Source organism: Melitaea cinxia, chromosome 29 (genome assembly GCF_905220565.1).
Source record: "Melitaea cinxia chromosome 29, ilMelCinx1.1, whole genome shotgun sequence".
NCBI lineage: Eukaryota > Metazoa > Arthropoda > Insecta > Lepidoptera > Nymphalidae > Melitaea > Melitaea cinxia.
The window spans coordinates 8143122-8211777 of NC_059422.1; the positions used below are offsets into that span (position 1 = coordinate 8143122).

At 36.6% G+C, this 68656-nt stretch overlaps 3 protein-coding genes across 3 annotated transcripts; 2 read left to right on the plus strand and 1 right to left on the minus strand.

The window, feature by feature from the left end:
• The first annotated feature begins 16439 nt into the window (after positions 1-16439).
• Positions 16440-24748, plus strand: LOC123667813. Its single transcript, XM_045601651.1, has 9 exons — positions 16440-16518; positions 17384-17548; positions 18118-18287; positions 19134-19263; positions 19616-19757; positions 21186-21277; positions 22969-23110; positions 23463-23659; positions 24332-24748. The coding sequence occupies exons 1-9, from the start codon at positions 16440-16442 to the stop codon at positions 24451-24453; spliced, it is 1239 nt and encodes a 412-aa protein (XP_045457607.1). The 3' UTR covers positions 24454-24748.
• A 3015-nt stretch (positions 24749-27763) lies between these two features.
• Positions 27764-49617, minus strand: LOC123667796. Its single transcript, XM_045601634.1, has 20 exons — positions 49596-49617; positions 44971-46478; positions 43763-43792; positions 40279-40456; positions 39179-39352; positions 38101-38233; positions 37453-37526; positions 36448-36563; positions 36017-36091; positions 35064-35180; positions 34323-34470; positions 33616-33694; positions 32708-32857; positions 32100-32225; positions 31111-31216; positions 30742-30807; positions 29982-30070; positions 29150-29235; positions 28398-28510; positions 27764-27964 (listed from the first exon to the last, which is right to left on the minus strand). Exons 1-20 carry the CDS (start codon positions 49615-49617, stop codon positions 27845-27847), a joined length of 3510 nt encoding a protein of 1169 aa, XP_045457590.1. The 3' UTR covers positions 27764-27844.
• A 4037-nt stretch (positions 49618-53654) lies between these two features.
• LOC123667814 (cuticle protein 1-like) lies at positions 53655-54494 on the plus strand. Its single transcript, XM_045601652.1, has 2 exons — positions 53655-53733; positions 53817-54494. The coding sequence occupies exons 1-2, from the start codon at positions 53722-53724 to the stop codon at positions 54411-54413; spliced, it is 609 nt and encodes a 202-aa protein (XP_045457608.1). The 5' UTR covers positions 53655-53721; the 3' UTR covers positions 54414-54494.
• The last annotated feature ends 14162 nt before the right edge of the window (positions 54495-68656 follow it).

Here is a 68656-nt window from a genome sequence, read left to right on the forward strand (position 1 = left end):
GAACAACTGCGGAGGGATGCAGCTGAGATTGATTGGACTGCAGTTTACGATGCAGGTACAATTGACAGCCAGGTAGCTATTTTCAGCTCTCTGCTAACACAACTTTACGATATTCACGCACCCATTCGACCAGTAAGAATAAAACATCTACCTGCCCCATGGATTACACCCGAGATTAAAAAATTGCAGGAAAAAAAAGTTCGTGCTAAGTCGCGGTACAGACTGAATAACAGTGAGGCTAATAGAGAGGTATACGTAAAGGCTCGGAATCACTGTAATAGGGTGTGTAGAGATGCACATCGTCGCCATATCCACAAATCTGTCATCGAAGAAGAAGATTCTAGCAAAGTCTGGAATTTTCTTAAATCTCTTGGAATTGGCAAAGCGCGTTTGGATAATAGTTCTCAAAATCTTAATCTTGACGAGTTAAATCTCCACTTCTCTTCGTCTGTTGCCATAGATAGTGCAACTAAAGTCCATACAAGAAATCAACTTTCAGCTTTGTCAGTTCCTGATTCTCCCATTTTCTTTCTTGATCAGCTTTCTGAATGTGATGTTAAGAAGAATATATTAGCAATTACTTCAAATTCCGCTGGTTCTGATAGCATTAGTCGGAAAATGATCATTCCTCTCCTTGATATACTAACACCGATAATTACATCCATTTTTAATACTTCCATCTCTACCTGCACTTTTCCATCAGTGTGGAAAGATGCTGAAATTGTACCTCTCCCAAAAAAAACTAATCCGTCGTCCTTATCCGAATATCGTCCTATTTCCATCCTCCCTTTTCTGTCCAAAGCACTCGAACGGCTTGTGCGTCAACAGCTCAGCAGCTTCCTTTTGAAACACCGACTGTTGAATCCCATGCAATCCGGTTTTCGCCCAGGTCACAGTACGACTACTGCGCTTGTAAAAATAACGGATGATATACGATCAAATATGGAAAACCAACAGGTCACGATATTAACGTTACTCGATTTTAGTAACGCCTTTAATACCGTGGACTTTGATATACTATGTGATATTTTACGTTCTCTTAACATATATCCTGAGGTTGCTGATTGGTTTCTTAGTTACTTGCAGGGTCACCGGCAGCGAGTTAAATTGAATGACTCATACTCCAATTGGTCAATGGTCAATACCGGTGTCCCGCAAGCGTGAGAAATTTAGGTGTTATCTTTGACCAACATCTCTCTTGGGGTCCGCAAATATGTGAAATTAGTCGCAGACTGTTCGCTTCGGTTGGGTCTCTCCGCAGATTGCGTAATCTTCTGCCCATTCCTACTAAAATTGCTCTTGCACATAGTACCTCATAGTAGTCTCCTATTACCAATTCTTGATTATGCTGATACTTGCTATCTTGACATTACAGAGGAGCAGCTTAATAAGCTTGAGCGCATTCAGAATGTATGTATAAGATTTATATTTGGACTACGCAAATATGACCATATTTCGGAATTTCGCAAAAAACTCAAGTGGCTCCCAATTAGCCTTCGCAGGAATACTCATATCCTTACCCTACTTTACTCCATTTTATTTAATCCCTTTACCCCTTCCTATCTGAAAGAACGTTTCAAATTCCTTGGTGATTCTCACGAACGCTGTCTTCGTTCTGACAGTAATTTTCTTCTTGAAATTCCTTCTCACTCCTCTTCCTTTTATGATAAATCTTTTACAGTTCAAACCGCTCGCTTATGGAATACCTTGCCCTTGAATATCAGACGTGTACAAACACCTGCACTTTTTAAAAAAGACTGTTTGGAAGCATTTTCTTCAAACTCAACAATAAACAAGTAATTCATAATTATAATGTATACATATATGTATTTATATGTATGTATGCATGTGCGTGGGTATATATGTATATATGTCAGTATGAATGTATGTATTTATGTATGTATTTATGTATCTATTTATGTATGTGTGTATGTATGTATATGTTTAATTATTTGAATATTTATAATAAATTTGTTATAACTTGTACACCTATGCTGACGCTAGACCATTTCCTTTGCCCTAAGGTTGCCTGGAAGAGATCGCTTTTTAGCGATAAGGCCGCCCTTTGTACCTAATGAATATATTTACAATATTTTTTCTTTCTTTGATATGTATCATTTCTGTTTTCGGTGTACAATAAAGTGTATTATTATTATTATAAAACATATTAATATAATTATCATCTAATAAATAATTCTAATATCACAAGGAGGCTGTGAGCTATCAAACTAAACAAAAATAAATTGTAATCTAATTAAGTCTTAGATATAAAAAATGAAAAAATGTAAAGTTCGATTACCGAACTCAATATTTGTATATTAATGTTTATAATAATTTGTATATTTAAAAAGCAATTATTTACATACACTTAATTCTCAATGAGCAAATAAGCTCCTATACACATAAATAAATGAGTTCATTGACTCGTCAAAAAAATATCGTATCTAAATTAACATAATTAAATTAAAAGAAATTCTATAGTTTTTTGTTTGAACACACTTATCTTAGAATCTATTTCAAAATACATCAAAAACAACTTTATTCAAAAAGGCTTCAAATCAATTTAGAATCGTCATTTTACAAATTAAAGTTGTAAAGTGATTATTATTTTTGTAGAAGTAAAGCTACCACCGATTCGGAATGTAGATTCTGCAGAGAAGAATCGACAACAAACCGCAGTAACTCTTTTGAGAATAATATATGACTAATTTCTATGAATTATTTTTTTTGCTGTGTGGTTACGGCACTAAAGAATTTAGCCACCCCCTCTCTTCCCGTGGGTGTCGTAAGAGGCCACTGAGGGATAACAAGGTTCCACAACCACCTTGGAACTTAAGAAGCCGACCGATGGTGGGATAACCATCCAACTGCTGGCTTTGAAATACACAGGCCGAAGACGGGCAGCAGCGTCTTCGGTGGGGCAAAGCCAGTACTGCGGTCACCGACCCGCCTGCCCAGCGTGGTGAATATGGGCAAAACACATGAGTTCACGTTATTTTTGGCGTAAACTTGTGGAGGCCTATGTCCAGCAGTGGACTGTATAGGCTGTAATGATTGATTTTTTTTTTTGTTTTTGTTTTTTGGAAAGGCTGTTACATACATATATAAGCTGTAGAAGTAAATTGATTAAGGAGGGCTAAATACTGCAATCTAACAGCTTAGCTGATATTTAATTACATCGGCAAGTAATACAACGTAGGCAAAAATTACTGGACAGATATAGCTCAAACTAAAATAAGAACACGTTACAATCACTAGCTCTGATAAAACAATAAATCATCAGAACTTATGAGGTTGGTAACACATATAAAAAATCGATTTGAATTTAGAACCTCCTTCCTTTTGAAGTTTGTTGAAAATAGCTAATATTTATAGATACTACGCCATATACCTTTTTTTATAACTAGGTCGGCTAACAAGCGTACTACCCCAGTCGGGCTGCTCCATATTTTGAGAACGAAATTTCCTGCTGTGCCTCCATCCCTCCTCAGTTATAAACTTTCTTTCACTATCAAAATTAAATATATAATAATAAAGCTAAGTACGGAATTTAATCTTGTACTTAACACTAGAAATGAATCTGGTATCGGTTCTAAAACAAACACAATCATTAACGCCTAAACCACGACAAACATCTATATGACCTATACATACATTTGTGCGCGAGCATCGAACCCGCGGCATAAAATACAACAAACAAAGGAATTGCACCTACACTCTAGCACTACCAACGCCTTGTAAGGCTTTTTCGGTTAGCGTATTTGCAGAATATAACCATACACTTCATAATTTAATTCATATTAATAAAAATGAATTTCCTTGATGTATGTACGCGCGAGACTTCCGAACATAAAGGAGGAGGCTCTCAGTTCGATTGTATTTTTTATATAATATGTTACCTCATAACTTTCAACTTTTTTTTAATCGAAAGGTAGTGCTGGTCATTTGGTCCCATTTAAATTTATTTGAGATCTAACAAGTACTTTTCGAGTTATATCTAATAATGCCTATTTACTTGACTATTTTTTCGTCGACCTACGTTGTATTATACCCCGCATAACTTCTCACTGGGTAAGCCGATTTTCATGATTCTTATTTCAATTAACAGCTGATATTTGTCTTGTGGTCCCGTTTAAATTCGACTGTGATGTGATGACTACTTTTTGAGTAATCTTTGATAACGCTTATTTACTCGACGATATTTTTTGTCTACTTACGTTGTACCTTTTTTTTGTTATCGCAGGAGAACCCATTTATGGGTGATATTCAGGATGCCCGGGTAGGCATTCCTCGACCATATGTCGGCTTCAGCACTTGAGGGTGCAATACCGACTAAAACCCCTGCGGGAGCCTTCAGCCGCTTTAATTGGACGGTCCCGGATCTGCAGGCAACAGGATCCCTCCAGCGACAGGCTAGCCTCGGCGAAAGGACCAGACTTCTCCTCCATGGGGACTGTCCTCTGAACAATCCCAGCGACGCCATGTCTAGCAGGACCGGGTTCCCATCCCGCCCCGACACGGGCACAGGGACGTTACTGGTCGTCGCCTGCGGACGGAGGTTTCACCGGCGGCCTATTCTCTCATATCTCATTACTGTCTCGCAGAAGGAGACTATCGCCTTCCAGGACTCGTCGTCGCCGAGCATCGCAGTGATAACGCTCGGCAGTCTCGTCAGATCGCGACGTAGCGCCGCCCATCTCAGGCACACCTCGAGGGTGTGCTGGGCTGAGTCCACCGCCGCGCCACAATCGTAAAAAGTTAAAGTTTTTACTAAAAAGAAATTAATACATAAAAAATTCGGTGCAGGATTACTTAGTGGATAAAGGTTTTTGGACTTAGTGACACTATTTACGACGTATTTTATGCAACATGTTACTAATTTGGTACTAAAACACAGTTTATATATTATTTTCAAAAGATAAACTGCGGAGTTACTAGCCAATTCTCTGCAGAATCTGCATTTTGAATCGGTGGTAGCTTTACTTTTAAAAATTATTAAAAGTTTGATCTGCATACTGACGATTAGAAGGTGATTTTAAAGCCTATTTGAATAAAAATATTATTCATTTTTTAAACTTATTTATATGTGACAGTAAAATGACGATGACCGTTCATGTCAATGACCAAAGAACAAGACCTATTTCCCTCCGGCGCGGGGTAAGACAGGGGGATGTAATATCACCGAAACTGTTTACCACTGCGCTAGAGGATGTTTTTAAGACCTTGGATTGGGGGGAACGGGGCATCAACGTCAACGGTGAATTCATCTCTCACCTTCGTTTCGCCGACGATATTGTCATCTTTGCGGAGACGCTGGATGAGTTAGGCCAAATGCTGGCCGGCCTAAACGAGTCCTCCCGACGTGTCGGTCTCTGTATGAACTTGGATAAGACGAAAGTTATGTTTAACAACCAAGTCATACCGATACCGGTATCGGTCGATGGTACCCTTCTCGAAGTTGTTCAGGATTATATTTACCTAGGCCATACTATCCAACTAGGCCGCAACAACTTCGAGAAGGAGGCCGATAGGAGGATTCGGTTGGGCTGGGCGGCGTTTGGCAGACTCCGTCGCGTCTTCACTTCGAAGATTCCGCAATGCTTGAAGACAAAAGTTTTCGAGCAATGCGTCCTGCCTGTGTTAACATACGGAGGCGAGACGTGGACACTGACCAAAGGACTGGTCCACAAGTTTAAAGTCGCTCAACGTGCAATGGAACGGGCTATGCTTGGGGTCTCTCTCAAAGACAGGATTAGAAATGAGACTATCCGCGGGAGAACGAAAGTAACCGACATAGCCCACAGAATTAGCAAGTTGAAGTGGCAGTGGGCTGGTCATCTGTGTCGCAGGACCGATGGCCGTTGGAGTAGACGGGTCCTAGAGTGGAGACCGCGTCTTGGCAAACGCAGTGTGGGACGTCCTCCGGCCCGTTGGACCGACGATCTACGTAAGATTGCCGGTGTAGGCTGGATGAGGATTGCGGAAGACCGGGATGTGTGGCGCGAACTTGGGGAGGCCTATGTCCAGCAGTGGACTGCGATAGGCTGAAGTGAGTGAGTGAGTGAGTAAAATTGATTGCTATATTTTATTATGTATGCCAATAACACTTCTATGTAAATCTTATTAAAACTGTTAGTTTTAAGCAATTATCGTATAATACACAAACAAGTTACATAGTTACGATTCCGTATACAAACGAAACAGTCAATAAATTTTGCAAAGTTGTTTCGATAATGACTGACAACGATTACTGTCTATGAACCTCTAGACGTGAATATGTGAACCGTTATATTGAATGATATTTATGAACTTAAGTATGAGGAAATCAATATATATAATAAAAATGTAACGAATCGCTGTCTGTGCATGGAAGATATATGAGAAAATATATTATTCGAACCTTTATCAACGCAAATAGCACTCAAAACAATGATGGTTAGAATTTTTGTTTGTTTGTCTCTGCGTTTGTGCACGCTAATCTCAAAAATGGCTTGTTCGCATTAGATGTGGTTTTCACTATTATATTGTGGTAAGCTTCACTTAACATTTAGTGTTTGTTTCATTTCAATCGATTCATAAATAAAAAAGTTATACCAATCACGATGAACATCTAAATATCCAAACGACGGTGTTTATAATCCAAAATAAACTAAAAGATATATCGAAAAAAAAAGAAGAGGTTCTCAATTCGGTTGTATTTTTGTGTTATAATCATAACTTTTTACTAAATGTACTACTTTTGATTATTTTAATAATTAAAAGCTGCTGCTTATCGTGGTCTCATTTATTAATCGACTTCCAAAAAAGAAAAAGATTCTCAATTCGGCTGTATGTTTTTTAATGTATGTTACTTCAGAACTTTTGACTGGATGGACCGATTTCGACAAAAAAAAATTTTAATCGAAAGGTTGTTAGTAGTTAGTTTAGGCGTGTTATTTGGTCCCATTTAAATTTATTTGAGATCTAACAACCACTTTTTGAGTTATATCTAATAATGCGTTTTTACTTGACTATTTTTTCGTCGACCTACGTTGTATTATACCGCATAACTTTTTACTGGGCGTACCGATTTTGATGATTTTTAATTTTATCAAAAGCTGATGTTTATCATGTGGTCACATTTTAATTTCATCGAGATCTGATTACAACTTTTGGAGTAATCTTTGATAATGCGTATTTACTTGAATATTTTTTCGTTTACCTACGTTGTATTACTTGTCGATGTAATTGAAGTCGGTTTTTTTTTCGTTTTTTATTGAAGTAAAACTATTTTAAGCACGCTTGACTTGGGGAGTAAACTGGTGAATGTTTGACGAGAGCGTTACGAAAAGTGTGATCGGGCAGGGAGAACGGAGAAAGAGAAAGAGGTCTTCTTCATCGTCATCATCATCATTTCAGCCTATCGCAGTCCACTGCTGGACACAGGCCTCCAATAGGCGCCAAAAATGGCATGAACTCATATGTGTTGCCCATAGTCACCACGCTGGGCAGGCGGGTTGGTGACCGCAGGGCTGGCTTTGTCGCACCGAAGACGCTGCTGCCCGTATTCGGCCTTTATATTCCAAAGTCAGTAGTTGGATGGTTCTCCCGCCATCGGTCGGCACAAAAAGGTGCGAGTACACATTTTCTTTCACTCTTTCTCTCATAGCCAGTTACGTTTCGTAATCTAAGAAACAGTTCAGGCCTATTGCTAAAGAAGTCTTACTTCAGTCGTGTGGTCTAAAGCACACCCGTTTTTTTTCTTTTCGTTACCCTTAACAACGCATATTTAATCGACTTCGACCATCTTGATTTCCATCTTATTACGTCGTAAATACCTAAGTTATAAAATTAAACCCGTTCCTTTTTGTCCGAGAACGAACACAAACGTAATTAAAACAATTCGTATGTACCTACTTAAATTTTGATAATGTGTGCATGTGCTTGGAGCGTTTAAGCCGTGCTTAAAATAAATCTTCACATTTCGTTTCTGTTACTATCTTTGCAATATGCTGCAAAGAATACAGGATATTCTATTCTATAGATGTTAGAATAATTTATGATATATATAGATTATTTTATGATAAATATATAGTAAAAATAATAATAATTGCATATTTTATAATGTTGAAAAGTAAAAATTCAGCCGATAAACTGTCACGCAGTTTGGCGGATTATGAAATTGTACAGTATTCGGTCAAATAAAGAATTGATTATTATTATTATTATTATTATATATGCTGTGTGGTTGCGGCATCAAAGAATATACCCACCCCCTGGGCTCTTTCCGTGGGTGTCGTAAGAGGCGACTAAGGGATAACACAGTTCCACTACCACATTGGAACTTAAAAAGCCGACCGATGGCGGGATACGCATCTAACTGCTGGCTTTGAAATACACAGACCGAAGACGGGCAGCAGCGTCTTCGGTACGACAAAGCCAGTACTGCGGTCACCAACTCGCCTGCCCAGCGTGGTGACTATGGGCAAAACACATAAGTTCACGCCATTTTCGGCGTGAACTTGTGGAGGCCTATGTCCAGCAGAGGACTGCGAAAGGCTGCTGTGATTATTATATAATTTTCTGTTCTAAATTACCATGTCTCGGCAAACACAGTGTATAGGCCGACGATCTATATAAGATCACCGGTATAGGCTGGTGTTGCGGAGAACTGGCATGTTCGGCGCGAGTTTGTGGCGGCCTATGTTCAGCAATGGACTGCGATAGGTAGCAGCGAAGTGAAAGCAATATCTAATTTTAAAATATTTGTAATTGGTATGCCTCTTAGAGTGAATAAAGCCTTCGGTCTCGGTTGTTATCATATACACCTGATATCGATCGTTACTGATAATAGAGAACATATCCATCAACCCGCAATGGAGCAGCGTGGTGGATTAAGCTGGAATCCTCGTCCTATATGGAGAAAGAAGAAAGAAAGTGACCTATGGCTTACTATGCCCAGCAGTGGGGTGTGAAAAATAGTAAGTAAATGAAAAGTTTATTTTACTTACTTGTAAACATGACACGTATTTTGTCTTGCGAAAATATAGCCTATGTAGTCAGTGATAACGTTACATTGTAATTGAGAAACAATTTTAAAAATCGATTAAGTGTTTTTAAGTCTATTCAATAAAAATAAAAAACAATCAAAATACAAATCCTTCATTTTTATATTAGGAGTATAAGTCTAATTGTAAGTAAAAGTCATTCTAAAATACGACGTCTTCGTTAACAATCTATTTATAACCTCATTTCTAGATTCCATTCATACAAAAAACATGAATATTTGAAAAACATTGCTTAAAATAAAACCAGTTTTTATAATAATATCAAATCGACCCGTTCTTTCATCACCGCTATTTCTCTAATATACTGTATCGAAGTAACGATTAATAGGTTCTAGTGTATCTACGTTTCGTTAGTCATTTCAATGGTACATCGCAATGCCTAGGTCATCTCCAGGTCACAGAGGACAGGTAACTGTGAGGAACTATTCATTTGGTTTACACATGAACATGCTTGCGTAGGTCGAGAGGCGAATGCATTTTTTGTAATGCTATTAAGTGCCTATGATTTTTAAATTATTACAAGATAACACGGACTAAATATCTGAATTATATTTTATAAATATAATTATTGTAGAAACTTCGGTTACTAAGTAATTTAAAGAGAAGATAGCGAAAATAACTCACGTCCAAATGAATTATTGAATGTGTAGTAGTAAGTCACTAGTAGTCAGTCGTCACAGTAACTTCTATTGTATTGGCGATTGCGATTTTAATACCCACTCAGAACAAATATTGTGTAATATAAATGTTATATAAATGTTCGTCGTGGTCTGGACATTTGTAATGGTATCCTGTATTTTCGGACATCCAACATAGGGGTCAGAATACATTATTGATTAATCAAGTCTCTACTGAGGTTACTTTTGCAGTGAGCCTACTTCTCACTCCAGTTTCGTGGGATTGATTCCCACCCTTTTTTTTTTCCTATCAATTGGATGTAACCTGGCGTAAAGCTGTCTTTCTTAAGAACATACTACTAAGTTTGTACAAAAAGAAATCTACATCGTCTAGAATAAGGATCATTTTAATAGTTGAAATGTTGTTCTACGAAAAAAAAGAACCAATTCTAAAAACTATAGATTCTCATAACCCTATTAACAAAAAGTTTAAACGCTATGCCTAATTTATTAGTACTTTTCTACTTTTATTTATAATTATATTTCAAATATTTACAATACAAAACTATTGAGGTTTTTTCATCGCCGCTCGGTCCACGTTCACTGCCAAGGCCTATATATATAAGACGCGATACACGCCTAAACACTAACGTCGCTTCACTGGACAAAGACTGACGTACGTATTTTATATATATACATATATTATTTAGTTATATTTAGTGAAAAATAGTGATATCGCGTTCTTAGCAAAATTTGGTAAGGATTCGTTTTAATTTCATTTCTTATTTATGTAATTTGTTGTAAATAACACTTCCATGAAACTTGTAATTAAATAATTATGATATTTGTGCGTAGTTTATTGGCATATAATAGTTTTATAATATTTTTTATTCTCAATTATTATTCTAGCAACGCAGTGGTCTCTATTGAACAATTCATTGTTTTCGTTTCACTGCTTATCAAATAAAAAATATATATTTTTCTGAATTAATAAATAAATAAATCTATAATATAAATAACCAAATCTAAATACAAGGCTAAATAAAGTACAGAATTTAATTTATAATATTCGAAGTAACCAAAAATGTAAATTATTTGCGTTACAGGGAAAAGTCCTAAAAAAAAATACCCAATTTGTAGTAAAAGTGTATGGCGAATCAAGCTTAAAATAATTTTCTATAGAGATGATAGTGTCTTGCCAAGCGATGTAAATTTAAAAATCATAACGGGACAACCCAATACAGTCACTCGTAATCAAGATCAAAATCAAAAATCACTGTTCAAATAGGCTTCAAAAGCACTTCTCGTCATTTTACAAATTGATATTATATTCGTTTTAATTAATTATATATTCTTACAGTTAAAAATGAAGCTAAAAAAAACAAAGCTCTCTTTTATCATAAGTTTTGTAATAAATACCTTGCACGAAATACAGCGTCACTAAACCCGCATATCTAAAGCTACCCGGACAGGCTTTGTTCTGTCAAAAGTTAATAGTAAAAATAATATATTTTTTTTTTATTTAAAAATTTTTATACGTACAAGATTATACACAATATTAAATGTAACGTTTTCAGAGTGATCACTATATCATTATTATTTATTTTTTATTTTTTATATATATACTATATAAAACCTTACGTGGGCCTTAAGGAACATACAAAAATATAAAGTAGCCGAATTGCTCGAGCCATTCTCGAGTTATGCGCTTAGTATATATAGTCTTGAACCGGAAAATATGTTTTATATATTATATTATTTTTAATAATGTCTCAATATACTGCTCCAAACGACAGAATACTTTTGATAAATTCAGGAAACTTTAATCTTGTATTACAAATAAATAAATGTATATCTTATAACGCACACACACGGCCGTCTGTTCCTATGGTAAGCAAGTTAATGCCTATGTTATTTGTAACTAAAAAAAGTAACACATATATATACAAATATTACATTCAGACTCGGGTGGAAATCAGAAAGCAAAATTGCAGGTATCGGTCATCAACCACAATCCGATTTTAAAATTCTCAATATACATTTCAATTTAATTATTATCTACCTAAATTATTCGCTTGCAACTTATATTTATTTTACGATCATAATATTACTTTTGAATTATTAAAACTACCGCAGGATTAAAATATCTAGCGAATACATTCAACGCTTTCCGCAACCGGGACGTTGCAAAGGCGAATCCCGCTTTGGCGATTTTCCGCAACCGCATGTGGCTAAAACGTTCTTATAACTTTGCTTGAATTAAAGTATTTTTTTTTTTCTAAATTTATTTTAATTAAAAATAAAATAATAAATATATAATAATAATTATTATAATAACATAAAAATTTAACAGCAAAGAGAAAGCTGTTTTGATATTGAAACAAATAAATTAATAATAATTGTTTTGTGAGGAAATTTTTTCGTCGGTCTAATAACGTTCTGAACGAATGCAGTTGTCATATTATTGTATTATTATCATTTACAATTTTGTATACATTTTATTTACGAGGTTATAGTGACTATGCAGTGGTGCTTTCTGCTCCAGATGTCGTGAGTTCGTATCCTGCTCCGAGTCAGGTTATAATAAACTAGCGACCCGCCCCGGCTTCGCACGGGTGCAATGCGGATACTAAATATACTACAGAATGTCTTTATTTATTGTGTGATGCTAGCTTATGACATGGTTATTAACATAATAACAACAACATTCAAATATGCGTCGTTAGATTACACGTTGTTACAGAATGCGTTGAAGAAATAAAGGTTCACTTCTCGTTCCGCGTAGGTGATAGCCTGATAATATGTAGCCTATATGTTGACCCGACTTCTTTTATAATATTCGAGCCAAATTTGAAGTAAATCCATGCGGTACTTTTTGAGTTTATCCCGGTCATACATACAGACAAACAGACAAAAATTCTAAAAACTATATTTTTTGGCTTCGGTATTGATTGTAGATCACACCCCAAGTATTGTTTAAAAAAATATTCAATGTACAGTTTTGACTTTCCTACCATTTTATTATATGTATAGATGTATTTATTGAAAAATATATAGGTATAACAGTCGCCTGTGACCTGTAACACAAGCATTAAGTTGCTTACCATAGGAACAGATGACCGTGTATGAATGTCAAAGATATTTATCAATTTAGTTATTATAGTACAATTTAAAAAGCGAGAAATGAAATACGCATTATCAAAGATTACTCCAAAGGTCAGATTAAATAAAAAATCATCAAAATCGGTACACCCAGAAAAAAGTTTTGCGGATTTTCGAAGGTTCCCTCGATTTCTCTGGGATCCCATAATCAGATCCTGGTTTCCTTATCATGGTATCGCAGTTAGGATATCTTCTTTCCAACAAAAAAAGAATGATCAAAATCGATTCATAAACGACGAAGTCATCCCCGAACATACATTAAAATAATTGTGTTTGCAGGCAAACGAAGGAAAAATGAACTTCAATTATATCGACAAGTAATACAACGTAGGTAGACGAAAAAATGGTCAAGTAAATACGCGTTATCAAAGATTACTTCAAAAGTTGTAATCAGATCTCGATGAAATTTAAATGTGACCACATGATAAACATCGGCTGTCGATTAAATTAAAAATCATTAAAATCTGTACACCCAGTAAAAAATTTGCGGATTTTCGATAGTTTCCCTCGATTTATCTGGGATCCTATAATCAGATACTGGTTTCCTTATCACGGTACCGCACTTAGGATATCTCCTTTCCAACAAAAAAAGAATTATCAAAATCGGTCCATAAACGACGAAGTTATCTCCGAACGAACATACATTAAAATAAAATTAAAAATATATATACAATCGAATTCAGTAACCTCCGTCTTTGTTGAAGTCGTTTAAAAATACGACATTTAGAGAAAACAAATTTTGAGATATTTATATTCGTTGTTAGATTTCAACACTAATTTTGTCCGTACGTTCATGCTGTTCTTCGATGTATTATTTCGATATAAGGTTGTCGAGATAGCGGTTTTATAATTGACTGCATTTTTTTTACAACTAAATCTGTAAGCGATTACGGTAGCTTATAGTATACGACTGCAACACCAGAAACGTGGCAAGCGAGTTGCCGACCCTACTCCAATCCCCCCAGGAGCTTAGTCACCTTACTCACCATAGGAACAACACTGCTTGAAAGCAGTATTATTTAGCTGTGATCTTCTGTGATGTACTAAAAATAAAAATAATAATATTAATATAAGCATAAGCATTATCGGTTGGGCGGAAGCATTACAGACATACAAAAAGGAGAATATCTCCTGACTTCGTACAGGCAAAGCCCCGGCTCTAAGCTAATGACCCTGTTTTTCAACAGATACATTATAATCTAATCATTAATGCATGCTTAAATTTACTGTTATTTACTGTATTTTTTATATAGTAAACAAGTTCCACCATTAGATGCAGCTGGTCAACTAACGGTGACGAAATTCTTCGATGTTATTTATTACGAAATACCATAAAATCATGTGTAGGTTTTATGGTTTCACAGTTCAGAGACCCGAGTTTGTTTACAAATGTATACTATCGAATTATAATTAATCTGCGGATGTAGGAGATTAATATATGTATAATAGTTCTAGTTAATTAATTAATTAAGAATTAATAGTACATGCTATAATTCTAATATACTTTTATCTTCGCTTCACTTCAGCCTGTAATATCCCACTGGGTATAGGCCTTTTTCCCCATGTAGGAAAAGAATCAGAGCTTAATCCACCACACTGCTCCAATGCGGGTTGGCGGATATAGGTATTTCCTATTGTCAGTAACGATCGCTATCAGGTGTATATAATAACTACCAAGACCGACGGCTTAACGTGCTCTCCGAGGCACGGTGAGGCCCACAAGGAGTGTACAAACACCCTGACCACGGTAAACATCTGTATGGCCAATACAAATGTTAGTCATCTGCGGGGATCGAACCCGAAAACGCCAGCGCAACAGCCACAAATCAGTGCTGTGACCGTTGAGCCAACGCGTCGTCCTATATACATATACCTTTTATTACCGCGGGTCTTATATTGTACCTGAAAGACAAAATATTAATAAAAAAAAAGAAGATTTGATTTAGTTTTTTATTATAATATCTGTTTGTCGTATGTGTGCATGTTTGTTTTATCCTACCGTTAAAATTTTTTGTGTAGTTCAGGTCCAGCTATACAGAATGTTTGACTCCTAACTGGGCGGACTCAAATGGGTATTCGCAAGTATAATAGGTCACCTTCTACGTAAAAAAACCCCAAGCTCATTTTTAAGTTTGACTTTGTTAAAAAAAACGATTTTATGATTTTATGATTGTATATGACTGGCCTATACGTCCGAGGAGATGTATTGTTATGACGTTGTCACGTTAAACTATCGTCCGTAAACCAACTGTACAGACAACCAATTTTTATTATTATAAATTACTAGCTGACCCCGCAAACGTTGTTTTGCCATATATCTTATTAACCCCCTTAATCCCCAACCTCTTTAAACTTAGGGGTGTGAAAAATAGATGTAGTTCGATTCTCAGACCTACCCGATATGCACACAAAATTTCATGAGAATCTGTCAATCCGTTTCGGAGGAGTTTAACTACAAACACCGCGACACGAGAATTTTATATATTAGATTTGTTGGATACCAGATATAAAATTAAAAATAATTTTCGAAGTAAAATAGAAAAGGCGGTCTTATTGCAAATTACGTTTTTTTTTCTACCATATATCTTATATTTTATCGATTGGATATTTCTATTAAATAAAAATATTAAAAATATATATTGTTAGTACTTATTATAAGAGGTATACTTCCTAGAGTTTCTAGTCGTCTAATTCCTAGGATTTGAAGTCAGTGGACGAATACCATCAAACGAATAGTTGACAATCATCCAAAACTGAATGTTTGGTGAGAACGATAACAATTCGGTTTCTACTTATAATAGATATAACTCTGTCTGACAGACCATTTCCTTTCTTTTAAGTGACATTTTGATGGTATTACTAATTTCTGTTTGTTTTTTTCGACTAATAACGTCATAATAACAGTTCAGAAATAGTTTTTTATTTATAATTGTGTTTGCTCGCAAACGAAAAATCAATCGACTTCAATTACATTGACAAGTTGTAATACAACGTAGGTAGACGAAACAAATTAACAAACGCACTAGTCGTCACTACGATTTTCGAGGGTTTCCCTAGATTTCTTTGAGATTCTTTTTTTGAAGTCGGTTAAAATGATTTAGTAGTAGATGGTACGTAGAAATATATGTTTTTCAAAGCTATATATTTATCTAAGTTTAGTCAAGGCTATGGGCATTTAAGTTTCAGAATATCTTTTTAGTAAAAGAAAAGGAGGAGATTCTCAATACGATTTCATTTTTATTTTTTATTAGTGTCACGTCATAACTTTTGATTGAGTGTACCGATTTTGATGATTAATTTTTTTATTCGAAAGCTGATGTTTTTCGTGTGACTCCTGTTTAATTTGGAGAAAGATTTGATAAGTAATTTTTGAGTTATCCCTAATAATGAGTATAGTAGAGTACTTTCAATGTAAAATTAATTCGGTTTTATTTTGTTTTCAGACCAAACCACTGTATCCGCTATTATAAAAAATAAAACAAAACAAAATTGTATTTTAAATATATAATTATACGTATGTAGATAGTATTTAGCTGGTTTCACTCAAACAACTATATATATCATTAAATATCTTTTTACATATAGATGTTTTGTTTCAGGTAAAGATCAAGAGATGGCGCTCATTAAACATGTCAGAATATTATTGCTGTTCGCAGTAGTTCAATACACAACCGCACAGGATGTGTTTCGGAGTATGTTAATTTCGCTATTGCATAATAGATGTCGTTAAAACTTATACAACTTTAATATGAACCATTTAATAAAATATTGTGTATTTGCGAGTAGACGGTCCGACAGGTGCATCGAGCTAACTGCACCCACATAAATTAATTTGAGTAGTGATAAACTGAATTTTTTAAAGAAGGAGTTAATGATAGGCTAAATTTCATCTCTACATTTTTAAGGGACTTAAGATTCAATGTTTTTTTTTTCTATTTTACTTTTGGGACTTTTCACAGCAAGGCTGAAAATGTCAGTCCCATACTCAGTGACTTACTTATTTGATAAAAAAATATCACATAAATAAATTATAAAACACCGACAGTATAGTAAGTAGTATTATATAATACCATTTTTTTAATACCTTACATTATAAAACTCACTACTAGAAACTACTGGATCGATTTTAACCAAACCTAGTTAAGAAGTGGTTCTTTCGCAAGGAAATACACTTCAAAATCGGTCAATCCGTTTAAGAGCTACGTTGCCACAGATAGACATTGGTATCAAAATTATAACACCCCTCTTTTTGCGTCTGGGGTTAAAAATACAAACATATTTCTTATACGACTAAGCCGGCAAACAAGCTTATTTCTCCTCAGATGGTAAGCGGTTACCGTTGCCTACAGACGCCTGCAACACCAGAAGCATCGCAAGCTCTGGCCACTTTACTCACCACAGGGACACAGCACTGCTAAAGATCAGTGCTATGTAGCTGTGATCTTCTTTAAGGTCGAGGTACTTCCCCAGTCGGGCTGCTCCAGATTTTGAGCAAAACATTTCCAGCTGTGCCCTGTGTCAATAACGTAAAATTTAATCAAATTATCTCTTCACCAGCGCCCCGTCAGAACGGTCCAGGCAGCATCTTCACCATCGGCAATGGAGAACCCTGTCTCGGGTCTGATAGGTCCACGGGGGGTGTCTGCTTATCAAGGAACCAGTGCAACACGCAGGGGGGGAAGGCGATTGGATTCTGTGGGGTCTTCGCTACTTGCTGTTCATGTGAGTAGTAATAACTTGAGACAAAACATGGCTAAAGGATTTGCGCTGATTTCAACTGGGGATAAATTATCTAATAGCTAGGTCTTATCCACCAAATAAATTGCAACTTCTGTTGTCTTTGCCAGGAATGTATCTTAAAAATGTAGCAAAATATTTTAAAATCAGGCAAATATTTTCATGTCAATGTACAAATAATGATTAGAACTAAGTATTTAAGCTTACAAATACGTTTTGTTAGATTTCAATATTAATAAATTAATTATACACTAACGATAGTAACGATTAATAAAAATTAATTATCCTGATCACTAGTCTAATGTTCTTGGATAGGTTGAGCTTTGAAACTACCTGATATATAAAAAGTCCTCATTTTCTTCCAGATATTTTTAATCGTAATCTGTAAATGCAAAAATGTGCATTAGTCAAAATAACATATATCTTACCATATAACTCTTTTCCTTCTATTGATAAAGGATATCAGTGACTTATGTGCCAGATAAACTTTATTTGCAATCGCAAACACAGACCCCAATTATTAAATAATAATTAACACCATCACTTATTTATAGTGAACGCCTGTGACATACGAACGAATACAAAGGTGGCTGTCTTCATCAACCCACCCCTGAACAAGGAGTCATCGGGCCTGGAGTGTTCGTACAACATCGAGATCAACAATAATAACGTCTGCCAGATGAGGATTGACTTCGAAACTTTCAATCTCGCTCCACCTACCACCGTAAGCTCTATTTTATGGTATAATCGGTGACACTATGATTAATTTAATAAAAAACAAATATGATTTTAATTTATACAATAACTATTCAAAAGCGCTATGGAGTTGTATTTGAATAAAATAACTTTTGATTGTCTAATTAAAATCTAGTTGAATGGTAAGCGAGTATAAGCCTGGCCAGGAATTTTCTAGCCAACCATTTTCGAGATTTATATACCACGGAGAAGTAGATATAATGATTTGTCTAGTTCGGATCTTAGACTATTAAGTAATACCTTCTTACAGGACCTTTTTTGTTCTATGCTTGCAGAATGACAACTCCGCTTTGGTTTAGTGATGCGAGTAGTCACCTAAAACACCGACAATTTGCTGGTTCGATTCCCCCTCGTAATTGGCATTTGTATTTGTTCAAATATTTCTTTCCGGGTTTGATAGCTGTCTTTGTGAGTCTGTGTGAGTCCCTATCGAGCCTCGGAGAACACGTTAAGCCGTCGATCCCGGTTGTTATCATAAATACGCGTGGAATAATGGATCAGCTGCTGTGCTGCGTGGCTACGGCACTAAAGAATTTAGCCACCCCCTCTCTTCCCGTGGGTGTCGTAAGAGGCGACTAAGGGATAGCAAGGTTCCACAACCACCTTGGAACTAAAGAAGAATTTTTGGCGTAAACTTGTGGAGGCCTATGTCCAGCAGTGGACTGTTTAGGTTGTAATGATGAATGGATCAGCGTGGATTAGGCTCCAATCCTTCTCCTACATGGAGGAAGAGCAGCAGTGTGATGATGCAGCAGACTGAATACGTTACAGAATGATATCCCTCTAGTATCTCTATCTTACTATTTTCCCTCAGGTTGAAGCGGTCGAGAATGTCACCCACCGTCCAGGCTACTCGTGCAAGAACGACATCTTCCAGGTGACGAACCTACACGCCAACTCGGATGTTCTACCATCATTGTGTGGTGACAACAGCGGTCAACACAGTGAGTTACGATTATAGTATGATTGTTTCAAAAACTTTATAAAGCCTTGTTAATAAATATAAATTTGATGTCTGATTTTTTGTGTTGAACAACTTTTTTATTATTAAAAATGTTATTAGCATGACAATGACCGCGGTTATTATTTTGAAACACCCGATATTTCGGCGTCAAACTCGCTTGTTTGACTGTGATTACATAAATCTTGTTTTTCATTCTTCTGCCTCACTTCTAAGATAATTGCTGCCATGTCCAGACTGGGAGCCATCAAAATCACGTGTTTCTTTATTTATTAATTAATTACTAACAATAACTCAATGAAAGTATAAATGTAAATCCACTTATTTTTCTCTAGTGTACGTGCGAGTGAACGCATCAACAAACAGTCGCTCAATCAGATTGAACTTCAAGCTGGCTGACCGCGTCTCGCAGCCCAACCTGCCGCAAGCTACGTGGAAGCTTAAAGTTACACAGCTCGAGTGCTTTAATACTTTAGGGTAAGCTGTTGACATAATTCGACTATCCCGGTGACGCATTTTGCAGTGACCTAGCTTTCTGCTTCGAGGTTTGTGGTTTCGATTCCCGCACCGAGTCTGAGTGTAATATGTATAATTATTTATTTATATATTTATTATCTATATGTTTATGTCAATGAAAAAAACCGACTTCAATTATATCGACAAGTAATACAACGTAGGTAGATGAAAAATTAGTCAAATAAATACGCATTATCAAACATTACTCCAAAAGTTGTAATCAGATCTCGATGAAATTTAAATGTGACCACATGATAAACATCGGCTTTCGATTAAATTAAAAATTATCAAAATCGGTACACCCAGTAAAAAGCTATGCAGATTTTCGAGTTTCCATCGATTTCTCTGGGATCCCATCATCAGATCCTGGTTTCCTTATCATAGTACCACACAAGGGATATCTCCTTTCCGACAAAAAAAGAATGATTAAATTGGTTCATAAACGACGGATCCCCGATATTACAAAATATCCCCGAAAATACATAAAAAAAATATATACGGTCGAATTGGGTAACCTCCTCCTTTTTTTTTAAGTCGGTTAAAAAGATATGACGCCAAAGATTAGTCGGCTGTTACCTACCACAAACATTATCTTGCTTACCTTTGACTGAGTGCTCGGTAAAGGTTTATATGGTATATTTATTATATGTCAGTCAGTTCAGCCTATTGTTGTCCACTGCTGGACATAGACCTCCCCAAGTTCGCGCCAGATATCTCGGTTTTTTGCTATTCTCGCTATTCTCATCCAGCCTACACCAGCAATTTTACATAGATTGTCGTTCCAAAACTCTTATAAGTCCGCGGCAGAAATTGTGGGCTTCAGTTTCCGGTAGCTCCATTATTATATATAGTTATTTGTATTTCTTCTTTTACGGGTGTTAGTCTCCCTATGGAAAACATCTAATAAAACATGGACAAATGCAGACCAAATCCTCATATCAAGTTATGAGAACATAAGAGATCTCGTAGACTCTCATAACTCGGTATGAGAATTTGGTCTGAATTTGTCCATGTTTTATGAGATTTTTTCCACAGGGCTATTGCACACTTGACAAAGCTGCTGCTAAAAGACAATTATTCGCATTGTATATAAAATATAACAATAATTAAAGAAAGAATGCTAATATTGAAATAAAAATAATCTGGTCATATATCACACTAGTCTTATTTTGAATAATTATGTAAATATTTGGAATTATAATAAAAAGCAAATCTGAATAAAAAATTTTTAATTGTTTAAATAATAAAAAATAAAAGAATTCTTAACATTTAAAAAAAATAATATAAAACTAGTACAAAGAATGTGGTTATGGAGACAACTATTTCAGCTAAATAAATACGGTGTAATAAATCACATAATCGAAATTAACATTTCTTACTTTGTTACAGTAAATACCGGGATGGACTCTTGGACGCCATCACGGCGTCCCTGCCAGCTACGCCCTTCACCAGCACAGCTGACCGTGATGAGTATTTAATCGGTATGTTATAAGCTGTACATACGTGTTTAACAATGTGGCGACATCTATCGCGCAACATACTAACTACGTAATTAGATAAAACTGACATATGCTACATCGCGCTATCAGAATTTTCAAAGTGAATGAGTATATATAAAATACTAAACTGAGGTAGGGCATAGCAGGAATTTCCTGCTCAAAATATGGAGCAGCCCGACTGGGGTAGTACGACACCTTACAGAAGATCACAGCTAAATAATACTGTTTTCAAGCAGTATTGTGTTCCTGTTGGTGAGTAAAGTGACCAGAGCTCCTGGGGGGATTGGGGAATTGGGTCGGTAACGCGCTTGCGATGCTTCTGGTGTTGCAGGCGTCTATAAGCTACGGTAATCGCTTACCATCAGGTGAGGTACGCTTGTTTGCCGACCTAGTGACATAAAAAAAAAGAACCCGACAACAATCGTCGCGGCGTTAGCCCACCAGACACAATAACCGTCTGGTCGGAGGATCCTCCCTTTGCGATGGCGGACGTGATTCTTCACACCACCACAATAACATTACGTATTGTTGAATTCCAATATAATAAGAAACATTATAAACGCTTCACACTCGACGGGCCCCCATTAGAATTTTCTCCCGTGACGGGGGTCCGGAAACACAATACAGGAGCACAAACGCAAAGACCACGGCGAACATCTATATGGCCAATACAACTGTCTGCCGTGATCGAACGCGCGACCGCCAGCGCAACAACCAGTACTATGACCGCTGTACTAACGCGTCGTCATAATAACAATTGTTATTAAGTCTATTTTGATAGATCTACGTCCATCATACTCTCGCTATGATGAGAAGTTGACTTCCAAAGGCAAAATCTAATATTGAGGTAGTTTACAGCAGAATGTTTGAGTAAAAGACATGTGAGTAAGTTAGCTATGGCTCCTGGCGATGCGCTGTGTCGACAGCGGGAATAGGGTTGATAATCCTGGATTTGTCAACGATTTAATGCTACTGTAATCACCGATAATCGAACCGTTAGCTTGTTTGACACCCTAGTAGTGTACAAAAAACCCAATAACAGCAAAAAATCGATCCAGTCCATTGGAAAAAGTTAAAAAAACACACGAGTACACTAGTATTATTAATATAAAACCTAATCTAGTAGAATTATTGATATTAAATAAATGACTTCATATCCAGCCTGTAAAATCCTACTGTTGGGCATAGGTCTCCCTCTCACATTTAGGATAAATCATTTTTGGTTTTACTCAATTTACCAACATGGCCATATTTATTTTATCGTACCCCTTTCCTTTTTCTTTGCTGTGTGGTTACGGCAGTAAGAATATAGCCACTCCCTCTCTTCCCGTGGGTGTCTTAACAGAGGAATAAGGGATAACACAGTTCCACTACCACCTTGGAACTTAAAAAGCCGACCGATGGCGGGATAACCATCCAACTACTGGCTTTGAAATACACAGGCCTATATGGGCAGCAGCGTCTTCGGTGCGACAAAGCCAGCCCTGCGGTCACCAACCCGCCTGCCCAGCGTGGTGACTATGAGCAAAACACATAACACACGTTCACGCCATTTTTGGTTCGAACTTATGGAGGCCTATGTCCAGTAGTGGACTGCGATAGGCTGATGTTATGTAAAATCTATATAAAATCAATATCTGTACATGTATACTAATATCATTCTTAACTTTCAGCGCCCCCCGGATGCTTACAATACTACCCGGACCGCGCCGGTTTCTTTGAATCGTTTAACTACAACCGTGGAGCCGGGCCCTACATCGCTAACATGGCTTACGCTACTTGCTTCAAACGTAGCTCAGACGTTTGCGGTATCAAGTGAGTTAATTTACGAGATTTTTTGAAACAGTTACACCAATATGCATTATATAATTATGAATTTAGGGATTCAGAATAAATAATTCAATAATAATAATCATTAAATCATGAATTTTCCAATATTGGACCATAAAGTCGTATGAATTGGGTTATTTGGCAATTTTACTAAACACTTACTAAGATTTTTGTTTTTGTTGACTTTGTCTATCTTGCAAACCTAAATTACTCTCATCAAGATTAGAATCAGCTGAACCGATTCAACCTGCTTATCTCACAGCTGGGCAGAGTCTTCTTCTCTGAAAAGTGGTACATCATCTTATATATCAGGAATATCATCATCATATCATTTCAGGTTAACAGCAGCAAGCTTCGAAATGGCCTACCACGATGATTCAAATCTTTACCTGGACACGGATTGTCAAGTGAACCCCATCACCCAGGGCTTCGCTCAATCAGAAGACTACCTCTTCATCCCGGAAGCGGAAACCGCTGACGGTCTTAGAGGATCCAAGTTTTGCGGAGGAAGTGCTTCTAATCAGATTATTGCATGTACGTATTAAATTACTGTGAAGTACCATATCGAAAATATTTACGATCTTGATGATACGATGATGATTGGTCTGACTTCCAAGTTATTAATGACATTAATTCCGAAGTCAAACTAAATTAATAGTTATATTTATTTCTCTTTCTGTCTAATTCTTATCACTCGAGGCTTATATTCCACCTTGACCTTAAACTCGACCATAAAGTAATTGACTATTTGGCATTATTAAGGCGGTGTGGTGGTGGTTTGTCTTAATTTTTTTTTTTTTTGTTAATGATGAAGTAACATATCGTGGGAACTTTCCTTCTAACATAAACATACTAGCAATGGAAAACATGGTGGAAATAGCCAACCCCCAAATCATTTTCTCGGGAGGAAAGTAAAATGAGCAGTTGTGAAACACGCAGTGTCAGTATAGCCACATAAAGAAGACAATTATATAAATTCCAACTTAGAGTTCAACTTATTGCGGTAAAAGTAGCCTTACCTAGCCTAGTAAAACTAGAAGAGAAGACGTATTAGTTCATGCGAAAATCTTACGAAAATAAAATTCAAGATAAAATCTATGACCATTTACACACATGTGGACAATGTCTGGTGATGAGTAACGCAGCGTAATTATTGAAAATTTTATATGACATACCTATTTATTAATTCAAATTAATTTGTTCCAGCTACACCCCCCGGTCCCCTGTACGTATACTTTCACAGCGACAATTTAGTTACACAAGATATAAATGAAGCCGGTTTCCGATTCAACTACAACGTACTAAATAACTGTTACACTAAGAAATAAGTCATAGATTAACTGATTCATATGAATCGCGTGACAATGAGAACGATTGTCGACTGATTCATGCTTGTTTATATGAATCGTTGGTGTGTTTTTTTTAATTTTTTTTTTTTTGTAAATTTTATTATTTTTATTGCTCAAAGGATTTTTTTGTGAATTGTAATGTAATAATTATTTTAAAACGTGCTTGATGCAAGACTGTATTAATATAAGTAATGTATTGACTGTAGGCCAGAAATGCATTTATTATAAATTTCGAATAGTTTATACATGAATAAAACGTTTCAGTTTTATATTATTTGTATGTTTATTTTATATCAACCTTTCCTTAAATTCTTAGAACATAAACCCTTAAAAAGATATATGAATATTAATGATTTACGGTTAGAATTTGTTTTTAGAGTTAATTAGAGTTCGGTATGAAAAAAATATGAAAAGTAAAATCTGCTGAAAGAATCGTTACGTTTTTGTGCGCCATAGATGGCGTTATTTAATTCGTTTATCTACCATTTGATATGGTATTAATATTTTTCTTAGACTCATAAGCCTTTTTATGCCTATTTAGAAAAACGATCTGAAGGAATAAACTCCAGTCGTGCGTCGAAGCTGACACATACACTTTTTTTTCTAATATAAGAATAATAATATACATAATAATATTAATGTGCATGAAAAAACACATCAAATATTAACATTGAATAAATGCGTTGACATACTTTTTATATTAACAAAACACAAAATGTAAGTAATTCTAAAAAAACAAATATCAATAACAAACCAAACATATTTGTTATGAGCGAAGTTTTCCTAAGTGACATTGGCGAAATCATTTATGCTCATTTGGCACTAATTAAAGCCATTAACTCTAAAGAAGAAGAATAAATAATTAATCGCCTGAAATTCTGAAAATGACAAAGACGAAATAAAACCCAATTATAATAATTCTAGGGAAAAAAATCTTTAATCTATACTAATATTATAAAGCTGAAGAGTTTGTTTGTTTGAACGCGCTAATCTCAGGAACTACTGTTCCGATTTGAAAAACTCTTTCAGTTTTAAATAGCCCATTTATCGAGGAAGGCTATTGGCTGTATATGATCACGCTAAGGCCAATACGAGCGGAGCACCAATGAAGAATATTTCAAAATCGGGTTTTCGGGATTCGCAGAAGCTAGTAAGTAAAATAAAGGTTCGATAAAAATACATTTTGTCTGTATAAAAATTTATTTCGTTTCAATAAAAAATCGTTGATTTTATCATTAACATAACATTAAATGCGTTGTCTTTAGTGTCGTAGTGAAGATGTATATTTTATTACGCAATTAATCCTTGATGAAATATGATTTTTTAGTCAAAATACTATAATATAATCATAACTTTTGTATTAACTTTATTAGAATGATTTAGCCATTACGAATAATGTATCACTTGAGAAATCAATAAAGACTTGACTAATCATTAACTATATTTCAACATCCTAAGCTTTAAATACAAAAAATATATATATATATAATATAGTTGCCTTGAAAATAAAATAAAAACAACTTTAATTATTATACATCGACAAGTAATATAACGTTATTAGTGTTTAATATAACATTATTAGTGTTAGATCTTGATTAAATTGTAGTGTGACCTGACAAGCACCAGCTTCTGATAAACAAAAAGTAGCACAAAAAAATACAGTCAAATTGTGAACCTCCTTGAATTTGGTTCAAAACCTACTCATTATCAAGTATTTAAAGACAGGTTTTACATAATTATTACAAGTATAACAGTATATAAACATTATATACATATGCTTCACTACGACACTGCCACTACATAACTCATATTTACATAAAACATACCAACTAGATAATATTCAGTATTGACTACACAAAGATCATATATGATAACCTTATATATTTCACATTATATATAAAAATTATTTAAAAGATAGGAGATATGTTCGTTGTCTTAATAATAATAATAAAATTTATTTTTTTTTTCTCACAAATATAATTTTAGTTTAATTTACATCAACAAGTCATGTAAAAATGAATCGAATTGTTAACTTCAACTTTATTGAATGAATAAAATATATAAAAACTATATTTTGTCATAATTACAAAACCTGACGATTTGTAATTCTCAAACAATTCTCATATTGAAAATTTGATACCAGATATAAACTTATATATAAATATATGACTTCCAGTATTATATGTAAAAAAATCAAACATCGATTTAAAAAAAATATATTACATTTTGTATATTTACTGTCGAGCATAAAATGATAATTATGATACTACACGATCAGTCAGGGTAAAAATTTAAGGGTTTTTAAATAACATTCCCGACTATGAGTAACGATCGCTATCAGGTGTACATGATAACAACCGGGACCGACGGCTTAACGTGCTCTCCGAGGCACGGTGGGGAGACCCACATGGACTGCACAAACACCCGGACCACTATATATCCGCCAACCCGCAGTGGAGCAGCGTGGTGGATTAAGCTCTGATCCTTCTCCTATATGGAGAAAGAGGCCCTATGCCCAGTAGTGGGATATTATAGGCTGAAGCGAAATAACATTTGTTAATTATAATGAAGGAATAAAGCATCTTTTACATAAACTAATAATCAATATAAAAAATGTCCGTACCGCAATAATTTCCCTCTATCAATCACGTAAATATCATTTTTTAACACTAATTTAAGCACACGGCTTCCTCTGCTTGACTTATTATATATGCAACTTAGAGTTACAGTCATCTATAAGCAACGGTAATCGTTTACCATCAGGTAAGCCGTAGGCTTGTTTGCCGACCTAGTTGTATAAAAAAGAGAGAAATGTCGTAAAATATCCAGTAGTTTTTTTGTGATGCATACAATAATCCATCGTTTTATTTATATATATAAAGCTGATAAATAATTTTTAAATTACTATAAATACTCTCAAGCAGTCTTATACACAATACAATTAACGGACGGACAATTATCTCACTTTTATATATTTACTCCTTAAAGATTTAAATAATTACACATATAACCATTTATATTTAAAAAAAAAAAATAATAACTTATTTATCTTTACATTAAAAACCGTACATTTAATTCGAAAATTAATTTCGATTCATTCATAAATTCGTTGTCGTTTGATTCATTTATTTGCGACGTGATTCATACATTATAATATAATCATAGTCAAAAACGTTGTATTAACTTTTTTTTATGTTTAAAATATTATTTTAGCCTTAATTTCTTTTATTTAACTAAGAAAATATACGATAATATTTTCTGAGATTATCGACATATTATTTTTTTTTCAGTGTTTTTCGTCCACTGTAAAACTAGGTTATAATGTTTTCGTCTTTTTTGTAACTTACTATTTAATAATTTTGCTCATTGATTAAGATCTATAGAACGGTGGTCCTCGGCTCACTGTGTATGTTGATAAGGGAATCCCTTTGGTCCCGTATATTGGTTCGGCGTTCTCGTATTCGACGTCGTAATATATTCCAGTTTGGTTCTGGAAATGGAATAAATAATATAAATATATAGACATGATTGTATTAATAAATTAACAATTTTAACGGTTGCTGGTAAAGTTTAAGATAGTTATCTGACAGAATAATGATAATAAACTGAAGCAACCAGTGACATTTACTGTAAATTTTACTTGAATTTTAATTTTTAACTCAACCAACTCAGTTTTTGACTTAAATTTTGAAAATAATTTTCTTCAGATGTTTTATATCACTTTTCAAACGAATAATTAGCTTTCAAGGCTTTTCTTCATTCTCTATCTACTAAGTTGATTAAAATTTTGTCAATCAAAATTATCAAAATGCCGAAATCAAGTTTGTGTTACTTTATAAAAAATAGAAAAAAATATATAAAAATTTTGGCCGAATAAATGAATCACTATTACATTTAAATGAATCAAAGTTTACAATACTTACATGCATACTCCTCGCTCTAGACTTAGGTCTGGGAACCAAAAGATCGGCTCGGTCTTGAACGTGACTGGAAGCTTCCGAGCTGGTCGAGTCCGTCGCCATGTGGTTTGTGTAACCTGATTTAAAAACCAAACAAGAATCATGTTATTAAATTGTATTTATTGTAACTATAAGTGAGGACACGGTTTCAAAATTAGGCGAACAAAATTAAAAGTGTACAATTTTCATACAACTCAGATTTTTATGAAGTTTAATGAATTTGCTAAGTTCTTAAAAAGGCTGGAAGTTGTAGTGATTTTTATTGTCTACGCTAATTTCACTCATTATAATGAAACAAGTTTTTCGGAATCGATCGCGGTATTTATATATTTATTTTTGATATCTGACGTTTCGGATACTTTACAGCAACCAGTCCTTCCATGACAACCAATCGCCTCGTATAAAGTATTCGAAACGTCGTGTGTCTAAAAAAAAGGTTAATAAACCGCGATAAAATCATTATAATAAGTTATAGTGATTGTCTGTCACTTGTCTCAAAGGCTACGCATAGCAGAAAAAAAATCCACGAAAATCTTTGATGCATACAAGCGAGAAACATCAAAATAAACCGCACATACTGCAAATACCAATTTCTTAACTTTTTCTAAGTTCCCTCTCGTGACTTAGCTCTAGCTTCGGTTTGACTGGTTGTAAATAATATGAAGTGGATGTGGTTGAATTTAACGTCTCGCTTGTAGGACAAATTCTTAACCCACCATATAATCCGTGGTGCGTCGATGTGTTGGCGCGCGAGTTTACAGTATTCAGTGTTCCCGTGAGGTGACCAGCGTGAAGACCCAATCTGTAAATACATCAACATATTAATTGTAATCTATACGATAACAAGTTTAATTGCACAAAAAAATATATATTGATTAATTGATGTTGGTAGTAAGCTGGTGAAAACGTGACGAGAGCGTTACGAAAAGTGTGATCGAGCGAGACTAAGGGAAGTTGAAATGGAGATATGTTTATTTATTTATTTTTTTAGGACAACTTACAAAACATACACTAATACAGATTTAAAAAAAAATGTTTACAATAATTTGCTGAGTGTTGTTTTATTTACAAATTGCCACGGCGTGATTAAGGACAGTTCCATCTAAGTTATTAAACATAGAAAGAGAGAAAGTTGCGTTTCGTATATTACTGTAGGGGCAATTAAAGAAGTTTTACTTCTGTCGTATACCTCATCAGAAAGCATTAAATGTCACTGTCAACTACGCCATAACGATAATGGACTCTACAAATGATATTATATTTATATGCCATAACCTAGTGCCATCTATTGTTGCAAAGTGGCTATATTTATGTTTGGATTCAGTATAATCCATACAATTTATTTGTTATTTATTATTACTATATTTTTATGTAAATGATTGCGGAAACCAGCGGAAGCAGTGGACTGCAATAGGCTTAACTGACTGAAGTGCTGTCTACTTTAAGTGACAAAATAACCAAAAATTATTTACTCAGTATCTATATTTTATATTGTTATTTTTGAATAGAGTCTGTAACTGTTATCTGCTACAGGAATACTCAAAATACCTGGGTAGAGGCACGGGAGGCAGGGTTGGATACCCGCCGAACATGGCCGATGATGGCCGGGTAGCCATCGTTTGCATTGCGTCCGGTTGCTGTAAGAGAACAAAACAATATTTAAACTCAAACAGAAACAATATAAGCATATTATTGTGTCTACATCATTGGCCTTTTTTACTCATACTAATATATGACAAAAACAAATACAGAAAAATTAAATATTCCTTTTGTAAATATACTGCGTGTATAAGCCGAGTTAAGTTATAGGAATAAATTATATAATAAGGCGATAGGCTGATGCGATATATAATAAGTAGCTAACCCAGCCACGGGTATATGTAAATTCTATATTTAAACGCTTCAGCCTGTAATATCCCACTACTGGGCATAGGCCTCTTTCCCCGTGTAGGAGAAGGATCAGAGCTTAATCCACCACGCTGCTCCACTGCGGGTTGGCGGATATATTCCCGACTATGAGTAACGATCGCTATCAGGTGTACATGATAACAACCGGGACCGACGGCTTAATGTGCTCTCCGAGGCACGGTGGGCAGACCCACAAGGACTGCACAAACACCCGTATGACTAATACAAATGTTTGTCATGTGCGGGGATCGAACCCGCAACCACCAGCGCAACAGGTACAATCCATGGCTATGACCGTTTCGCCAACGCCATGTGTACGTGCTTGTGTGTGCATGTTTAGGTGTGTATAATATGGACCTAATAAAATTTATGTTGTAAAATAAATAAGATTCGTTACCGCATAGTGACTCGCTTGCGCCATCGCTTCTGCCATTTGTGCCCATTGCATCCTCTCTTCCAATGTCACCTAAGATTTACATAGCCATTAATTGAATAATGCGAAGACGCTTTTGTTGTCAATGATTCAACATAAATTATATTATATGCAAGAATCTATTTGTACTAATAAATGAATCCATATGAATCATTTGCAAAGTGTATAAGTACGGAATTTTGCAAAGTGATAAATTAGATGATAATAAATTTTAATTATATTTGAAAAGTTTATTTTTATTTTTATTCAATTTATTTATATTAAATATATGTAAAAATATTCTATATAATTAAAGTATTTTTATTGAAAAAATGTCTCCTGTTTATCAGTCCTCACCTGGTATGGCGGTTGGCCCACCGGTGGGATTTTCACCGTATTCGCTGCCATATAGTTGAAAACGGGTGACCCCACGCCCACTTTCTGTTCTCGGGACCATTTGCGGCTGGAAATCAATGGCAGAAATATTAATTAAAAATAGGCTGATACAAATCAAGAGAGGAAATGATATAACGGAACTTACATGAAGAGATCTGACAAGAAATTCGAAAATTTTTCACACATACCACACGAGGCGAGGTAAAGGTGGGTCGAGCTGGAATGGGTGGGAAGGAATGGAGTGAGGGCGGAGGTGGTTCAGAAGAAGCGACGGAGGATGAGACAGTTCCGCGCACGTGTCTCTCTAGTGGGGGGGGGGGTCATTTTTTTTTTATACCTCCGATTACCGATACCTTTCATTCCAGTTCTCGCTTTCATGCCTCTCGTACTTTCATGCCGCATACTTGTTCTTTCTTTCATTCATCTCTTTCTCACTCGGGGTGGGTTCCCCACCACTGTTTGGCCTACTTTAGCTTGGCTACTTACTATTTTATTTCGTTATCACTCGGGCAAATAATTGTACACAGTTTAGTTTTTAAACGATTTCAGTTTTACAGGGCTGTTAATTTTTGCTTTTTGTTCTAGTACAATAATGAATTTTGTCTTGCTGATGTTCATCATCTCCACTACAAACTTTTTTTAAATTTTACTACGTTTTTATTAATACAGTTTCATTCTATCTTACAGGCTAAGGGTCTTGAATTTATAGTGGGGGGTCGCCGGGTGGGGGTGTCGCCGGGTGGGGGGGTCGTCGAGTGGGGGGTCGCCGGGTGGTGGGTCGCCGGGTGGGAGGTCGTCGGGTGGGGGGTCGCCGGGAGGTGGGGGGTCGTCGGGTGGGGGGGTCGTCGGATGGGGGGTCACCGGGAGGGGGGTCGCCGGGAGGGGGGGGGGGGGGTCGCCGGGGGGGGGGGTCATCGGGAGGGGGGTCGCCGGGTGGGGGGGTAGCTCACCTCCAGGAGAGCAGCGCGGCGAGCGTGAGCGCGATGACGAGCGCGGCGGCGAGCGAGGCGCCGACCGACACGCCCACCACCTCGCCGTCCACCTCGCACGACGAGCCGTAGTAGCCGGCCGAGCAGCTGCGGTAGTAACGGGTTGCTTGGGTAGTCGCTCAAGGGTAGTGGGGGTGTGTTTAGTGGAGTGTAACTGAACGGCACTGTGTATTTTATTTGAGTAGTGTCTTATCTTTCGTTAATATAGTGTAAATCAGATGTGATAAGTCCAACTTAATGTGAGGAATGTATAACAATTAAATTTAACCACACCATATGGGGTGCGGTTGTTATATTATGTAACAACCGCTCTGGTTTTCGGACTCGGAAGACTGCGGGTTCGATACCCACTCGGGGTGAAAATTTGTATTTGTGCAAATATCTTTCCGGCCAGTCGTCTGGCCTTCTGGGTCTCCCCACCGTGCCTCGTAGAGCACGTTAAGCCATCGGTTCCGGTCGTTATCATAAACATCTGACTCCCAGTAGGGAACCGCCGTCCAGCAGTGCAGCAGCCCAGTGGACTGAACAATGCCCCCCCCCCCGCGCGGAGTACCCCCCCGAGTACTCACGTGCAAGTGGGCTGTCCGCGGCTGTAGCGGCAAACGCCTCGTTCGCTGCAGTGCTGCGGGCTGCAGGCGCGGCACGAACGTCCGCTGCGAGCCTCGCCCGCCATCCCACCGGCCGCCGCCGCGTCCAAGGTCGTATCGGGGCACGCGCACCTGAAGACATCAATGAGAAAATATCGACTGTCCCTACGTACAGTATCGAAACAGAAAATTTTCTATTTTTTTTATTGCATGAAAAAACTACTTTTTATGTATATTTTCAAAGAAAAAAGAGAAGAAAATGCTATAAAATACACATAAAATCACATTTTTCATGAGCTTATACTCAATATCGATACGTAATTAATCATTCAGCGTAAAAAATATAAAGTGCCTATTTTCAATTTCGATATTATACGTTGGGACAGTCGATATGTTATTATGCTCCCTCCCCCGCCCCGGTCCCCCCGCCCACGTGCACCTGTGGTACTGGGGGGTCAATAATATTAAAGTTTCGCACTCGATGATACCCAAAACGACTTTATCTTAGATCAGAAAGCGGTTTATAGCGATGTGAATAACACATTTCATAAGTGCGGACAGATACTACTGCGTCCACTGAAAAAAGTAAGATGCGCTAAAATACGGTCGGTCTCATCTCTAAAGCATTACAAGCGCGTTGCCGACTCTATCCCCAAATCCCCCCAGGGGAGAGAGGAGGAGGTCACCTTACTCACGCAGGAACACAACAGTACTTCAGAGCAGTATTATTTAACTGTGACCTTCTGTAAGGTCGAGGTACTTCCCCAGTAGAGATGCTCCATATTTTGAGCAGGAAATTTCTTGCTATGTTATGTATCAGGTAATGAGCGAATGAAGAAGTGAATGAGAGAATGACGTAGTGTATTAATAAATTATATTTATAAACATACTTGAACGCTCCCCACGTGTTCGTACAGATAGCCAACTTGTGACAATCGTTCAGATCAGGGGAAGAGCACTCGTCGAGATCTGAAACAAATACATACTAAATCTTGACCATATATCGATGGCTCCTAAGTATACTGAGTCAACTAACAACTTTTGATAATTTCATTTTTTAAAATATTAATAACATTTACTTCATTTCCTATCTACCTATGTAACAAAAAAAAAAAAAGTTATTAAAAGTAGAGTTGACTCAGTATACTTAGGAGCCATCGATATAATACTGCTGATAAATTATATACAGGGAGTACAAGAAGAGTCATCTAAGGTGTCTTCTTTGCAAAATCTGTATTTATATACGATTCGATGATAGCGTCACATTAAAAATGAACGATGAAAACGATGGCAATTCAAAAGCGCTCTCAAAGTCTAATTAAATAATGTGTGGTAAGTGGTAGGAAGCTGTATGTAGTAAGGTGTGGTAAGTAGTGGGATGTGGTAAGTATTGGGGAGCTGTAAGTGGGGTGTGGTGAGTACTGGGGAGTAGTAAGAACTTACCAGCGAGCGGCGTCACACTTCTCAGCGGCTGGTCTGTTACCGCACCTCGAGGTAGTAGTGGGGTTAACAGTGGAGTATGTTAAGTAGGGGGTGGTAAGTAGTGGGGGGGATAGGATGAATAGTAGCGTGTGATAATTAATGGTAAGTGGGTTACCAGATAGCGGCAACACGCTGCCCAGTGGCTGGTCGACCCACAGCGCCGAGTGGCCGATGTTGTTACCGCGCCTCGAGATAACGCCCAACAAGTGACGCTGCATATCTCCTGCAGATGACGGCCGGGCCGTCTCTGCTGTTTCTTGCATCTGGGGGTATTAATATTATCATGAAGGAGATCATGGTATTATGCTGTGTAGCTTCTGGCAGACTAGCCTGTAGCTACGGAACACTAAATTTGACAAAGGGTAACTATAGCCACATAACACCCATTCAATCTTCTCGGAGATTATGAGCATCATTCCAATTGGATACCCTAAAACCCGAACGTACTGTGTAACGAGAAGCAATGTACCAGGAGTTCGTGTTGCTTTAACTATTTTTTTTTTATGTCACTAGGTCGGCAAACAAGCGTACGGCTCACCTGAAGGTAAGAGATTACCGTAGCTTATAGACGCCTGCAACACCAGAAGCATCGCAAGCGCGTTGCCGACCCAATCCCCAATCCCCCAGGAGCTCTGGTCACCTTACTCACCAACAGGAACAATACTGCTTGAAAACAGTATTATTTAGCTGTGATCTTCTGTAAGGTCGAGGTACTACCCCAGTCGGTCTGGTCCACATTTTGAGCAGAAAATTCCTGCTGTGCCCTACCTCAGTTATATAAATTTAAGCTATTACGACAAATAAAATGGCTGATCAAGGCTCTGACAACCAGTAGTCTGTTTATTATAAAACTTACCAAAATAGTATAATTGACGAAAACTCCATGGTTCTTCTCGTCCCCTTTGTGTATGGAATTAACGGAGCCGCTGATGAAGTCGTCCGTATACGGAGTCATTGAGAAGGCTGAATCGATCTTGAACAATAAAAAAATATATTAATAATTAATTTTCAACTAAATGTTATACATATTTACAATTCACAACTTAAGAACTAAATATTTACAGATAGTTTTTGTATAAATCATGTCCGCGTAGAATTATGCCAAGAATTCTGGCAGCATTTCCTCGTTGAATCGCTAAGCCAATTTTCTGGGCAAATAATGCACCAGCCCTTATGTCACCAGTGGAGGCAATAAGGCTAGGATTTTTACTTTCACAGTCATTATTACCCCAGTCTTGTGTCGTCTGCAGTGTCACGAAATATCCAGAGTATCTAAATAAACTCGCACTCACACGTACACAAGCACATAAGCATACATGCACACGTGTACAGTCACACACACAAAACTAAACCCACGCACGTATACACGCATAATCCTTCGCATCGAGGCCGGATTCAGGGGTCTGGAGACCTCGGGTCAAAATAGGAGTGGAGGACCCTTGGCCCTAAATTATTTTCCAAATAAAATGAACAATATTTTTAAAAGGTAAAACGCGATAAATATTTGAAAGGAAAAGTTTGTTCGCTAGTGTTTACCAGTCTGAATTTGAATTTTTTTTTCCAAAGTCTCTATAGTGGGTTCCATTATTTTGTGGAGGCCCAGAGCTACCCTCCCCTCAATCCGGCCCTGCTTTGCATGCTTACAAAAGTGTTATCATTTGACTGTGAGTAATGATTTTTTTTCTTTGAAATTTTTTTCTTTGAAAGGTCTTTTTTTAAGAGGGCCAGACAGATATGGACATTGAAATACTATTACAATAATAAATGTATTTATATGTATGTAGATATTATATGTACGTCACTACTTACCGCTCGGACGGCTTCGTAGCTCATCTGCTGATATGGGTCGGAATCTCTGTCAGCTAACTTAGCATCCCACGCGACCTGTTATATAAATATAAAAATGTAACCTGGTTTTACTTATAAACTTCTGTCCTATATATTACTTCTGTATGTGTTTGTGTCAGCAGATTTTGATGAAACGCTTCATATTCAAGTAGGCTTCAAAAGTGCTTTCAAATCGTCACTTTACAAATTATAATTACTTTGGTGTAATGAATTAATTATAATTAAAAGAGTAGCTACCACCGATTCGGAATGTAGATTCTGTTGGTAAGAAGAATTGGCGACAAACTCCGCAGTTACTCTTCCAAAGCCTTTCTAAGGACCCTGAAACATGTCACCTGGTGTGGTCTCACCAGATCCAAGGACCCTGAAGTAAGTCCAGTTGATAAGCTAACCTTTCTGTCGTAGAACCTGTCAACCCTCAGGTTGAGCACCAGGGAGACAGCCCTTCGGCAAGGGTCGCGGTGTATTCGCCTCGCGTACCCCGGCCGGCACTGACAGCTCGATATACCTGGTAAGCGATACTATTATTAAACCTGAAATTTTAGGGTATTTAGATTTTTTGGGTAAATCTTAGGAATCGATTTTCATACAAGGCTCCCGGTATGAAAAAAAATATGAGTAGAATCTATTGAACGAATGACCTCGTCACGTTTCTCGTAACGCCATCTATCGCGTAAAGTCTATAGGCGTAACGTCGTTTTCTAATAACGCCATCTCGTCGTAACGTATCATCGATAGATGGCGTTATTTGATTTGTTTATCTACCATTTGGTATGGTATTAATCTTTTTCTTAGACTTGTAAGCCTTTTTTTGCTTATTATACAGTCGATCTGAAGGAGTAAACTCCAGTCAAGCATCGGAGCTGACTCACACTTTTTTTTTCAGTTTTACTTTACACGTGTTGAGTTGTGTCGTACTAGGTACATAGCAATACTAGTTATCACAGTAATTGTGATTTTAAAATATCAGCGACTAACACTCCTTTGTATTGGTATTCTAAAAATATTACGTTTACTTCGCCTCCTCTTAGCGCAAGCGCTTAAGCACGAGCGAGATGAAGATATTTCTTAAAAACTCGCACAGATAAGTCACAGTCACAGATAATATTCTAAATCAGTCATAATAACAGACTGTGACATTTGAATAATGAGTATTTATACCAGTGACGATAAATACCTCATGCCCAATACCGAGTGGATACAAGCCTTTCAAGGCATTCAATTTGACAACTGATATTACGATCTACGTAAGATTGCCGGTGTAGGCTGGATGAGGATTGCGGAAAATAGGGATGGTAATCGTTTGTTGCCGACCTGGTTGTATAAAAAAAAGGTCAATAGTATATGGGTATAATAAATGATCTTGGTCTACGTAAATCGTTTCCGGTATTACGTACCTGCTTCAGTTCTGCACATCTCGTTCTGAGCCTGGTCACAGGTCGAGTCATCGCCTACAATGCAGGTGTCAATCCTGAAACAAATATCAGAAAATATTATAACTAAATCTAATACAGAATAGAAAATTAAAGAGCCTCCAACTACCACATACTGAAACTAAACATAACAAGACAATCTATACTGATATTATAAAACTGAAGAGTTTGTTTGTTTGTTTGAACGCGCTAATCTCTAGAACTACTGGTCCGATTTAAAAAAAAAATTCAGTATTAGATAGCCCATTTATCGAGGATGGCTATAGCTATATATCATCACGCGAAGACCAATGGAAGTGGAGCACCAATGAAGAATAACCAGTCTAAAATAAAAGTTGGCTTAGTTACTCCTTATTACATCAGTTATCTGCCAGTGAAAGTCCAGTCAAAATCGGCTCAGCCGTTTCAAAGATTAGCCGGAACAAACAGACAGACAGACAGAAATTATAAAAAATGTTATTTTGTAGCGTGTATACATACATATGAGTTTAGTAAAAAGCCGTTATTTTAACATTACAAACAGACATTCCAATTTTATTTATTTGTGTAGATTATTTAGTATTGTGAACTAAGATCCTATCCTAATCGTTACAAGCTGTTATAGAATCTTACCTGACAGTAGGTTGAGGTCTTCGGTACGGCTGCTGCCGATGTGGTATTTGTGGTCTTCGTGGTGGTATTTGGACGTCATCTGCTGGTATTGCCACTCCTGTGCCCATCGCTGGACCCAGAGTTGGGGGTGCGGCTGAAATATAAATAAATAAAAAATACATAAACGCCTCATTCAATGGCTCCCAGTGGATATTTCTTTTGTGTCGGGGGTCACAAGCACAACCGCCCAGATCACGACAAACATCAATATGGCGGTTCAGGGATCGAACCCGCGAATACCAGTACAACAGCTGTCAAATTAAGTAACTATATTTTTCTGCAGACCATTTTTAAATGAATCCATGGATGTTTATTGAAGAAAAATTTTAGGTTAATCTTTCGTATTTTCTTGTTATAATATTTATATAAATACTTTTCGTTATTCCTTTCCGTGGCTGTCGTAAGAGGCGACTAAGGGACAACACAGTTCCACTACCACCTTGGAACTTACAAAGCCGACTGATGGCGGGATAACCATCCAACTGCTGGCACACACTGGCTGAAACACACGGGCCGAAGACGAGCAGCAGCGTCTTCGGTGCGCCAAAGCCAACCCTGCGGTCACCTATCCCAGCGTGATGAGTGTGGGCAACACACATGAGTTTGCGCCATTTTTGGCGCGAACTCGTGGACGTCTATGTCCAGCAGTGGACTGCTATAAGCTGAAGTGTGTATGAGATTGTATAGTAATCATATACTTGCACATATATCATCCAACAACCCGCATTGGAGTAGCGTGGTGGATTAAGCTCTGATCCTTATTCTTACACGGTAAAAGAGGCCTATACCCAGAAGTGGGATATTAAAGGCTGAAGCAATATATCATATGCTATATTTACGGTAATTTATTTTGTATTTTCACTAAACGTAATGAAAAAATGTATGTAGAATATTACTTTAAAAGGAAAACCAAAAAATGAGTGCTTGACAATAAAAGGTATCTTAGACCCAATATTTATTTTTGATTTCATTCACTATCCCATACCAATTATGATTCATAAACTTTTTCTAGTAAATGTTACTTTACTGTGTTTCTTACCAGTATGGTGCGGTGTTTGAACCCTCGTCGGTGCAATGGTGGGTTCCATGTGGGTGGAAGTGTCGAACAGATTGAGGTATGTCCTTTTCCCATCGATGGAGACGAAACCGTGTTCCCCAGATGCCGACACGATGATGTCGTGGTCGCGGTGTATGTTTATGTTTTCGACGTGAACTGCAGAGTTGGAAAAAATTGTTTATTGATACGACGTCTTATTCTTAAAGCAGTTTTGATTCTCGGTTATGATAAGACATTTTTTCTGTATTCTTTTCAGATATTTTAAGGTAGAATCTTTGCGTAAGTTTTTGGGTCGTACCATAGTTTTTTTTTTTTAATGTCACTAGGTCGGCAAACAAGCGTACGGCTCACCTGATGGTAAGAGATTACCGTAGCTTATAGACGCCTGCAACACCAGAAGCATCGCAAGCGCGTTGCCGACCCAATCCCCAATCCCCCCAGGAGCTCTGGTCATCTTACTCACCAACAGGAACACAATACTGCTTGAAAACAGTATTATTTTGCTGTGATCTTCTGTAAAGTCGAGGTACCCCAGTCGGGCTGCTCCATATTTTGAGCAGAAAATTCCTGCTGTGCCCTACCTCAGTTACACATCCTCAAAAATTTTGAACTGATACTAAAATTCTAATAAGATATTTATGTCAAACGAACCTGTGGCCTTCAAAAGAATTCCAAATATTGAGAATTCGGACAAGGATATTATCATTTCGGCAACCTTTTGCTAAAGTTTTTACCGAATTGAAAACTTTTATAAACTCTGGTAGAACAATATCAAAAGCATTTATATTTTCGGCAACAAATGCAAGGAATGAAATCGAAAATTGTACATCAATCATAGACTTTACCTAGTACTCCTATCACAGTAAACCTATAATGGTGCTTATGAGTATTTCATAGAAAAACGAATGTTAGAACTTCACTGAAGCCCATAGAATTGGTGTCAGGGTTGTGAACAAATTTAACCAACAGCAAGCATCATCCCTGGTAACACAGATTCAGCATTTCCTTAATCACTTTTGAGCATTATTGCCCAAAAGCAAATCTGACATCAAAAAGACATAAAAAACGTCAAAAAAACTCACCAGAAGCCGGTTTCTCCCCGGGACCTTGAATAGCTGATACAGTAACGTCAAATATCTCTCCATATCCAGGTAACGCTGTTTCCGCGGCGGTTATCACTGGGGCATCCGGTCTGTATCTAGTTCCGTGGGGTTTGAAGTCTGTATCGTCTAGGACTATGCCCGGACGGGGTCGGTACTGGTAGGGTATGCTGGCTGAGGCTGTGGAAATATTTATTTATGGATTTAAAATGTATGTGTGGTTATTTAGGTGAATGTATATCCTGTGATTGTTTATCTTTTACGCTAAAGTTGGTTAACTTATAGATGTTTCAAGAAAGGAATAAAACCTAAATAATACTTGTAGCTCGCAAACGAAGACTTCAATTATATCGAAGAGTACAACGTAGGTAGACAAAAAATTAGTCAAGTAAATACGCGTTATTAAAGATTACCCAAAAAATTCTCATCAGATCTCAATAAACGGGACCACATGACAAACATCACCTTTCGATTAAAAAAGAATGATCGAAATCGGTCCACCCAGTAAAAAGTTGGGGTATAATACAACGTAGATCGACGAAAAAATCAATATATATAATAAAAATGTAACGGCTCGCTGTCTGTACATTTAAGATATATTAGAAATAGTATTATTGGGACCTTTATCAACGCAGATAGAACCCAAAATAATGATTGTCGGAATTTTATTACTTAATCAGTACAATGTAACAAAACTGAAAATCATCTTTTTTATACTACCAATAATGGCAAATAAGCATACGGTTCCGCATTATAGTAGACAGGTACTGTAGCTTATGTACATCGACAATACCAGCAGCATTGCTAGCGCGTTACCGACTCTACACGTGATAACATACACGAAAAAAAAATCGAATTGAGAACCTCCTCCTTTCTTGGAAGTCAGTTTAACTAAATATAATATAATACCTTGAAAATTCCTATAAATGGTTGGATATAGCTGGTGATACAACAGTATTACTTATGCAAAATTATCTATTTATGGTCGATTTTTTCAACATACCTACTCTAGAATATTTTTATATTGTACCAGTGAAAGTCCCGTCAAAATCGGTCCAGCCGTTTCAGAGATTAGCCGGAACACACAAACAGAAAGACAGACAAAATTTGTAAAAAATGCTATTTTGGTATATGTACCGTGCATATATCCACATGCATTTAGTAAAAAGCCGGTTATTTTAATATTACAAACAGACACTCCAATTTTATCTTCTAATATATAAAATTCTCGTGTCACAGTTTTCGTTGCCATACTTCTCCGAAACGGCTTGACCGATTTTGATGTAATTTTTTGTGCTTATCCGGTATCTATGAGAATCGGCCAACATCTATTTTTCATCCCCCTAAATGTTAGGGGTAGTCCACCCCTAAATTTGTTTTTTAATTTTTTAGACAAAATTTTTAATTTCTATTTTTTTATGATACAACATTAAAAAATACATACAACCCTAAATTTTCAACCCTCTACCATCAACCCCTATTTTTAAATAGCGTTTAGCGGCAAGACAACGTTTTCCGGGTCAGCTAGTTTATTTATATAAATTTCTAGAGATTTGGTTGAAGAATATATGAATTTATCTCTAATAAGCTAAATGATGGAAAGTTTATTGATATTTTATTGTAAATATCAGCATAAAAGCTATTAAAAAAAGACACGGTTATAAAAATATTACAAGGATACCTAAACGTATATAAACATATTCTGAAACAACAACATTTGTCAATTCAAAGTGGATCTTGTGGAAATGATTTAATTTTTTTTTCTTTTAGTTTTACATACAATGGATGAAAATATTAATCCACTACTATAGTATAATATAGAACTACTATCCCATATCAGGCTAGCAATTTTATATATAAACTAGCTGACCCAGCAAACTTTGTTTTGCTATATATATTATTACCCTCTCAATTCCTCCTCCCTTGTAACTTAGGGGTATGAAAAATAGATGTTGTTCGATCCTCAGACCTATCCAATATGCACAAAAAATTTCATGATAATCGGTCAAGCCGTTTCGTAGGAGTTTAACTACAAACACCGCGACACGGAATTTTATATATTAGACTAGCTGACTCGGCAAACGTTGTCTTGCCGCTAAACGCTATTTAAAAATAGAGGTTTGTGGTAGAAGGGTCAAAATATAGGGTTGTATGTATTTTTAACCGACTTCAAAAAAAGGAGGAGGTTACTCAATTCGACCGTATATATTATATATATATATATATATATATATATATATATATATATATATATATATATATATATATATTTTATGTATGTTCGGAGATAACTTCTTCGTTTATGAACCGATTTTGATAATTCTTTTTTTGTTGGAAAGGAGATATCCCTAGTTTGGTACCATGATAAGGAAACCAGGATCTGATGATGGGATCCCAGAGAAATCGTGGGAAACTTTCAAAAATCGTACGGGTGACTAGTAAATTTAATCATGTTTTTATTAAGTACTATAAAGCACTACTATTTAATAAAGGTCTCGATCGGGAGTCGATCTGATGATGGAGAAGAAAGATAGTCGAGGGAACTCTTCAACAATTTATAGCAATTACCTGCTTTTTGAACTTAATTCGTTTCTATTGATGAGAACCTTGCACCTGTATGAGTTATAAGTGCCATTACAGTCTGATGATGGAGACAAAAGATAGTCGAGGGAACTCTTTAACGATTTATAACAATTACCTGCTGTTTGAACTTAATTCGTTTCTATTGATGAGAACTTTGCATGTATATGAGTTATAAGTACCATTTCAGTCTGATGATGGAGACGAAAGATAGTCGAGAGAACTCTTCAACGACTTATAGCATTTACCTGCTGTTTGAACTTAATTCGTTTCTATTGATGAGAACTTTGCATATATATGAGTTATAAGTACCATTTCAGTCTGATGATGGAGACGAAAGATAGTCGAGGAAACTCTTCACCAATTTATAGCAATTACCTGCTTTTTGAACTTAATTCTTTTCTATTGATGAGAACTTTGCACCTGTATAGGTTATAAGTGCCATTACAGTCTGATGATGGAGACAAAAGATAGTCGAGAGAACTCTTTAATGATGTATATCAATTACCTGCTGTTTGAACTTAATTCGTTTCTATTGATGAGAACTTTGCATATATATGAGTTATAAGTGCCATTTCAGTCTGATGATGGAGACGAAAGATAGTCGAGAGAACTCTTCAACGACTTATAGCAATTACCTGCTATTTGAACTTAATTCGTTTTTATTGATGAGAACTTTGCACTTATATGAGTTACAAGTGTCATTACAGTCTGATGATGGAGACGAAAGATAGTTGAGGGAACTTTTCAACGATATATAGCAATTACCTGCTGTCTGGTAATCTGTATCGCAGGACCAGGTTTGATGATGGAGCCTATTAACACTCGAGGGAATTTCTCAACAATTTATAGCAGTTACCTTTTGCTGTTTGACGACCGCTTTGATATAATGGTGCATGTGCCGTGTCGGCGGCGCCTAAACACCGACGGTCGCGGGTTCTATTCCCGCTCGGAGTGGATATTTATGTTTACACAAATATTTATTTTCGGTCTAGTTGTTAATCCTTGTGGTTCTCCCAACCTAGCCTCGGAGAACACGCTAGGCTCTCAGTCCCGGTTGTTATTACGTAAACCTGATAGCGAACTTTACTCATAGTATGTCGACGCGTTAGCGCAGCGGTCACAGCACCGGCTGTTGCGCTGGCGTTAGTGGGTTCAATCCCCGCGCACGACAGACATTTGTATTGGCCATATAGATGTTTGTCATGATCTGGGTATTTGTGCTTGTGTATTGTGTATTCCGGACCCCTGACAGAAGAGAAAAAGCATCCTTGCTTTTTAGTGATGGGTAGACCTAAGTCTACCCATCACTAAAAATTGTAAAATAAAATAATTTTTAACAAAAAAAAACCGACTTCAAACAGGAAACTAAAAAGGGAAAAATAAATGTACTTAGTACAAAGTAATTCGTATTTTGATTTAGTTAATCAGAAATGATTAAATAAATATTTTATAATTTTGAGGTCGGTGCCAAGTACATACTACAACAACCTGACTACAATAACAAATACAAACAACACAGACACAAGAAACAAGTACAAAAAATATTATTAGATATGTCAAAACAATAACAGAATGATAACAGTATTCAAAGTAATAGTCAGCGAAACAAATTATGAAAGAAAACTGAATACAACTTAGGAGAAGATACTGGAGTAGTTATTGTTTTACTTGGCACCGACTTCAAAATTATAAAATATTTATTTAATCATTTCTGATTAACTAAATCAAAATACGAATTACTTTGTACTAAGTAAATTTATTTTTCACTTTTTAGTTTCCTGTTTGAAGTCGGTTTTTTTTTTGTTATTTAACGCCAAATCATTATAAAATAAAAAATAAATAATGTATCTAAAAATTTAAAAAAAAATTAGGGCTGGACTTCCCTTAACATTTAGGGGAATGAAAATAGATGTTGTTCGATTTTCAGACTCGCACTCGGCTAAGCAGTTTCGGAGGAGTTTAACTACAAGCACCGCGACACGAGAATTTTATATATAGATTATATGATATAAAACCTATAACGAGACAGTACATAATTGTATATAATTACTTAAAGATTATACGTCTAAAGCTGTTATACTCACTTTTCACAGGTTCTGTATTTATCGAAGTGGTTTTTATTTCAGTATTAATACTAGCTTTTTCAGTGATAGTTGGCGCGTGACTGATCAGACCAGTCGTTGGTGTTGGAGCATCAATGGAGACTGTTGTTGACGTTGATACTTCTGTTATTGATGATTCTATCACTGGTTGTACAGATATATCGTTTTTAACTGGCCGTTCTGTTGTTTTCTCATCAACAACTTTATATTTATCTCTGTTCTTGTCTGCAAATTGTTCCTTTTTCTTTTCAGGTTTCATAGGTTTCTCGGTCTTTACTTTCTCTGTTGTCACTTTTTGTGTTGTTGCCTCTGTTGGTTTCTCTGTCGTTGTCGTTGTTGACGTCGTTGTTGTAGATGTCGTTGTTGATTCCGTTGTAGTTGATTCTGTTGTAGTGATATTTGGAGTTGTTGTGTCAACTGTTGTCAATTGTATTTCTTTATCATCTTCAGTGACATTTCTTGTTTCCGTTGTAGTCTCAGGTGTTATGTAGGGTGTGTTGTCGTGATGAATGTTGTTTTCTGAATGAGATTCGTTTTCATCTGGTTTGTCATCAAAGTCTGGTATGTCGGGTGGTGGAATTAGTGTAGGTTTGTATACAGGAAGACCAGGATTCGGCCTACGATTCGGTGGCCTCGGCCTTGGCCTCTGCCAGGGCGGCATGGGTCGATGGAACCCTGGCCTGTTATTCATCGGTGGAACAATTTGCTCAGGTAAATTGACACCATGAGGTCTATCGAAGGGATACGGGGGTGGTATTTTAGTAGGATGGTAAATCGGTGGTGAGGTGATAGGTTTGTCGAAATCTAGAACAGGTTGAACGTCGGAAATTCGTGGCGGTCCACGATTGTTGATTCTGGACGCCATAGGACGGGGTCTGCCATTCAATAGCTGAGTGTTAGCCTGTACATTGACATTACCATTTAACAACTTAACAATTCCAGTTATGATATTATGAATTTCTGAATTCTGGCGTCCCTGGTCTCTAGGGTTGATGGTCGCGAAAGTCGGCGGCAGCACTGCAGTGGACCGGATTTTGGGCTCCGACGGTGCTAGTGCACGCCCCTTCGGAGCCCTCTTCCCTTCCCCCGGAAACTTAAAGTCTAACTTATCTCCGAAGCCAGTAGACATGAGCATTGCTTCATCATTCACATAGTACTCTACAGTTTTCGTTGGATCTATATCGTAATACTTCCTTTTATTGTGCAGTTCTATAACATTATCTATTTCATTGTTGTTTGATGATGGTATTTCATCAACATTGATGGATCTTGAACCTCGACCAGGTTCCACTGATCTTTCAACGATCACGTGACTTTCTGTTTCCTGATCTGAGATGATATTCTCTGGAGTTTGTTCGATGTCATCATACTTGGCACTAGGTTCTAAATTAAAAGCTAGGTTCGCATCACTCGTTTTTAATAATACGTTTAAGTTTAGCCTGTCGTCGGCGACTGATTTTGGTGACAACTGCGATATCGAGTACGTTTCCTCGTAACCTGGAAAAGAAGAAAAGTAACGTTTAGTCTATGTTATAATTGTATTTTTACGGATTTGATACTTTGTGTCGATAATAAGCACTTTTGGACCGTCAAAATAGGTTCTGTCTTAAAAACAAGTTACAATAATGTTTCATAATTAACTAATCATTAAATGTTCAGTCACATATCCTTACTAGCTGTATCCTACGGTTTCAGTAAAGCGCCTCATAGCCTTTCTCCATTAACGGGCTATCCAAGACAAACAAAAAGAACTTTTCAATATGAGGCAGTAGTCCTGAGATTAGCGCGTTTAAAGAAACAAACAAACTTTCAGCTTTACAATATTAGTATGGATATACTCGATACATGTATTTAGCTTGGGCTTGTCAAATTGGTCAAGACGAAATCACAAAAAATAATAATTTTTAATAATCTATATGATTTCACCGTTACAAGAACGTCAAAACAAAGTTGCGGCACCATGTCGCCGTGATATAACTGGTGACATAAGTGACTACGAACAATAGGCAACGGTCATAAGGCCGTGTTTACTTTCACTCTGTCACATTAATATTATATACTATATGTATATAATGAATAATTTTGATATTCAGAAGACATACGATATTTTATATACGATATTCATATGCTGTGTGGTTACGGCAGTAAAGAATATAGCCCCCCTCTCATCCCATGGGTGTCGTAAGAGGCGACTAAGGGATAACACAGTTCCACTACCACCTTAGGACTTAAAAGGCCGACCGATGGCGGAATAACCATCCAACTGCTTGAAATACACAAGCCGAAGACAGGCAAACTTTTAATGATTTTAACGTTTTAATTACATCGATGTATGAAAAATGGTGTTATTTGAAGCACCGATTCGGAATATCGATTCTGCAGAGAATAAATCAACAAGAAACTGCGCAGTAACTCTTTAAAAAAGTATGTGTATGTGTGTGTATGTGTGTGTGTTCTTATGTACATAAGATATGTACGCAAGAAGTTATACTTCGTTGACTAGCTAACTTCAGGATGTCGGTTTCCTGCGACGATGTACGCGCGCATTCATTGGCTAGCTAACTTCACCACGCAAACTTCTTCGGGCTCGATTGGTGCCTGAGTTTGGGTATAAATTCGTATTTATATATGTATTATTTCTAAGTATATTTGTCAAAAAAAAAATATTAATGTTAACAGTCGGCTGTTACCCATAACACAAGCGTTAAGTTGCTTACCATAGGAACGGACGATCGTGTGTGTATATTATAAGATACATCTTGCATAAAATACAGCGCCGCTAACCCCATACATCTCTATTACAAACATTTATGTAGCTATTAATTTAAAAAAAATAATATACATAAAAATATCACAACAGTCTTATGTGGTGACTCCTACACTAGAATTCCCTGTGCTGTGGAGATCACTTCATTCTTAATTGAAATGTTAATTAAATCTATACAAATAAATAAAATTGGAGTCTTTTTAATCGACTTCCAAAAAAGGAGGAGGTTCTCAATTCGACTGTATTTTTTTACGTGTGTTACTTCAGAACTTTCGACTGGGTGGACCGATTTCGACATTTTTTTTAATCGAAAGGTGATGTTTGTCATTTGGTCCCATTTAAATTTATTTGAGATCTAACAACTACTTTTTGAGTTATATCTAATAATGCGTTTTTACTTGACGCTTTTTTCGTCGACCTACGTTGTATTTTACCGCATAACAGTTTACTGGATATACCGATTTTGATAATTCTTTTTTGTTGGAAAGGAGATATCCCTAGTTTAGTACCATGATAAGGAAACCAGAATCTAATGATGGAATCCCAGAGAAATCGAGGGAAACTCGAAAATCCGCAATAACTTTTTACTGGGTGTACCGATTTTGATAATTTTTAGTTTTATCGAAAGCTGATGTTTATCATGTGGTCACATTTAAATTTTATCGATATCTGATAACTAATTTTTGAGTATTCTTTGATAACGCGTAGTTATGTAATTGAACTCGTCGATGTAATTTAAGTCAGTTTTTTTTTCGTTTGCGAGCAAACACAATTATTGTAATATTAAAATAACCACTTTTTACTGAATGCATATGATATATATGTGCCGTAGATATGTACCGTACATATACCTTAATAACATTTTTCACAATTTTTGTCTGTCTGTCTGTTTGTTCCGGCTAATCTCTGAAACGGCTGGACTGATTTTAACGGCACTTTCACTGGCAGATAGCTGATTTAGTAAGGAGTAACTTGGGCTACTTTTAATTTAGAAATTTATTTATTTAATAATTCTGCGACCTGAAGAATAACTTTATTGTTGTTATATTCCACGCGGACGAAGTCGCGGGTACAGCTAGTAATTAAATAAAAAACTATAACATACACACGGTCGTCTATTCCTAGGCTAAAAAACTTAATGCTTGTGTTATGACAGCCGGCTGATATAGGAACATTTTTTTTGTTGATAAACAAATATACATACATACAACCAGATTCAGGATGGGATCGAGCCAACAATTTGGAGCAGAAAGCAGACTCTCTTCACACTGCGCCAGCTGGCTAGTCGAATCAATGAAAATAGTTCTTTTATCGAAGCTAACAAACACTGCATTCAATAAGCCCGTATATTACCGAGCAGTTAATAACAGTTAATCTTTCCACAAACGGTAAACACGTCAGTGGCGTCGCTAGATCACGTACAAACAATGGCGGTATGGTAAGCAAAGTCGAGCTGTTATTTACAGTTTTCAAGTAAAACTTCTTTACAGACGCTCGACTTGGGGTGTAAGCTGGTGAATGCGTGACGAGGGCGTTACGAAAAGTGTGATCGGGCGAGGCGAACGGAGCAGGAGAGAGGTGCGTGCACACATTTGATTTCTCTCTTTCATAGCCAGTTACGTTTCGTATATCTAAGACACAGTGCAGGTCTATTGTGCAGAAGTTTTACTTCAGTCGTGTGGTCTAAAGCACACTCATTTTTTCATATAAATGCAAGATTCGATTTGATTGTATTTTTATTTTGAAAACTAATTTCTTAACGAAACTTATTCTGAAGTTTAAAAACATAAGTATTTGTATTGTAATGGTACGAAATTGAAACTGGTAATAATTGTTTACTATCTGACCTGGCAAACTTCTTACCGCCATCTTTTTTGTGAACATATCAACTTTTTTCTCATTTTCTGTTATATAAAGCTTGCACTGAAAATAAAGAATACACAGTCTTGACAACCGGATAGCTATCGTTACTCATAATAGGGATTATCAACACGCACTGGAGCAACTTTGTTGATCAATCCTCCTCCCACATGGAGAAAGAGGCCTTTTTTTATATCACTAGGTCGGCAAACAAACGTACGGCTCACCTGACGATTACCGTAGCTTATAGACGCCTGCAACACCAGAAGCATCGAAAACGCGTTGCCGACCCAATCCCCAATCCCCCAGGAGCTCTGGTCACCTTATTCACCAACAGGAACACAATACTGCTCGAAAACAGTATTATTTAGCTGTGGTCTTCTGTAAGGTCGAGGTACCCCAGTCGGGCTGCTCCATATTTTAAGCAGGAAATTTCTGCTGTGCCCTATCTCAGTTAAAATTCAGGCCTATTTCAGTCATGTCGAATACAGGTAAATATTACACTAATTTGTTAAAAAGAACGCATTACTCCATGAAACACATGATAAGCCTGTACCCAAACTAAGGACCGCTTGTATTTGACTGATGTTTTGTATGTAGCTTAGAACTCTCGATCTTTTATTCATTCTAAATTTATTAATTGTATATATGAGTCTTTTATAAATAGCGGAACCCGGTACTAGCAAATAGAAAAATATATCGTTAACTTGTATTTTAATATAAGTTTTGTTTTATAGGGTTCCCAGAATTTTAAGGTATTTATTAGCCAACACAGTTATATAGCTACGAACAATAGGCCGACTTATAATGGCGTTTTCTCCAACTTTAAGTCAAACAAAAAAATGTGAAGGTAGAAGCAATAACTGTAATAATACATACATACGACACACACACATAATTATATTTTATTATATAAATACCTAGTTTCTGCATACATTTGATCAAATTAGTATTTGTTTCTGGCCGTCCTTTAAATTTAGACAACACAATACCCTAATCTTTTTTTATTTTTGACGTGACAACGTCTAATAAATCGATGAACGCCGGCTGCATGCACGAAAAAGGATGCCGCATTGTAGCGTTATGCTAATTGTAGCGTTACGCTCATTCTCTTTCCCCCTTGATTGGACTATGCGTTTGAGATGTTTTGTTATGACGTTGTCACGTTAAACTATCGTCCATAAATCAACTTTACAGGCAACCAGTTTTGAAGTAAATAAACTTATTATCTAAAGGCCATATTTTATACAACGACATGCCTGCTTTTATAACTTCCTATTAGCAGCTAAATTTTTATTTATTACAATGTACAAAATATACTATAGATTTGCCAAAAAATTATTAAGACACCCAAAAGAATCCAATAATTTCAAACCTTCCACTTTGAACGACGTGACGCAGAGTAGTGACGTCACAAATTTCAAAATGGCGCCCGCACGTGTCACTAAACAATAAAAAACAGCACCATCAAAATATCGTCGACGAAATGAAAGCAGTGGGTGAAAGTAAACAAAATTGTGCGGGCGTCTCGTTGCGTCAGATCAAATATGTAGAACAATGATTGAAAATTTGTTGCACATCTTTTTTTTATGGTTTCGATTTCGATTTAGACAAGATTTGATGTTACAATTATTCAGTGGCCGCCAATTATTTATTAAATTATAAGTTTCAACATTATTGAGGTTCTGGCGTCAAAAACTATACATCTATAATAAAAAATAATAGACTATACCTATATATGCGTGTGTGTGTGTGTCAAGTACATAGTAGTGTGTGTAAACTTTTTTATTGTTTTATTTTTTATGCATAATTCAAAAAAAATATATATTACCATTCTGCTATATATAAACTATAACTTTTAACTGGGTGTACCGATTTTAATGATTTTTAATTTAATCGAAAGCCGACGTTTATCATGTGGTCATATTTAAATTTCATCGAGATCTGATTACAACTTTTGGAGTAATCTTTGATAATGCGTATTTACTTGAATATTTTTTCGTCTACCTACGTTGTATTACTTGTCGACATTATTGAAGTCGGTTTTTCTTCGTTTGCCTGCAAACACAATTATGAAGGAAAATGAATGGTCATTTTAATTACCTACGTAGTAAATATAGCCCAGCACACTACGCAATCTATTATAACAGTTTTACAAGTATTAAGGAATGCATAAATTACCAGTGCAAGAGAATTTTGTAATTCTATGTTTCATGAATTACAAGCAGTTTGATTATAATGTTTATTGATTAAATTAAATCTATATACTAAAAAATGAGGAGCTTTTTTTGTTTCATCACTTCAGCGGTCTAAGATGGAGCACGCTTACCTAGAAGTAACCTACTCACTCGCGACTTAAAGATCTCCAGGTTATAGTTTTCCGGAAACACATTGCATGCGATATTTCTACCGTGTTTTATCGTGAATAGATTCGATTAACCAGTACTATGCTTCAGCCTGTAATATCCTACAGCTGGGTATAGGCTTCTTTCCCCGTGTAGCAGAAGGATCAGAGTTTAATCCACCACGCTGATCCAATGCGGGTTGGTATATCCATATTCCCTACTATGAGTAACGATCGCTATCAGGTATACATGATAACAACCGGGACCGACGGCTTAACGTGCTCTCCGAGGCACGTTAGAGAGACTCACAAGGACTGCATGTGTCTAAAAATGTTTGTCATGTGCGAGGATCGAACCCTCAACCGCCAGCGCGACAGCCACAAACCAGTGCTGTGACCGTTGCGCCAACGCAGTGTCTAGCAGGCTAGGTGTCTAGTATGTCTTGTGGAAATTGCTAACTACTGGATAAGCCCATTATATGGTACGGTACTGTTTAAATCAATCCAACATTTTAAGAAATTCTTTAGAACGAACAACGTTATCATTATAATCATCAGAAGATCTAACCATAAACGCAAAAGTTGCTCCTTCAAAGTTAATACGCATAGGCATATAACATGTATATCTATAAAATAAAATTGGAGTGTCTGTTTGTAATATTAAAATAGCCGCTTTTTACTAAATGCATGTGGATGTATACATGGTATATATACCTACCAAAATATATTTTTTTAATTTTGTCTGTCTATCTGTCTGTTTGTTCCGGCTAATCTCTGAAACGATGACGATTTTGACGGGACTTTATAATAATGAGTAACTTGAGCTACTTTTATTTAAGAAATTTATTTAGTTTATAACTCTGCAAACTGAACAACAACTTTTTTTGTTAAATTCCACGCGGACGATGTCGCGCGCACAGCTTACATAAAAACATTCAGTCAAATACATTACAAATATGCTTTAATGTAACTATAGCAAAAAATTATATTTTACGTAAAGAAAAAAACATATCAAACATTAACATTTGCATCTACGCACCCCCTTAACAATAATCTATACTTCTATAATCTATACTTCTATAGTCTATACTTCTATCTCGTCTATACTAATATTATAAAGAAGTAAAGTTTATAACTTTGTTTGTTTGTAGGTAATCTTCGCAAATACTGATCCGATCATGAAAATTCTTTCACTAACAGCAAGCTACACTATTCAGGAGTGATATGGGATATATTTTATTGTAATTGAACAAAAAGTTCAGTGACAAATAATAGTATGTGTAAATCAAGTCCGAGAAATGCGAACGAGATAAAAACTTTCCTATATATTTGCATCACATAAATAATAATTAACGCCCAACGACGTGGGCACAGGTCGGCTATTGAACAATTTACTAATTTACAAGGAATTTCTGTCACAGCAGTTATAGTTATAAGTATACCTAATTATCTAGACCTAATCAATGCTAACTACAATCTAAAATCGAAATAAACAATTCGTCAAACGCAGTAAGGTCTCATTGCACGGAACTTGAGAGAAAAAAAAACAAATTAAAAAGTCAACTGACATTGGCCGCATTCCGTATCCGAACACATGTCACATTGTGCCGCGTAGAAAATCTGTCAAAATCGCTTCCTGACACCCTTTGCGCCCTTGGCCGGGGCCGGTCACTCTCACCGATACGGAGTAGCCAGAGCCGAGTATAAAAGCTGTGTGGACAGTTGCAAAATCAATCAGTAGCTTTCGAGCAGTCTAATTGAAGTGCACGATGAGATTTCTGGTCGGTACCGTTTATTATATTTAACGTTTCAAGTTACTTTAAAATTCGATTCGATTTATTAATAATTGATTTATTGTTTATAGATTGTAGCCACCGCCGTCCTCGCCTGCGCCGCAGCCGCACCCTCCGGTGCCCTGCTGGCCGGAGCTTATGGAGCTCCATGGGCCCACGGCCACGGCCTGGCCTATGCTGCACCATTAGCCGTCAACCACGGTGACATCCAGGGCGCCGCTATCGACGCTCACGTTAACGCTGTGGACCACACCCGTGCCGTCATCGACCAGGTCGCTGAGAACCAGGGAAAAGCCATCAATGCTGCAGAGGACCACGCATGGCAAGCCGTAAACGCCGCCCAGACCGCTGCTGCAGCCATTGATGGAGCTGCCGCTGGCGTGTCTCCCGTCGCCGCCCGCCAGCTCGCTGGTCACGTTGCCCCAGTTGCTGCATATGCCGCCCACGCTGTGGCTGCCCCAGCTCTTGCAGCGCACTCCATCGCTGCCCCTGCCCTCGCCCATGGCTACGCTGCCCCAATCCTAGCGCACGGCATCGCTGGTAGTCATTCCGTGTCCACACAATCTCTCTCCCAGACTCATCCAGGCCCCATCGTCCACGCTCCCCTCGCATACGCCGCCCATGGCCTCGCCCACGGCTTCGCCCACGGCCTCGGCCACGCGTGGTAAGCCCATATAGACAATATTTACAATAGATTTTTAAATTATTCCGGCTAATGAGGACGAGCGAATAAAGGTATATACATCGTTTTTCATGCTTTTCATTTAACAAAACCTATAATTATTTGACTTAAGGGGATTAAATTACCTTGATGAAATATCAAAATAACTATAAGTACACCCATTACTACACACCCCTACACTATCATAAAATTATATAATTATAACGTACAAAACATATAAATAACTAAATTTAAGAATATTTTAGCCAATTAAATACGTATAATATGAAACAACTCAAATAGCACTCGTCAAGGCTCGATCAAAGTGAAATGAAATCACACGACCAGCGCCAATTTTCGATAAAAGAAAAATTATCGTTAAAATCGCTACACCCGGAAGCTATGCGGTAACCGACGCTATTTAGTTGTACGAGTATAATAAAAAATACAATAAAATCGAGATCCTCCTTTTCTGATATCAATTAAAAAGCAAATTCAGATGTTAATGATATAACAAAGCAAATTATAACAATACACATTACATAAACAATCTATTCAATTAAAATTCACGTATTTACATAAGCAATGGTTTATAGTAGAATTTAGAACAGGATATCAATATAACAATAAATATATTCTCACATTAAACCTAACATCTATAGAAAGAGTGTTATCTAAGAATTAAAACAATTAAATTTAATTAATTAGTCAAGATGTTCGAGATTGATACAAAATCATTAAAATTATGCAACAAGTAACTAAAGCACAATTAGTGCAATTCTCATTACAATAATATACGAAAGGAACCAGGAAGTTGGGTTTTTCTTTTTATGACATAATTGCGTATATTAACAAACAAAAAAAAATTGTGTTTACTCGCAAACGAAAAAAAAAACCGACTTCAATTACATCGACAAGAAATACAACGTAGGTTGACGAAAAAATAGTCAAGTAAATACACGTTATCAAAGATTACTCAAAAACTTGTAATTAGATCTCGATAAAATTTAAATGTGACCACATGATAAACATCAGCTTTCGATTAAATTAAAAATCATGAAAATCGGTACACCTAGTAAAAAGTTATTCGGTATAATACAACGTAGGTCGACGAAAAAATAGTCAAGTAAAAACGCATTATTAGATAACTCGAAAAATGCTCATTAGATGTCAATTAAAATTAAATGGGACCACATAATACGTACCACCTTTCGATTAATAATTGTGTTTGCTCGCAAACGAAAAAAAAACCGACTTCAATCACATCGACGAGTAATACAACGTAGATCGACGCAAAAATAGTCAAGTAACTACGCGTTATCAAAGATTACTCAAAAAGTTGTAATCAGATCTCAATAAAATTTATATGTGATCACATGACAAACATCAGCTATCGATTAAATTAAAAATTATCAAAATCGGTACACCCAGTAAAAAGTTATTGCGGATTTTCAAGAAGTTCCCTCGATTTCTCTGGGATCCCATCATCAGATCCTGGTTTCCTTATCATGGTACTAAACTAGGGATATCTTCTTTCCAACAAAAAAAGAATTATCAAAATCGGTACACCCAGTAAAAAGTTATTGTGGATTTTCAAGAGTTTCCCTCGATTTCTCTGGGATCCCATCATTAGATCCTGGTTTCCTTATCATGGTACTAAGCTTGGGATATCTCCTTTGCAACAAAAAAAGAATTATTAAAATCGGTACATCCAGTAGAAAGTTATGTGGTATAATACAACGTAGGTCGACGAAAAAAGCGTCAAGTAAAAACGCATTATTAGATATAGCTCGAAAAGTAGTTGTTAGATCTCAAATAAATTTAAATGGGACCAATTGGCACGCACCACCTTTCGATTAAAAGAAAATTTGTCGTAATCGCTCCACCCAGTCAAAAATTCTGATGTAACATACATAAAAAAAAAAAAAAGAGATAGATAAAAAAAAAAAAAAAATACAGTCGAATTGAGAACCTCCTCCTTTTTTGGAAGTCGGTTAAAAAAAAGAATCATCAAAATCGGCCCACCTAGTCAAAAGTTCTGAGGTAACATTATAAAAAATCCATCGAGTTGAGAACCTCCTCATTTATTTTGTAAGTCGGTTAAAAAATAAAACTATCTATCACCGTGTAACTTTTCACTGGGTATACCGATTTTGATGATTCTTTTTTTAAGCGAAAGCTGATGCTTGTCTTGTAGTCTCATTTAAATTTGGCGGAGATCTGATAAGTCTTTGATTATTTTTTGATAACGCGTATTTACTTGACTATTTTTTCATCAACCTACATTGTATTACCGATCGATGATAATGCAAAATAACTATTGTTACCTTAAGTAGAAAATACTCAGCGATTTCTAAATTCCTACCTCGCCTACTGTCGACCCACAGATATAAATTATTACTTCTGTACACCTAATAGTAATTTAGTTCAAATTACGCATTTTGATCATAACTAGACCTTGGTAGGTGATTGTTGTAAATATCTTGAAATTAAATTACCCACTACAACTATAACCACACTAGTTGTATAGTGAGTTATACCATTAAAGTCCAGTTACACCGATTGTGGACAACGCTATTTGACGGATGACGGTATCCAACAGATAAAAGTTTATGATATGATATGATTCTTTTTTACCATCGAATTCCATTACAATTATGGCTAATATCTATTTGCGAATGTGAATCTGATATTTAGTATATTGAGGGGAAACAGGTCCTAATGACGTATTCTACATCCTTCTGTTAAAGTATATTCGTAACTTATGTGCAAGATAACTTTTATCCACAATTGTTGAGTAGGCTCTTAGGTTTGGCTTTTTTATGTAACAAGATCGGCAAACAAGCCTACGGCTCACCTGATGGTAAGCGATTACCGTAACTTATAGACGTCTGCAACACTAGAAGCGTCGCAAGCGCGTTGCCGACCCCATCCCCAGTTCCCTCAGGAGCTCTGGTTTTATTACTCACCAACAGGGACACAACAATACTTGAAAACTGCTGTGATCTTCTGTAAGGTTGAGGCCCCCAGTCGGGCTGCTCCAAATTTGAACAGGCAATTTCCTGCTGTGCCCTACCACAGTTTAAGGGCTTGGTTGTTAACCTCAGTTAAAATTTGGCTTTACCGGATAAGGCTATTTGATAGATGACAGTATCAAACATACAGAAATTTACGATATATTATTATTTTTCAGAATTGAATTTCACTATGTTTTTTTTTAAATATTGGATTCAGAGATTGCGAAATCTTTGAAAAATGTGGATCTATAAGTTGTCATTTATATATGCAAACATGTTCTAATGATTTACTATATCTCCTGCTTTAACGTCTAACTCATCGGTCGTAACTATGTCCAAGATTTTGTTTTCTTTGTCATTATAACCGTTATTGGGCTTATTGGACTCATTTTTTTTACGTAAATATTTCATTAGACAACGTATCAGATATATGTCGATATATGTATTATCTTGCGTATGTACTTCATTTTCGTTAAATAAAAGTATATATTCCTTATACCGTGTCTCGTATTATAAGAAAAAAGTAAAGACAATAAAAGCCCGAGGGGCGTGGTCTATTCGTGTGGTGCGAGATTCTGCGACGTCAAAGTTTAGTAGGGTTATCGATCGTCAAGTAAAATCTAATATATAAAATTCTCGTGTCATGGTGTTAAACATTGAACTCCTCCGAAACGGCTCGACCGATTTTAATAAAATTTTGTGGGCATATCGGATAGGTCTGAGAATCGGCCAACATCTATTTTTCATACCCCTAAGTTATAAGGGGGGGGGGGGGATTAAGCGGGTTAATAACATATATGGCAAAGAAACGTTTGCGGGGTCAGCTAGTATTATTTATAATTGCGACTTTGAACAAAAACTGTAATAGTATCAATTCTGATTCAACATTAAAGTTATTTGAAATAATAATTGTTTGTTATCAAATTTAACTGTAGGTAGGGGGTAGGACACAGCAGGAAATTACCTGGTCATAATATGGAGCAGCCCGACTGGGGTATATCGACCTTACAGAAGACCACAGCTGAATAATACTGCTTTCAATCACTGTTGTGTTCCTGTTGGTGAGTAAGGTGACCAGAGCTCCTGGGGGGGGAGTAAGAATAGGGTCGGGAACGCGCTTGCGGTGCTTTAGACATCTATTAGCTACGGTAATCACCAATATATGACTCGTAAGATTAGATATTAACAACAAACAAACCCTACAATACAATTCCAAAAAAAAAAAACGAGTGTACTTTAGACCAAGCGACTGAAGTAAAACTTTCTGTCTTCACTAACTTATATCTCCCTCTCAAGTTCCGTTCGCCTCGCCCAATCACACTTTTCGTAACGCTCTCGTCACGCAATCACCAGCTTACTCTCCAAGTCAAGCTCGCGTAAATAAGTTTTACTTCAAAAAAAAACATTATTTTAACTAAATTTCACATATTAATTTCACATTCCCATTGTAGACAACCCTGTCGAGTACCGTGACTCGACCAAGTGACCGAAACGGTGGGAAGCAGGTGTATTGAATATTTGGGCTTGCGGGTTAACTGTTATCATAATCACTAAAGCACAACAATAAAATTACTCACTACTGTATTAACATACTTGACATTTTTAATTGCATTTTCTAATCTTAGTTTATTATTATTATAAAACTCATCTCAGCAAAATCTCAGGCACTATACTGGTTCGAATTGAAAAACTATTATTGAGTCGGATAGCCCATTTCCGGAAGAAGGCTATAGGCTATATAACGACGCAGGTGAAAATACGGGGCACGGCTAGTCTATAGTATAGTCTAAAAAGCGAACTACACCCAACATTTTAATGGATAAAAAATATTTTATCCATTAAACAGCTTCACAAACGGATTGGCCGATGGCCACTGGAGCAGACATGTCCGTGGGACGTTTGGAATGGAGACCGTTTCTTGGCAAACGCAGTATAGGGTATCCTCGGACCTGCTACACCGACGATCTACGTAAGATTGCCACTGGAGGCTGGACGAGGATAGCGGGGAACTTCTGTTTGGCGCGAACTTGGGGAGGCCTATATTCAGCAGTGGACTGCGATAGGCTGAAGTGACAGTGTGTGTGAGTGTGTGGTTGACTGAAAATTTTTTGGCCAATGTATCCGCGAAATGTACGCGCATATCTACTGAACGACTTCACCGATTTTGATAAATCTTTTTGGTTTATTCGTTATCGACAGGACCGGATAGTAACGATGGCTGGCTATAGGTACAATCTATACGTGTAGATTATGGAGGTTAAGTATGCTTCTCACTCGTCTGTTCCTAAGATAGCCTTAATTCCTGTATTTTAGGTAATAGACCAAACTCGGGCCGCGAACCGACCCCACAACTCTGACATAGAAGCGAGTTCAAAATCCAAAAAACAATCAATATTTAAAGTGAATGTTTTCTATTCCCGCCTTTTTTCATTAAAAAGAATCAAGTAAAGAACTTTTTATTTTTTTTTTCAAGATCGAAATTGAGCTTCGTCGTTCGATATTTAAAATTAATGACTATTATACTCACTCAAAGCGACCTCTTTGGTCATTGGGCTGAATGCATTATGTCTATTGCCAGTATCATAGTGACCAATCACGCCAACGGGTCAATAAAATTAATTGCACTGTTTTGACATTGTCTTAAGATTTTTGGAATTCACAAATACGTTTTGTAATACACTTATTAACAATTGATTCGTCGAGTGGCATATTTTGCATGTATCGATTGTATGTAGAATTATATGAAAAAAAAAACGAATGTGCTTTACCACCCACACGACTGAAGTAAAGCTTCTTCAGCTCCTACAGTAATATACGAAAGGTAACTCTCTCTCTCTTTCTATCTTCACTAACTTCCATCTCCCTCTCGTCACGCATTCACCAACTTCCCAGACTACCCACTAATAACCAGCGGGCCCTCATCGTCCTAGTAGGACGCCACGGGATCGCGTTAGCATGCACCGCGACGCCCCGACGTATGGCCGCCAATGCTCCACTTACCACCACCAGCTTATTCCCCAAATCAATAATAATCAATCCGTTTAAGATCACAGCAAAATAATACTGTTTTCAAGCAGTATTGTGTTCCTGTTGGTGAGTAAGGTGACCAGAGCTCCTGGGGGATTGAGGATTGGGTCGGCAACGCGCTTGCGATGCTTCCGGTGTTGCAGGTGTCTATAAGCTACGGTAATCGCTTACCATCAGGTGAGCCGTACGCTTGAATGCCGACCTAGTGACATAAAATAATCAAGGAAGTTTTACTTCAACAAATAAAAATATATAAAGGCGGATACAAGCAAGAAGCCTTAAGTTAAACCACATAGACTATACCAAACCATCAGTCAAACAAAATTAGTTTAGATTCGATAGTGTTACATCTTAAGCCTATCATAGCTATACCAAATTCATATTTTTTTTGGTGTCCTCTAATTAATTTTAAGACGCGTTATCTCAAGACAAAAGAGATTTACATAATTATAATTACTAGTAGTCGTCCAGTGGTCGAAATTCGACCATAATTATTTTAAGTTATAAGTTTGAACTTTATTAAGGTTCTGTTGTCAAAGACTATGTTTCTATGATAACAAACAAAGAAGTATATATGCGTGTGTGTGTCAAATCCATGGTAGTTGTGTGTCAATGTTTTTTTTTTATTAATTTAATGTATTTTTATGCATAACTAGCTTTACCCTGCGCGTTGCTACGCTTTTGTTTTCTTTTATTATTTATTTTTTTGGTCGTACCAACTCAGAAAACTTATTGGGCTCATGCTCAAGATTTTGCTGAAGATCATGACATGATCAAATGCATAGTTTACGATTCTATATAGGACATACAGACAAAAATTTATTTTTCATATATAGATTTAAAAAAAATCTCTGTGTGCGAAATTTCATACTCCTCCGTCCGCGCGATTTTCGTAAAAAGGAGTACAAAGTTTTTGCTTCATGTATTAATAAGATGTAGAAATACCTAGATTATTTGTTTAAAAGTAAACTTATAACTTTTGAGTTTCTTGATGTTTCTTAACGGAACTTTCAAAATATTAGTATTCAAACTATAGTTCTCTTGACTATAATTTATTTATACTAACAGCTTTCATTATTTACATGAACATATATAAAATTAATCTCGACGCTTCAGTAAATCATTACGTCATCTCTTTAAACGTTAAAAAAGCGAAGCGAACTCCGGTGAGTGACCTCGTATCCTTGAAATCATTTCGACACAGCGAGCGATCGGTGAGATGGAAATTATTTTGGGTTCCGTACCCAAAAAGTTTATGGAACCCTTTTTAGGAACTCTATCAGACTTCGCTGTCTGTTATTCTATCACTATTTAACCGACTTCAAAAAAGGAAGAGGTTATCGCAAAATTGCGTATATTGCGTATAAATGACTGATTTTTCGATTCGTTATCTATCCGGATCTCCGGATGCCGTGCCGAACTTCGTTTTTTAATCGTATTAATGACTGTCTCTAAATATATTTAAACTAGCTGTAACCCGAGGTTTCACCCACTTCAATTTGAGGAATAACGTATAAACTAATTAATATTATATAGACAACCCAACACAAATAGAATTTTTCAATCCAAACCAGTAACGCAGACATTGGCGCGTTCAAACAAACAAACAAAGTCGTCAGCTTTACAATATTAGTATAGAATTTTAATACGTGACATGTAATCATCAAAAAGTTCATTCTTTTGGTTTTTATAGTTATCTATACATATAAATAAAATTGGAGTGTCTGTTTGTAGTACAAAATTAACCGCTTTTTACTAAATACATACATATATGTACACGGTATATACGAGTATACTAAAATAAATTTTTTTTTGAATTTTTATCTGTCTGTCTGTCTGTTTATTCCGGCTAATCGTTGAAACAGCTGGACCAATTTTGACGGGACTTTCACTGGCATATAGCTGATGTAATAAGGAGTAACTTAGGCTACTTTTATTTTCGAAATTTATTTTATAACTCTGCAAACTGAGCAATAACTTTTGTCCAATTTGTGTTGTTGTTGTTTAATTCCAGGCGGACGAAGTCGCGGGCACAGCTAGTTAGTTAAATAAATATGTAATATTAATGTTTTATACGGAACACTACAAATGCGTTCGTTTTGCACTTGAACGGTTCTAACATGAGACTTGAAAAAAATTCTTTACGAAGATCTGTTATCTTTTTTTGTTTAGATATTGAAGATAAACTTGAATTGTAAACTATCAAAATAAAATTGATTTAATTTGATATTGTACACACACAAACGAGTGTGCTTTAGACCACACGACGAAGTAAAACTTCTCTATTCATCTAACTTATATCTCCCTCTCAACTTCCGTTCGCCTCGCTCGATCATACTTTTCGTAACGCTCTCGTCACGCATTTACCAGCTTACTTCTTATCCGTAAAGAAGTTTTACTTCAATAAACAAGTGTGCTTTAGACCACACGACTGAAGTTAAACTTCTTTAGCAATATGCCTACACTATGGGCTTGCACTATGTCTTAGATATACGAAACGTAACTGGCTATAAGAGAAAGAGAGAAAGAAAATGTGTGCCGGCACTTTTCTCTCTTGCTCCGTTCGCCTCGCCCGATCACACTTTTCGTAACGCTCTTGTCACGTATTCACCAACTTACTCCCAAAGTCAAGCGTGCGTTAAATTAAACAAATTATAATTAATTGAAATTATAAAATTGTAAATTGAAAACATAAATTGATGCTTGCTTTTTGTACCAGTACAATAAATGCTGGTATAATATTATACCTATATATTTTAAAAACAGCAAAAAGCGCTTTAAGCGTCTTTCTCACGGCGACGCGTTGGCGCAGCGGCCATAGCAGTGGTTGTTGCGTTTGCGGCCGAGATTTCCGCTCATGACAAACGAATAGGTCGTTTGCCGTGGGCTGTATTGTGTGCAGACCCTGAGACAGGAATAAATACTACTAGGAGGGTAGTTGAGTGTCAAACTTCCATTTATTTAAGTAACGCATTTGCGTTTGTTTATGCATGTATGTTTGTATAAATATAAGTATAATTATGTATAATTTTATATTCTATTGTAATTTATTCTGATTTATATAACAATTAGTTGTATACTATCTAACCGCTTTTCTTACGCCCTGTCCTATACCCAAAGGTTGTCTGGTAGAAATCGCGCTTTTAGCGATAAGACCGCCTTTATACATCTTCCTCTAATTGTAATATTTTTGTTTGTATCTTTTAATGATGTACAATAAATAATATTATTACACTAGCGACCCGCCCCGGCTTCGCACGGGTGCAATGCTTTTACTGAATATACTACAGAATGTCTATATTTTATGCGTCGTTAGATTACACGTTGTTACAGAATGCGTTGAAGAAATAAACGTTCACTGCTCGTTCCCCGTAGGTGATAGCGTGATAATATGTAGCCTATATGTTGACCCGACTTCTTAACAATATTCGTGCCAAATTTGAAGTAAATCCATGCGGTACTTTTTGAGTTTATCCCGGACATACATACAGACAAACAGACAAAAATTCTAATAACTATATTTTTGGCTTCGGTATCGATTGTAGATCACACCCCAAGTATTCTTTTAAAAAAATATTCAATGTACTGTTTTGACTTTCCTACCATTTTATTATATGTATAGATTATTATTATTATTAATATTATTTTGTTAGCGCAACGGTCACAACACTGGTTTGTGGCTGTCGCGCAGGCGGTTGCAGGTTTGATCCCCGCACATGACACACATTCGTATTGGCTATACAGATGTTTGCCGTGGTCTGGGTGTATGTGCAGTCCTTGTGGGGCTCCCCACCGTGCCTCGAAGAGCAACGTTAAGCCGTCGGTCCCGGTTGTTATCATGTATAAATATATCTGCTAACCCGCATTGGAACAGCTTGATGGATTAAGCTCTGATCCTTCTTCTACATGGAGAAAGAGGCCAATGCCCAGCAGTGGGATATTACACGCTGAAGCGTTATTATTATTCTTATCTCAGCGTCACTGAGCGTCAGCGCCATTTTTTTTTATGATATCACTGCCCATATTTTTTTCTTACAACAGGGCTTATAGCATTTCTTGAATGTCCGTTAGTGTAATGTAACAGTTTCCGTATAGAACTACATTTAAATGGGAACTGCAGTTCAAAGCGTTATTATATTTTAATTATGTATTTTATAACTGCACAATTTCTTATACTCAGTTACTCCTATTTTTTCGTCTACTTACGTTGTCGATATAATTAAAGTCGGTTTCTTTTCGTTTGCCTGCAAACACAATTATTTGAAGTCGGTTAAATTAACTAACAATTTTATTAATTAACATTGTCTGGACGCGACTTATCAGATATATATTGATACAAGTACTATCCGAGCAAATACAAAAGAACATTATTATTAAAAACCAAATTTATCTCTAATATATAAAATTCTCGTGTCATGGTGTTAAACATTGAACTCCGAAACGGCTCGACCGATTTTAATAAAATTTTGTGGGCATATCGGGTAGGTCTGAGAATCGGCCAACATCTATTCTTCATACCCCTAAGTTATAAGGGGGGGGGGGGGGGTTAGGTTAGGTTAGGTTAGGTTAGGTTAGGTTAGGTTAGGTTAGGTTAGGTTAGGTTAGGTTAGGTTAGGTTAGGTTAGGTTAGGTTAGGTTAGGTTAGGTACGGTAGTGATTACCGTAGCTTATAGACGTCTGCAACACCAGAAGCATCGCAAACGCGTTGCCGACCCAATCCCCAACCCCCCCAGGAGCTCTGGTCACCTTACTCACCAACAGCAACACAATACTGCTTGAAAACAGTATTATTTTGCTGTGATCTTCTGTAAGGTCGAAGTACTACCCCAGTCGGGCTGCTCCATATTTTGAGCAGGAAATTTAATTAAGCGGGTTAATAACATATTATATGGCAAAGAAATGTTTGCGGGGTCAGCTAGTATACATATATTTAAGCCGTATCTTAGATGTTATCATACACACCTGATAGCGATCGTTACTCATAGTAGGGAATATATCCACTAACCGGCAAGACGCAGCGTGGTTTAATAAAATCCAATATTTCTCCTACATCGAGAATATTCCTATGTCCAGCAGTGGGATGTTACAGGCTGAATCGATCATATATATATTTACTAGTTATATACGATATTAATATGAAAATAGAGACAAATCGACATGTAGGAAGCGTCCGATCATTGACCTAGATGTCTGCTCAGCGAGAATGACTTTCCTACACGCTTTTTATTTTACTTTGTACGTTTGTATTTTCTTTATAATAGCGAAAATTTATCTATACTAATATTAATAAAACGCGCTAATCTCGGAAACTACTGGTACGGTTTGAAAAATTCTTTCAGTGTTAGATAGGTCATTTATCGAGGGAGGCTATAGGCTATATATCGTCACGCTAAGACCAATAGGAGCGGAGTCTACGCGGACGAAGTCGCAGGCAGAAGCTAACTCTGCGTTTTCCTAAAGTGTGTTGACACAGTATCTGTCTGATACTGTCTAAATCGTCTGCAATTTAAGAACTAAGGCCAATGATGATATAAGTAGTGAACAATATTGATATGGGTGGTCATTACAATCCATAGTAATATTATATGGAGAAAGATTTGATTTTTGTTTTTATTTTTGTTTACGGAAAACCGGGATGTCTGGCGCGAGCTTGGGGGAGCCTACGTCCAGCAGTGGTAGCAGCAGCCCTGCGGTCACCAACCCGCCTGCCCAACGTGGTGACTACGGGCAAAACACATGAGTTCACGTTATTTTTGGCGTAAATTTGTGGAGGCCTATGTCCAGCAGTGGACTGTATAGGCTGTAATGATGATGATGACGTCTAGCAGTGGACTGTAATAGGCTAAACTGACTGACTAACTGACTGGCTTTTGTCCATCTATAGAACATTATGTAGAATGTTCTATGTTTATCTAAATCAATAAAAAAACTAAAAATACTTACAATAAACAATTTGTACAAATATAGCGACCAAGGCGACGACGCACGTCCGCCATCTTCCCGCCGCCATCTTGTTTCTCCCAACACGGTTCATGAGTCACATCACTTTTGTCACATCACTTTCAATTATGTTTCTTTCTTTACATTTGTAATCTGAAATAGAAAAACAAATCATTAATATAATTATCATATAATGTGTCTGTATCTTTGACTGAGGTGGGGCTCAGCAGGATACATGCTGCTCAAAATCTGGAACAGCCCGACGGGGGTAGTACCTCCACCTTACAGAATAACAGCTAAATAATACTGCTTTCAAACAGCGTTGTATTCCTGTGATGAGTAAGACAGGGCTCCTGGGACGAAACAAGGGTAGGATCGACAGCGCGCTTGCGGTGCTTCTGGTGTTCAAATAGGCTTCAAAAGCGCCTTCGAATTGTCATTTTACAAATTAAAATTTCAATTATTTTTAAAACTGAATCTACGACCTGTTAGGAATGCATATTCAGAGTATGACCGGTAAAGAAACTACAGTTACTCTTAAATATATATAATAATAATAATAAATACTCTTTATTGTACACAACAAAGAAACATTGCAAAAAAAAGATGTACAAAGGCAGCCTTATCGCTAAGAGCGATTTCTTCCAGACAACCTTTGGGCATAGGACATAGCGTAGAAAAAGAAAAGCGGTAGGGAAGTGTACAAACAGTTGATAAAGACTTGAAATGATATATATGTTACTCTTAAATATAAACTGAGTTCTTATACAAAATTTGTTTAATATCTTGCATGAAATACAGCGTCACTAAGTCCAAACATGTAATCTATTATGACCGTGCTCTATGAGACACGTTACTCTGGTTCATGTTCAATATAATTCGCGCTATTGCTCTACTATATTTCTTTTTCTGTTTGGCCTTCAAGAAGACAGAGAGAATGACAGTGGACATGTAAATCCGCCCGATGTTCCAACTGTGTTTAAAAATAATAAATAATAAATAATAATAATAGACAATACTTTATCGCACATTAAAGAACAAAATTAACATTACAAGCAATTATATATTACACTCTTACGCGCGGCTTCGCTCGATTTAATTTTTTTAAATAAAAAGTTATCCATGTTACTTTTAATACCCCCAAGAATTTGTACAGAGTTTCATGATAATCGGTTACGTAATTTTCGCGTGAAAGCGTAACAAATAAACTTACATTCACATTTACAATATTAGTAGGGATTAGGGATTAGTCACAAATTGTACAACCAGACGATCTTATAGCCAAAAAAGCACTCTTCCAGACAAACTAAGAAACGGTTATTGCTTTGTAAATGCGTAATTTTATGAAGAATGATGTATGTTTGTTACTCTTCCACGTAATAACTAACGGACCGATTTTAATAATACTTGGTACGTAGATAGCTGGAGATCTAGAATCGCACATAGGCTACTTTTCAACCTGATATTACCACGGGATCCGGAATTAGGCGGATGAAACCGCGTGGCGCAGTTAATAGATAATAATTACCCCAATTCAAATGTTTATTAAAATATCCATCTTATGCCCATAAGAGATTATATAAAGTACATATGACTAATAAGCAGATATTAAATAAAATCTAACACTATTGCAAAATTATCACCGTCACCGATTCATACATTAAACGGTCAACGACGACGTAACCTAAAAATCGCATCCATTCCGGGCAAGTCGCGTCATTGAATAACAAACGCGTAACGTGGCCACATTCCGCGAACTAAACATATATCAAGAATACCACGGAAGTGGTATGAATGGTTTTGAATTGAACTAAGGCAATCTATACTAATAAATGGAGAGCCATTTTTTTGTTTGGTTATACTGCGAAAAGTACTGAACCGATCGGAATAATACTTACACCATAAGATGCAGCGTGTTTTGGAGAAAGTTTTAGTATATGATATGTTGGTGATTACTTATCGTGTAAAAAATATGGACGGACAGAGGTCGCTAGTTTAATTTAAAGGAATTCACGAAATTCCCTCTTTGTCAGATTTTGATTGAAATTTTTTTTGTTATACCTTCATTGTAGCAAAAATACGGTCCACGAAATGGTAAGCGCTTACCGTAACCTATAAGCATTAATACCTAGAGCATCACAAGCGCAATCAAGTAACACTGGTCTTAAATAGCGTTATATTCCTGCCATTAGTAAGATGGAATCTCCAGGGAAAGGTCTACGGTAAGGTCGGCAACGCGCTAGCAATATTGCCGGAGTACTTACCA

Bases quoted from the DNA above. Each gene is read 5' to 3' on its own strand.
- LOC123667813 (XM_045601651.1), top strand. From the start codon at position 16,440: ATGGCGCTCATTAAACATGTCAGAATATTATTGCTGTTCGCAGTAGTT. The intron at 19,264-19,615 runs GTGAGTTACGAT...ATTTTTCTCTAG, and splicing joins TGACAACAGCGGTCAACACA to TGTACGTGCGAGTGAACGCA. The intron at 19,758-21,185 runs GTAAGCTGTTGA...ACTTTGTTACAG, and splicing joins GAGTGCTTTAATACTTTAGG to TAAATACCGGGATGGACTCT.
- LOC123667796 (XM_045601634.1), bottom strand. From the start codon at position 49,617: ATGGCGGTAAGAAGTTTGCCAG. The intron at 46,479-49,595 runs GTCAGATAGTAA...CTTCTTTTCCAG, and splicing joins GGCGGTAAGAAGTTTGCCAG to GTTACGAGGAAACGTACTCG. The intron at 30,808-31,110 runs GTGAGGACTGAT...TGTAAATCTTAG, and splicing joins TGGGCCAACCGCCATACCAG to GTGACATTGGAAGAGAGGAT.